The 59,062-nt window shown below is 52.5% G+C and overlaps 3 protein-coding genes across 7 annotated transcripts; 1 reads left to right on the top strand and 2 right to left on the bottom strand.

Moving 5' to 3' along the window:
- Positions 1-4,017: 4,017 nt before the first annotated feature.
- On the bottom strand, positions 4,018-13,809 carry PRRT4 (proline rich transmembrane protein 4). Of its 2 annotated transcripts, XM_031455306.2 has the most exons (5): positions 13,711-13,809; positions 11,736-12,460; positions 11,547-11,651; positions 11,076-11,195; positions 4,018-6,336 (listed from the first exon to the last, which is right to left on the bottom strand). In XM_031455306.2, the coding sequence occupies exons 2-5, from the start codon at positions 12,385-12,387 to the stop codon at positions 4,511-4,513; spliced, it is 2,703 nt and encodes a 900-aa protein (XP_031311166.2). In that variant the 5' UTR covers positions 12,388-12,460; positions 13,711-13,809; the 3' UTR covers positions 4,018-4,510. The 2 variants fall into 2 exon arrangements, with proteins under 2 accessions (XP_031311166.2, XP_064343447.1); XM_064487377.1 differs by having other exon boundaries at positions 11,547-12,460.
- Positions 13,810-30,090: 16,281 nt separating this feature from the next.
- Positions 30,091-36,609, top strand: LOC116154063 (transmembrane protein 53-A). Of its 3 annotated transcripts, none has more exons than XM_031455314.2 (3): positions 30,091-30,417; positions 31,446-31,914; positions 33,703-36,609. In XM_031455314.2, exons 2-3 carry the CDS (start codon positions 31,458-31,460, stop codon positions 34,065-34,067), a joined length of 822 nt encoding a protein of 273 aa, XP_031311174.2. In that variant the 5' UTR covers positions 30,091-30,417; positions 31,446-31,457; the 3' UTR covers positions 34,068-36,609. The 3 variants fall into 3 exon arrangements, with proteins under 3 accessions (XP_031311174.2, XP_031311173.2, XP_031311177.2); XM_031455313.2 differs by having other exon boundaries at positions 30,091-30,543; XM_031455317.2 differs by lacking the exon at positions 30,091-30,417 and adding an exon at positions 30,553-30,816.
- On the bottom strand, positions 32,807-49,891 carry IMPDH1 (inosine monophosphate dehydrogenase 1). Of its 2 annotated transcripts, none has more exons than XM_031455310.2 (15): positions 49,641-49,891; positions 45,402-45,500; positions 43,258-43,306; positions 41,223-41,324; positions 41,009-41,083; positions 40,498-40,704; positions 40,260-40,347; positions 39,220-39,419; positions 38,482-38,572; positions 38,130-38,225; positions 37,011-37,154; positions 36,755-36,899; positions 36,315-36,458; positions 36,120-36,203; positions 32,807-33,531 (listed from the first exon to the last, which is right to left on the bottom strand). In XM_031455310.2, the coding sequence occupies exons 1-15, from the start codon at positions 49,808-49,810 to the stop codon at positions 33,303-33,305; spliced, it is 1,923 nt and encodes a 640-aa protein (XP_031311170.2). In that variant the 5' UTR covers positions 49,811-49,891; the 3' UTR covers positions 32,807-33,302. The 2 variants fall into 2 exon arrangements, with proteins under 2 accessions (XP_031311170.2, XP_031311171.2); XM_031455311.2 differs by lacking the exon at positions 32,807-33,531 and adding an exon at positions 34,147-34,878 and having other exon boundaries at positions 49,641-49,889.
- Between the last annotated feature and the right edge of the window lie 9,171 nt (positions 49,892-59,062).

The following is a 59,062-nucleotide window of genomic DNA, read 5'->3' as shown; positions in this document are numbered from 1 at the left end:
AGACTCCCAGATTATATGCATAAAACACACCCAGAACGCACGTAAAGACAAGTACATCACATACATCATTCGGACAATTCTCATATTCTTAGAGAATATGAGAAATCTGTCACATGATAACAAATAACTATAAATGTGCCTTTAACACTTCGCAGACAAATTGTAGCTACTAAAGTATATAAATACAGATCATACACAATCATTCTTTCAAAATAATATTTACTGAGCTACTATGTGCCAGATACTAGGGATAAAATTAGTAAGCTAATAAAAGACAGGTTCCCTGCCCTCATGGAGAATACAGTCTATTGGTGGAGAGGGTGGGTAGACAGACAGTAATCCAAAAAACTTACAAATAAATCATAGCCTGCACTCTGCAAAATCACATGAGAACTCACTCAGAACAAAGATGACATCCAGCTTTCACATACAGACCTAGAACCTAGGTCCTTCCAGAGACAGAAGATCTTTCCTCAGGTCAGCTTTATCAGGCAGACTTAAGGCTGAGGAATCTCACTGGCCAGGAGATCTGGGGTGCTCCTGGATCCTGAACTCTGGAACACAGAAGAGTCTGCCATCTCATTGGGCCCAGGAACTGACATGTGTGCAAGACTGCAGCACCCTACAGAACATTTGTACAGAACCAAAGTACTCAGTGCACCATTTTTTATAATTACTTTTAAAGGGTATAACCTGAACACATGGTAGATAGAAAAATCAAAAAGTACAAAAGGTACAGTGAAAAGTGTTTCCCTTTCTCCTCAAACCCCATCTACCTTCAGTAACTTTGGATGGATGGATGATTGGTTGATAGTGATGGCAGAAAATGGAGAATACTTAACATCAGATTTATGAAGCCCTAGCTCCAAGTAATATATGCTTAAAAGAAAACACTAAAGTTACTTTTGAACACATAACTCAGCAGAGGAAGTACTGAAATACAAAACAGATTTTTAAGGCTATGGGTTAATTCTATCCAGGACACAAAGAGACAAAGAGACAAAAGAAATGGGATAGGTCATTTGAATAAAGTTGGTTTGTGATTCCACATTCCTCTCTCTTTTTTCTCCTCCTTTCCTGCCCCCTCACTACCTTAGAAATCAAAATTCCATACCCAAAGTCTAAATTGCTAGCTCCAGGGCCCTAGCTATGGGAAGGGCTTCCCAGTCCTGGCTGTGGTGTGCACAGGTTGGGGAGAGAATCCTGAGAAGGCTGTTCCAACATCCCTTTGGGACACCCCCTAAATGCTAAGTTGAAAATACTCTGAACCCAAACCTTCCTTAAAGAATAAAAGAAACTGTCCCTGTGCCCATCAGAGGGCAGCAGCCACCCACGGTGCTGATGAGTTCTGTGCCCCAGGGGAGGATAAAAATGCAGCTGGCCCTTTCTACTCTCCCCAACTTTCAGACCTGGCTCCCCATCTCAGTCTCCCAGCCTCAGCCTCAGCCCCATCCCCTCCTATCCCTTCATATTAGGGAGGCCACATGGTTCTTCGATCGCGAATATTTGCTCATCCATCTACTCAGGACACATGCAGTGTTCTTTATTAAATAGCGGGAGTTGTGGTACCCTGCACCACACCAGCAAAGTGGCTTCCAGGGGAAATAAACTGCTGGCTTCTCCCTCATCCATCACTGTGCAGGAGCCTGGAAAGGAAGCAGAGAGAGGCCTGGGCTGTACTCAGCCAACGTCTTCCAAGCCCCATCCCCCTGGTTCCACTCCCGCTTACAAGCCAACCTTCTTATAACACCACAAGCTCCTTGTTCTTAGCACTTCTCACAACTGCAGTTAATGATTTGTGCTATTATAATCATCTATATGATTAGCTCTTTAATGTCTGCCTTCCCTCAAAAACCTTCCACATCATAAGTTCAGGGCTGTTGTCCACCTTGTTCACCTCTCTACCCCAGCACCTAGCACAATGTAAGCATCCAATAAAATGTTTCAAAGAGCCTGAATGAATGAAGGTGAGTTTGTCTTTCAGACTCCTACACTGAGGGTGTGTGTATTAGGATCTACCTGGGCTCCTCTGGGAAACTGCTTTGGTTAAGGAAGGGCTGGGACATGAGACAAAAGGAAAGGGTTGTCTAACCAAAGTCCTGACCTCTTGATAAAGTCAAAGGGCTGAGGTAGTTCTTGCTGAGGAAAATCAAAGAAGTATTGGAGCTATTGAACAGCAAGCTGTATTCCTGCACCTTCCTCCCCATCTCACCAAGCCCCATTCAGAGCTTCCAAACAGAAAAGGTGTGTGTGTGTGTGTGTGTGTGTGTGTGAGAGAGAGAGAGAGAGAGAGAGAGAGAGAGAGAGAGAGAGAGAGAGAGAGAGAGAGAGAGAGGGAGAAAGAGAGAGATAGAGGCAGACAGACATTCAGAGAGACTGACTGGGGGTATGTGGGGCTTGGACTGCTTTGCTGGGAGCTGTGTGCCTGAACCCCTGGGGAGAGTGAATGAATGAGAGCAGCTGGCAAGGATTAGGATGAGGAACAGAAGGCAGAGAGGACTTGAGTGTGAGCAGAGGCAGAGAGAAGGGTAAGTGGGGAAGAAAGGAAGCAATTTCTCAGAGCAGCGAGCCTTCCTTCCATGACACAAAGCAGCTCCAATGCTGGGGCCACTACAGCCACTATGACACCAGTGAGCAATGCCTATAATGAGGAGGCTGGCAGTTCTCTGGGCCTCAGCCCAGAGCGACAATGCAGCAAGAATTTCTGAGCCAAGCTGAGCCAGGTGATGGAGGAGACACAGTTAGAACCAGTCCAGTTCCATCCTTCTGCTATGCCTGCCCCACCCTCCTCTCACGTTCTTCCCTACTATGACCCTCACTCACCCCAAACATCACTGGCTCCCACCTCCTTCTCAGGTTCCAGGCCCTGGAAACTCCTCTTGGCCAAGACAGATTTCATGGACCAGGAGAGCAGTGCCTTAATTCTTCCACTAGTGATTAGACCTAGTCTAGTGAAGGCCCCACCCACTCCTGGCTTTCCTGCCTGCTTCCCTCTGGGCTCCCTTGCCTCCCTTCTCAAATCCCCACAAGCTAATGGGTGGAGTTGGAAGAAAACCCATTCCTATCGCTGTTTTTCCACTTCAAGCCTAGTATGTGTGCCCCTGTAGGCCTCCCTGTGATGTGCAGGACATCTGCCAAAACACTGCCAGAATTGCATTTTTAAACCTAATCTACAATGCTGTTTAGTACCACTCTGAACTTACTGCACTTTAGGCAAATGACAAACACACACTATAGAGCTCAGAGCCAAATTCTCTGGACAAGGGAGGGATTACAGAGTGTCTAGGGGCCGGATGTATTCATGGGTCTCTGCACTGTGAGTTCTGCTTTAGTGGGTAGGATGGGGATGGGGTTTGGGGAATACAGACTTCCTCTAGGGAGGGTTTGCGCCTATGGGAGATGAACGTTCTGCAGGAGAAGAGGGCTGTGAGTCCAATCTTGAAGAGGTCCTGTTGGTAGAAGGAGTGAGTAGTCTTCTCTGTGAATCCAAAGTCCTCTGTGAGTTCCTCTGGGTACATGGCAGGAAGATGCTGGGGATTCCAGCTCAAGGTGATCAAGCCTTTGAGATGTAGAGCAACATTTCCATGAAGGACTTTATCACTAACTTAGTCCCTAGCCAGTTGTCCATCAGGACCTGAAGACCAGTTCCTAGGAATGCAGACATTTCCACCAATAACTATAGAGTTTCACCTCTCAGAGCCATGGTCCATCTCTGAAAAGCCACTTCCTGGGGAGTCAGCAGGGTCTTCAAGGGGCTACTCTCAGGACCCTCATTCAGCCCAGATGGGCCATGGATCCTTCTACAGGGAAGGGTCATGTAGAGGACAAGACCTCTTGTAGTCAGGAGTGAAGGTCACAGGGGTCTGAGTTGAATCCACCCCACCCAAACGCTGCTTCTTTTAGTTTTGACAGAACGTCTGCTGCTGTGGCCTCATCTAAGTTTTTCCAAGAAGGGCAGACCTTTCTCCTCTGAAAATATTTTATTGATAAATTAACTCTGAAAGCGCTCACCTCCCACCCAACTGCTGTAGAGTCTCCTAGATGGGCCATGGACCCTTCTATGGGGAAGGATCACGTGGAGGGCACAGAGTCTCACTCACGCAGGGATGGGATTCCTGGGCATAGCAGAGGTGGGGATGGGGACTGAGGCTGGTCCCGAGGTCTTCTGAGGACAGCCCCTCTCACTCAGCACCAGAGTGGGCAGAGGTGGTCAGGAGTGGAGCACCTTGGAGTTTTATTGCTGGTGAATGCCAAGGAAAGTGGGACCCCCTACCAGCCTAGAATTGCAGCTGAGGGCATCAGCGCCCAGGGCTCCAGAGAAGGTGGCACTAGTTCCCAATCACCAGAGCCTGGCTGCTGACCCACCCATCCAGGGGCCCCTGGATGGGAAAGGAAGCCGGGAGAGGTATCTGAGCCAGGCAGGATTGGGGAAGGGTTACAGTGTGCAGGTCTCGGACAGAACAGGCGCCAGAAGGGGGCGTATGGTCGGGGCGGCCAGGGGGCCACGTCTTCACAGGTCTATGGTGTCGCTGCCCACGCTCAGCTCGTCAATCTGTCGGCAGGCGTCCAGGAATTGCTCCTGTAGCAAGGCCTCTTCGGCCTGCAGCTCAGGAGCAGGCTCCGGGGAGTCGCGGGAGGGTGGGGACAAAGCCTGGTAGGATCCTGAGGCCGGGAAGCTAGGGCTGCTTCCTGAGGGCCGAGGGGGACTGAGGACGCAGACCAGCGGACAGCGTGGCGGCCTGTCCGGGCTGGAGCAAAGCAGCATGGACGAGCTGTCCCGCGACAGTCCGCACAGCGAGCCTGATGAGGCGCTGCTGCCCGCGGGCCAGGCTCCGGGAGAGGGGAGCTCGGGGGGCACGGGGGAGCCAGGGGCCTCCTCAGACCTCCCATTGGGCCCGGCCCGGGTCTGCGCTCCCAGCGAGATGGTGCGAAAGAGGCCGAGCCCAGGCAGGGCTTCCCCGAAGGCAGGGCCCTGGAAGAGGCCGGGCGCCAGCAGGGCCTCGCTGCAGAGGGCCTCCTCGATGCTGCGCCGCAGGTTGATGGGGGAGGGCGGGCGGAAGTCCACGGTGTAATCGCTGCAGGGGGAGGAGGCCGGGGAAGGGGCCGGGTTAGCGGCTGCGCCTTCGAAGCCCCGGCAGCCGCCTCCCTGGAGTAAGAGGTCGGGGCCTGGCCCTGCCAGGGCGCACAGCTGCAGCAGCTCCGCGTCGGCACGCTCGATGGCGCTCCCCAGAGGCTTCTTGTCCGGGGGCCCGGCGACCCAGCCTCCGGGCAGCAGCGGGGCGGCGTGGCCGGGGGACAAGCAGAAGAGCTTGGCCCAGCAGCGCGGCGGCACGCGGGGGCTGCAGAGCGCCGGGTAGAGGCCCAGCAGCGCTAACGGGAGCGCGACGCCCACCTCGCCCAGGCGTAGGCCGAGCTGGAAAGCCCACCAGGGCCAGGGCCCCTCCAGGCCGGGTTGGCCGCCGTAGCCCAGGGCGTGCAGCACCTCGTAGCCCTGCAGGGCTCCGCTGAGCAGCCCGAAGGTGCCCGCCACAGGGGCCGTGCGCGCCGCGCGCCGCCAGGACTCGCGCGGGCCGAAGGGGCTGCGCGCCTGCGGGAGAGGAGTGACGCCCTTGAAGCCCGACCCTCCTAGGGGCGCTCCGGCCCGCCGCCGCCGGCTCCCCCAGCAGGAGAGCGCCAGCAGGAGCCCGGAAAGGAGGGCGGCGAGGAAGGCGTGCAGCCCGCGGGAGGCGAGCCGCAGGGCCCTCAGCGGGCGGTGGGCCGCGCTTCCGAGGGCGGCGGCCGCCGCCAGCCCCAACCCCAGGAGCAGCAAAGCGGCCAGGCCAGCAGGACACCGCGGCGGGCGCGGCCGAGCCAGCAGTAGGCAGGCCAGGCCCAGGCCGGCGGCCAGGCAGGGCAGCGGGAGGTCCTGCAGCAGCAGCCAGGCAAGAACCGGCAGCCGATCGCGGTGCCCGTAGGCGTCGTAGAAGAGCGGGAAGGCCCGCGTGGTCCCGGCCGAGAGCAGCAGCAGGTCCAGCAGCGCCAGGCAGGGGGCGCCGGGCGGGCAGCGCCAAGGCAAGAGGGCCAGTGCCAGCAGCGCCAGCAGGACCACCAGGCCGAAGAGCGCGCCTACCCCGTACACGTGGGCCTCCCAGGCCAGCCCCCAGCGAGCCTTGGCCTCTGCCCAGTCGGCCTCCAGGGTCAGGAAGAAGAGAGGCAGCGGGGCCGCAGGAGGCTGCCCCTCGCGTTCAGGCAGTTCTCTGATGCTGCAGGACCCTGGCCCACACTCTGGCTGCACCGAAAGGTTCCCAAGGCTGGCGGGAGAGGGGTCATCCAGGCCAGAGGTGGAGGTGGTGGAGTCTGTGGGCAAAGAACGTTTGTCTGAGGCGGTCGTGCAGCCTTCCCTATGCCCACCCCACAGCCCACAGCCTGTATGCCAGAGAGTCCTCATAGCATCCAGGAAGGACTTGTCTTAAACAGGAGACTCACGACCTCCCAGCCCCTCATCTTTCCCTTCCCCATCAAACTCTTCCAGCTGCACCCCTCTCCATTCCCTCACCCCACCCCACCCCCAGCTCCCTGCTTTGTTCATTACCCTGTGATTCCACTGAAAAGAGTTTTTCTCAGGAGGTCACAGAATTTTACACCTGGAAGGAAGTGTAGAAGCCCCCTCTAGTTCAATCCTCCCACCAGGAAGGAGGCTTTGGAAGAATGAGGATTTTTGTTTGCTTTGCTTACATCTGAATATCCATGCCTAAAGTGGTGCCTGACACAGAGTTAGCATTGAGCAGATATTCATTGAATAAATGAATCCTCCTATTTGCCAGATGAAGATATTGTGGTACTGCTGAGAGGCAAAGTGATTTGTCCAAGGTTACAAATTCGCAGAGCTGCAGCTCGAATTCAGATCTGAGCACCAGTCTGAGCTCCTTTCCATCAGCCTCTTCATAATACTAGTTTTCTTATCTCTTGTTTTGCACCCCGAATCCCAACTCCTACCTTGGTGCTAGAAGAAGCTTCTCCTGCCTTTTTTTAACTGCTTCCCCCTTCTCCCTGTCTCTTCAGGAAAAGCCAGTATGCACACGGGCACACACACACACACACACACACACACAATCCCCCTAGCACCCTGAAAAAACACAGCCTTTCCTATTCACTGGTCTTCCTGCTTGCTACACCCTCAGCCCTCGCCCTACCCATGGCCGTGGTCCCCATTCTGATGCAACTACAAAACCATTGGTCTGAGGCTCTTAATATATATACCCTTTTGGTTCTCACCCCCCATTTACAGAAGGTGACATTAAAATGGACTCCCCTGGGAGTCCCTTGAATTCCCAGGAAGGAATAGTTGGGTCTATCATAGTGGGATAAAATGCCATCTTAGCAAGTGAGCCCCTCAGGTCCTCTGGGGTTTGCTAACTTAGGCTCCCAGCCCCATCCTGTGCTCTAACATATTCCCCACATCCCTTGGGAAGGAAAGTCAAGTAAAAGAGTGTGGGACCAAGATCTCTAATTCTACTCTCCTAGAGCAAGAGAGGAGTGAGAAAGAATTAGACCGAAGGATTTTCCTCATGGCCAGACTGAACCTCCCTACCCCATCTAGCAGGCTCAACAGAACTGCAGCTGCAGGCAAGGATGGTGGGGAAAAGACGGCAGTGAAAGATAAGGGGAGCCCAGATGTAGAATGAGACAGGGAGAGTCTCCTGACAACCAGATTCTTGCCCCAACTGCCTGGCCAAGTCCAGCCATGGACAAAAGAGGAAGACCCCAGGAGCACCACCCTACCCCAGGCAGTGCCAGCTAGTGTTGGGCACATGCAAAACAGAGCAGTCCTGAGAACAAGGGAAAGGAGTGAGAGGGCCAGAAAGCAGCTCTGGAGAGAGGGGTGGGGAAGGTAGAATTGGGCAACTGGGGAGGGCAGAGAGGGTGCTGCCAAAAAATTACATATATACAGCTCGCTGACTACTGCAAATGGCAGCATGTTCCCTGGTTCCTGTCCCATCACATTCCTCCAGTCTGAAATAGGGAAGAGCACTGACTGCATAGGGCTGTTATGAGGATAAATAGCCGATGTGTGGAAAGCTCTTTGGAGATCCTGGTGCGTAATAAACTTCCAATATATGACTTATGGGCTAATGTTTATCACTCATCAATCATCAGTGTGTATTTGTGTGTGTGACCATTTCTGGCCTCAAACTAATTCTTGACTTAACTAACACAAGGCTGTTGTCCCTTAGCGCAACCTAAACTTGCTTAGAAAGTCAACAATTAGTCAAATGAGTGAACATCAATGCATTGTCTCCCTCTGTGAACCTTGTTTAAAGAACACCATTTGGATGGACTGACCATCCCTGAACACTTACTGAAGACAAAGTGGTGAATTAAATGAGGAATCATTCAGGTGGGAATGGCTTGCTGTTGTGGGTGGGGGCTGGGGTCAGTCTGACATGAATGGAATCAGATACACACACACCCTCCCTCACCCCTCATATTTTGGTCCCCTCAGATGCCCTTGCTCAACCCACTTCTGCAAGATGAATGATTCTCCTTGGTCTTTCTTTGGTTTTGGTGGGCTCTGCAGAGAGGCAGGGAGACCCTGGCCAGAAGCCCACAGCCTGCATCAGCCTGTGGCCCCTCATACCTACCCCCTACTCACTGTACAGACAAGTGCAGCTCTCAGAGGTCTGCTCCACCCAACCCTCTTCCAGCTCCACTCCTCACTCAATGGCCATAGGAAACCCCATCTTTCACCTCTGCCCCAAAGCATTATGGCAACAAGAGTAAATGTCAACATTCCTAAGAAGACAGAAGAATAAAAACCAGAAAATAGGCAAAGTACAACCCCAGCTCAAGTGTCAGCAGAAAGAGTTCTGGCCTAGGAGCACTGTTCCCTGGGGGCAGGGCCAGCCCGGTGTGCCCTGCACTAGGTTGGTGTGAGTCAGGTCAGGCAAAAAGAAGTCCCAGCTTCTGCCTTTGAAGAGTCCCCTTTAGCTCATCCTCCGTCTCTCTATTCGAGGCTTCCTCAGTGGGGGCCCTCAGTTTCCCCTAGAAGATAGTGAGTTCCTAGGATCCCTCTCCTGAGCAGGCCTCCCTTACAAAGTGGTCCCACTCTGGCCCTGTGGTCCCTGTTGACCTCAGGTGCAAGGGAGGAGATGAGATGTCCATGTGAGTAACTGGTGAGGCTGGAGCTGATTGGGGAGGAGTCGGGAAGAGGCCCTGGGTGGATATATGGAAAAGTCAGGCCTGATTATCCACTAGCTGCCCAGATCAAAGGGCTGGAGAATCACTCTCTCCTCTGGATGCTGGAAGCTGCAGCCTGCTCAGTGGCCCGGCCCCAACTGTCTCCCCACCCCCACCTACAGGATCACAGAGGATTGATACTCTTTGTAAGGGTGACATTCAAAATATTTAACCACCATTTTTAGCCAATCAGAACAGCTGCCAGTCAGGTGGTCAGGGAGTGGAGGGGTGCTCAGGGGGATAAGGGCAGTGGATACTCATCAACTGATATGGAAGTCTTTCAATATGTTAACGACCTGCACAACTGTCCCAGTGTGCACTGGGTGAATGCAAGCTCTGTCCAAGGTGAAGGGAACCTAATGTAAAAAAGAGAAGCCCTATGGTAAAAGGTTAACCGCACCCAGCTTAGGAAATTCCTAGAGAATACACAGAGAGACCCCCTTTATCCTCTAACTGTTTGCCACACTACTCCCCACACGGGGTGCTGGTGCAAACAAGGCTTTTGGCCTTCTCTCCAGGAGTTCTGAAGCTCTCCTGGGTTTATCCAAGAGGAAAAGCCAGGAAGAGGCTGGGTTCCTGTAGCCATGGTGAGGAGGGGGAAGGAGGGTGGGGCCACCAACTGGCTTGGCTGCCTCTGATACTGTCCAGACTCATTAAACCTGCCTGGCCAGCGCTGTCACCAAGGCTGACAGACCGCCAGGCAGCATCTTTCCCCTGCGGCCACAGAGCCTACCCCCAACTCCACCGCAGTACCTGCCACTGCCTGGATGGGGAGGGGATGGCGGGCTGGTCTTCCACATGCCTGGGAGTGCTGTGACCGCTCAGGAGTGAGGGACAGTCAGGTGTTAAGGCTGGAGCTGGGAGAAACTCAGGGACCAGTGGTTTCCACTGCTAAGCCAGTTCCTAATGTGAGGAGGCTGAGAGGATTTCCAGGCCCAGTTAACCCTTTGCATGGCTCCCTTGGCCTCACCTGCCAGAACCTCTGCCAGAGCAGTGTGCCCTCTGCCTTGCGGATTACATGTTGTCCCATCACATTCGTGGAGCTAGGGTTGCAGTCTGAGAGGTGGGGTCTGGACATGTATTTGGGACTCAGTGGGGGAAGAAGCAAGGTTAACAGCTACTATTTAATGAGACAATGCTTTGTGCCCAGCCTCATGCCAGGAGCTTACATTATCTGGAAGCTTTACAATAACAAAACAGGCACTATTCTTAAACCCTAGATACATGAGAAAATTTAGGCTCAGAGAAGTTAAATAACCTGTCCAAGGTCACCAGTGGATTGGGATTCAAAGTCAAGTCTCAAGATTCTGGAGCCCTTGATCTTTCCTCCACACCACCAGCTTGTCTCTGTGCATGTTCTGAAAGGCTCCCTTGAACAAAGATGGCGTCTGTCTGCTCAAGGTCTCCTCTTCAATGTCTTCCCAATGAGGAGCCCAGCTCTGCCCACATCTGACAGCATGTCACATCAGATCAGATGGCAAAGCAGAGAGCCCCAAGGTTGGAGTGGGAGGGTGGGGAGGCAGGCCAGGCAGACTGGAGCACAGGGTGGGGTTAGTGCTGAGGCTGTGGAAATCATGAAGGAGTTCCTGTGTCTGTTTGCCCCTGATACATCTGTCTACATCCTGCTCTGCCTATGATTGCAAAACTCCAGAGGACCATTACTTAACTCTGTGTGGGACCGTGCCCAGCAACACTTGTTCTCAGACCATTAGTACATATCTCCATGGTAATGATGAAGAGAATGGTGATCATGATTATGACGGCAATGAAATAGAAGGATCCCAGAATGCCCATGAGTGGCTAGCATGTAGAAAGTGCTCAATAAATAACTGTTAAGTTCAAATAAATTGGACACTTACCTAGAGAGGCTGTTGCAATTGAGGCAGGGCTTAGGGAAGCAGCTGCGTCCAGTGGCCTTGGACTTGGGGGCTTTCTCTTCAGGGAGGATGGGGGTGGGGACAGAGTGGTGCCAAAGAACCCTGCAAATGGAGCACATAGGACTCGAGTGCCAAGCTATCAGCCAGCCTTGGCCTCTGGGGCTTCGGAGAAAATCCTGTCCTTTCCCAGAGCTTGACCTAAGGGAACCACTGTCCCCGGAATTGTAGCCACATACACTCCAGAAGCAAAGCTACAAGGACCAAACCAGACTCAGTATGGCAAAGAGGGCATTTCTCCACGGGAGCAGTCACTAGTGTCCCAGAGCCTGGGAGAAGCAGTGCAAGCCACCCTTGGGTCAAGGGGAAAAGGGAGGTGCTGGTTAGGCCCCTAGCACAGCACCAGGCATATAGAGGTGTTCCATAAATGTTTGTTGCAGTGAAATAAACACTCACCTGGAGAATCCGAAACTCTGGAGGCAGAGCTTGGGGATGTAATTGGGCTTGGGGTGCTTGGGCCTGATAAGTTCCGGAGAGGGGACAGAGTAGTGCCAAAGAACCCTGCAAAAGGAGCCAGGCTGAAGCTCCGTCCTACCTGCCAGACTGCCCAGCATGGGTTCTCCTTGGGATGGGGTGGATACTCACCAAAGGGTCCCAGGCGCCCAGCAATCTCTGCCAGGCTGGCCCGCAGGCTGGGCAGCAGGGGCAGCGTTCGATGCCCGAGCGTGGGGGCTGCACCTGCTCTCAGCGCCATGTCAAACTTCAGCTCCAGCTCGCTCTGGTGGAGCCTGGGAGCACTGGATGGAGGTGCTGTAGCTGTCAGAGCAGTATCCCAGGTCACAGTGCCCATCCTGGGCTGATAGGGAGCAGTGGGCCGGTCAGTGGGCCCAGAGAGGAGGGATGTGGACTCCAGAGGCAGGGAGGAGGCCCAGGGGGTAGAGCTGCCTTCAGCAGAGCCCCACTCTGGGGGGGAGTTGCTAAGAGAGCCCACCAGCAGTTCCCAAAAGGGGTCAGTCCTCAGCCCACTGTCCACCTCTTCCTCTGGCTCCCGGCTCGGTCCGGGAGAAAGTGCCTGGGTCTCTGTGACAGGGCTCCCCCAAGCAGCAGCAGGTCCCCGAAGGTGGAATTTGAAGTTAAGTCCCAGGTTTAGAGACAGCATAGAGGCCTCACTCTGAGGTGGTGGGGTCAGAGTGGTGAGATGGGCACCTGGGACAGAGGAGGCAGGCTGGGGGCCCACGGGAACTGCAAGCAGGACCCAGCAGAACAGCCCCAGCCCCAGACAGCCATACCCTGCCATGGCCCCTCCTGGCCCCCGGTGGCCTGGGTGGGCCAGGGGCTCAGTTCTTCAGCACTTTTTGATCACGAAGGTCCTGGAGAGAGGAGAGGGCCAGCTATGAGTGCTGGCTGCCTGGGATCTGATGCCCCAGAGAGAGGCTTCTGATCCCAGAGAAGTGAGTGGTGGGGGCAGGACACAAACGGTCCTGCCCAAGGAGAGTTGCCAGCTCCTTCCTGTACTTTCAGGCTCTAGCACAAATCTCTCCCCTGCAGTTTCCCTTCTCTTCCAGCCAAGGCTCCTCCTTAAGCCCCTGCCACCCCCACCTGCTTAATCTGGAGACAGGGGTCTGACTGCATCCAGCTGCCCCCATCCTTGACTGATAACCAAGGGGGTGGACTTGACTCACAGACTCAGATTCCTTCCCTCCCTCTCTCTTCTCTATCCTCCCTTCCACCCTCAAATATTTGTTGAGGCCTACTGTGTGCCAACCACCCTCCAGTAATACAACTGTGAACAAGTTGGATGAGTCCCACACCAGCTCCAGCCCCACTCTGAGAGGCCGGCCCTCTCACTCAGACCCCCAGAGCACTGGGATAAAGCACAGGGCTGAGTGATCTGGCAGAGATGGAGAAGGCAGCCCTGGAAAGCAGGGTGCCTTGGTCTGGGGGAAGCTCTGTTCCTTCAGCCTTTCCCCTCCTTCCTAGGGCTTGGCCTGCTCCCCATCCCCTAACCCTAGAAGTATTGGGGGGAGGGGCAGCCTGGCCACCTCTAGCTTCCGGGGAAGATGGCCAGGCAGGCGAACTGGACAAGAGGCTGCTGCAGTAGACTCCTAACCTCCCCCCCACAAAACCCGCAAACACACATCTGGTAGGGGAAGCCAGGGACACACGTGCACCTAGCACCCTTACATCACACACACAGCCACATTTAGCACCCATGACACACACTCATCTACTCACCCTTCACACACCCCTGCATGTAAGTGCACACGCACACTCAATTCATCCTGCTGGTCTCGCCTCTTACATGGGTTCAGACCCAAGCTCTGTGAGCTCCCAGCCTCCCCTGTCACATACACATGTGTGTGTACACAAGACACACACACATGCACACACTTACCTCACAGACACACACAACATATAGACACACACAGGCACACACCCCCCTACACCACATTCACACGCTCCTTACAGACACATATCACACACCGTCACACACACACCCCCAACACACATGCACATTCCTACACACGCATCCACCCCTGCAGGCAGGCGCGCTCACACGCGCGCGCACGCACACACACACACACACACCCCTCCCGCTACCCGTGCCCTGACAGCCGACCTGTTCCTCTGGCTTCCTCCCGCAGGCGGGTCTCCTCAGCCAAGTCCCCCGAGAAGGGGCGATCGCGGCGGCCCAGGCGCCCCGCTGGGCAACGCTCCGCCGCGTCTGGCCGGTGCTCTCCGCGCCCGACGTCCCCTCGGCTTGTCCCGGCCACCGTGGCTTCGCCGTCGCGCGGTCCCGGATCTGGCGCGGCCCGGCCCCGGCCCGCAGCGCTGGCCCCAGGCGGGTTTCCCGGCCCGGCCCGGCCCGGCCCGTCTCGTGCTCCGCGCCCCCTCCCACGGCGCCGCCTCCCGGCTGCGAGCCTCTATCCCCGGCAGAGCCACCCGCGCCGGGCTCCGCGGCAGCCCCTCTCTGACCTCCCGCCCGCCGGTCCTCCCCGCCTCCCGCGCGCCCGCCCCGCCCGCCCTCTCCCCTCCTCCTCCCCTCCTCCTCCCCCGGCCGGCGGCCCGCGGTCCGCCCCCTACCCAGCCGGCAGGCGGGCGCGCACCGCAGCCCCGAGCCGCCGCGGCCTCTGTGCCGGCGTCCGCACGCGCGCTTATTCACTCGGCGCTGCCGACCAGCCGCGGGGGGCTCAGCCTGGCACCGACAGCCGCACGCTCCCAGGGCGGCCCATCACACACATATTCACTCCACGCCCTCCCCGGGAAACACACCGCGGGCCAGAGCACCGCACGCGCACACTCGTGTTCACACGCGCGCGCGCGCACACCCGGCAGCCTGCCCAGGACGGCACCCCGGGCCAGAAGAACCGCTACATTTATTAAGTCGTGAGTGGAAAGTGTAATAGGCACTTCTACGCCCCTTAGTTCATTACTCCTCGCCACAACCTCCTGGGTGTTCCCATTTCACAGACAGGTAAATTAAGGCCCACGAAAAAAACCCCGAATTTCCCCAAGATTACTCAGCTTGGCAAACTGGACCCAATCTCTCTGCTGCCCTCTCCATCACCTGATGGCTTTCAACAATTGGAAGTGCCTCCAATATTTCACAGGTGAACTGTCAAATGGCAATCCGTGTGTAACGTTTGTTTGTTTGTTTGTTTGTTTTTCTTGAAATCGATCTCTCAAAAATATTTAGCATTTCAGAAATGTCTTTCAGAAAGAATGCTGAGCTAAGCAACTTGTGAAAGGTGGCTTACAATTTGTTTCCAATACGGGACAAGAGGAGAACAGAGAAGGCAAAGAAAGAGTGTGCAGCCCAGGAATAAAAGAGCACCCAGACCCGTGTTGAAGATGACCAGAGAACACAGCAGTCACTGTGGATACTTCGTGGACCCTGTTATGCTATCTCAGTGACTGATTTCAGCAGTACTGGCTCATTTATGCTCTTGTGTCTCTAAATCCCTTCAAGTGTTCCTCCCCAAATGTTAGTATTTGGAAGTAACAGGGGAACATAAAACACAAGAGGCTCACCCACATCACATAAGGCTGTGCCTCAAAACCCAGACATCATCCTGTGCACCAAGCACCATGCTGGTTACTTTAGGCATCTCCTCACTTATTCCTCATCGCAAGCCACAGAGAGAGAAGAATGATTGTCACTGGGTTACAGCTTTGGATATTACTCTGACCTCTCTCCCTTACTGCTGTGCAAGACTGGGAAGGGGGTGCTTAAAAAGTTACCTAGGGCAGGTCTGTCTCAAGTATGGAGATCTAGCATAGCACTTGGCCCATGGCACATGCTCAGTGAATTTTAAGACAAGTGAGTGACAAACAAATGAATGATTCTGGGACCCATATGGGCAATAGGTTGCATTTCAGAAAGGCATCCAGGACTCACTTCCTCATCACAGAATTCCCCCAATTGATGTAAGATAAAATTAGGCCACCAAATGAGCCCTTCCCCAGGGAACATCAATGATGAAGTCTAGGATTTATTCTGGGTCCCTAAACAAAACATTGCCAAGGGCGTTCCCTGGATGCACCCCCAGGGATCACTGTAGGGTCCATTCTCTAATAGGGAAACCACCCGGTCCTTTAGGGGCTGCCTAGAGGCTGCATACAAGGATCCAGCCTCTGAGTTCTCTCATATACTTAACAAAAATTATCCCATGAGAGACATTTTCCTTGAATCCTCCTCATAGAAAGACTCATTTCCTGCTAATCATGCTCACTTAAAGACTTCTAAATGGAAAGACAGAAATAAACATACCCCAGAACATTAAAATAACAATCTTCCATGACCAAGTGGGGTTATTCCCAGGAATTATATTTTTTAAAATATATTAAAAAGGGAAGTTAGGGTTCTGGATTAAGATGGTAATTGAATGTGTGCATCTAATTTCACTCCCTCCCAAAACGCCACTAAAATTTCAATGACGAGATTTTTAGATTAGGAAGTAAACCTACAAATGAAGAGAAAAGGGAAAATTTTTGAAGCAGAATGGCAGACAGTCACGTGGTTACTGACTTATCAGCCCCAAGGAAAAAGACATCTCAACTGGCAGTAGGGAAAGTTGAGAGCCAAACTGGTCTACATTGCAAGGAACTCAAAAGGCATAGAAATTGGGAATCTAAGGTACCTCTGGATTCCCGGAGGTGAAAGGTGGAAGAGGTTGCTAAGATAAGGACCATAGTGACAAGGGGTTATACCCCTCCATCTTTCTCCCCCACCCCAAGCCACTAGGCAACAGTCCCTCCCCTATCCTAGCCAGAGTCTGGGGGACTTTCCTCTGAAGAAAGTAAAGCAGAGTGTATCTGGATTGGAGAAGCTTCAGGCACAGTTGTGAATGGAGATACCATGCTGAAAATACTGAAAACAAGGGGATTACATGACCATGTCATATGGAATACTAAATGCAGAGATGCTGAGCTTTCTGCCACCAGCAGACTCCCCAGGTGCTGGGAGCAGGACTTATGCAGGACACTGGAAGATACTGCTCTGGGGTATTTCACCAGCCCAAGAAGAAGGACCTAAAGATATTGACATACGAAACAGCCCAGCTAGACTCTGTGGCAAACCCAGCCTCTGAGCTCTAGGTTTCTAACTAGCCTCTCCCACTCCTACAACCTTAATCATGGCCAACGATTACCAGAAATCCAGGAAATTTTCCAGTGAAGAAGAGAGCGACAAAACAAACAACCAGAGAAAGTAACTTGGAGGAAACAGGTTAGAAGAAAGTGTCAGAAAGACCATGGTTAATATCTTTAGAGAGATAAGAGAAGATACTGCATCCATGAAACAAGAACAAGATGCTATACAAAGGAACATCCAGAGAATACCAACAGCAACAATTATGTCTTGAAAAATAAAATCATGACGGCAGAAACAAAAACATCAATAGAAAGATAAGCAGATAAAGTTGATTAAATCTCCCTAGAAAGTAAAGCAAACATAAAGAGAGAGAAAATATAGGAAAAAAATTAGAACATTTAAGAACAATTTCAGGAGTTAATGTTGAAATAATAAGAGTTCTAAAAAGAAAAAAAACAGAAAAATGAAAAGGAGGAAATCATCAGTGAACTAATCTGAAGAAATTTTCTAGAACAAAAGGGTATGAGTTATGAGTTTCCAGTTCATAAGGGTGGGGTTGATTAGAAGAAACCCACATTCAGGCAAATTAAAGAGAAGGGTCTAGCATAGAAAACAAACGGTTACCAGGGGTCAAAGGGAGTAGGAAGGGATAAGTTGGGAATTCAAAAATTACATCTCTTGGGGAGTGAAGGAAATGTTAGCTATCTTGATTGTGGTAGTGGTTTCATTGGTGTATATACATCTATCAAAATGCATCAAATTGTACATCTGAAATATGTGTAGTTTATTGTACAGGAACCATACCACAATAAATGTGTTTAAAAAATAAAATAAAATAAAAAGAGAAGGGTCTAGAAGCTTCCAGAAAGAAAAAAAGGTAATGTACAAATGATTAGATATCAGAAAAGCTTTGGCTTTCTAAATAGGATCACTAGAAGTTAAAAGCAAGGCTTCCAAAATTCTGAAGAAACTTTTCTTTCAATCTTGAATTTGTATCCATTCAAGCTATCAATCAGGTAAAAAGAGAATATATAGACTTTCAGACATAGAAGATTCCAAAAAGTTTATCGTTCATGTCCATTTTCTGGAAAAGCTACTAGAAAAAGTGCTCCCCCCAAACCAGAAAGTAAAAGCAAGAAAGCAGAAAATGTGGGATGCTGGACTCAGGAGATCCACCATGGGTGAAAGACAAAGGGGGCTCCTTGGAAGATGACGAAGGGGGATCCCAGGGTGTCAGCTGTGCACCACATGTAGAGGGACACAGGTTCTGATTGGAGAAGTATGACTGACTCAGGCGATGACACGTTGACAGCTGTCATCACCAAGATCCTTGATGCCAGTGTACCATCTTCGGAACCTCAAGTCAGAATGTTTGAGTGAGCCTGCCCCACTTCTTATTTGTTTTTTTAAAATATATTTTTATTGAAGTACAGTCAGTTTACAATGTGGTGTCAGTTTCTGGTGTACAGCACAATACTTCAGTCACATAAGAAAATACATACATTCGTTCTCATATTCTTCACCATAGGTTACTAGATATTGAATATGGTTCCCTGTGCTATACAGTATAAACTTGTTGTTTATTGGATTTTGTGAGAATCCTCCAGTATTTTGAAATGAGAGACACTCTGCTAGAGTTCAGTAGGTGTTCTGTGTGATTCAGTGGGTTTGTAGATGTAATTCTTGGTGTATTTGTGGGAGAGGGTGAGCTGTGAGTCTCTCTATACCACCATCTTGGCTCCACCCCTGCCCCGCTCCTTATTTGTACTTGCCTTGTCTTGGCCAAGTGCAATGAGGCTACTGTTCACCCTTCTATGCCCGCTCCCTGCCATGGAAGTGTCCCACTTTGACCTGCTCCTGAGAAGGGATGGGAGTGAGCTCAGAAGCAGAGCTCACAGAGCAGCCCACTGCCGCTGACCATATTCCATCCACATGTCCAAGGTCTGGGTGACACTACAGCTCCCACTGCATGAGCTCTGTGCTTCCCAGGACTCCCTCATGACCTTGCTCACTGTTGGTCCCAGAAAAGATTCTTGTAAACTCTCTCTTGGAAGCCATAGCCACACCAAGACCCAGAAGTTCTGTACAGCATCTCTTCTCCCAGATGAGTCTTCACCTAGTACAAGATTGTCCTTTCCTTTCATAGTTAGGATTATGCTTGCTTCTCAGCCCTGTTTAGGAATATACACAGATGCAGTGAAACCATAAACAAAAGCAAGGTAAGGATTAACCTAAAAGTCAAGAGATTTGTTCCCTGGGAGAGGGGAGGCCAGGAGGGAGTGGTTATGACCAGAGGAGGGGAACTCAGGGAGCTTCTAAGATGCTGGTCATGTTCTATTTCTTAACCCTATGTGGTGGATACATGAGCGTTCATTTCATTATTTTTTTAAAATAATATATACACTTTTTTCTTTTTTCACTTATACTTTTATGTACTCTTTGAATGTATAATATGTTTTTTCAGTAAAAATTTAAATTCATTAAATTATAGATCAATAGGCCCACTAAGAAAAATATATGACCATTTTAATAGACATTCAAAAGGTAGATTCAAAAATTAATAATGGACGGGTATCTCCTTAATTGATAAAAATTATATTTCAAAAGAACAGCTAACACCATACTTAACAGCCAAATACAAAGAAGAATTCCTATTAAAATTAGAAATGGAGATTCTGCTTTCAATGCTTTGTTTGACATTTAACTTTGTTTTGCAAGTTGTAGCTAATGCAAAAAGATGAGAATAAAAAAGAGGAGGAAGATAGAGAAGAATAGAAGGAAGAAGAGGAAAAATAATACGTAAAAAATATTGGAGAACAGTAAAGGAGAAGCCAAGATATCACTATATTGTGAAACGTTTGGAAAGCCATTAGAAAAAAATGTGACTAGGTTAAAGTTAAATATCCTCATCAATAGTTTACAATCTGGTAACGTGGCTTTAAATATCAACTCTGACCTCTAAGCTCCAGACTCATATTGTCTAACTACCTACCTGACATCTCCGCTTCGGAAGAGATGCTTCAAACTTATCGTATCCAAAACAGAACTCTTTTCACAATCATTTCACACACACACACACATACACGTCAACCTCTCCACCAAAAGAACTTTTCCTTCAGCCTCCCTCATTCTTTCCTATTTTATGTAATACTACTACTTTTCTCTATTTACTTGACGAGCCAAAAATCTAGCTGTTGTTCATAATTCCTCTCTTGCTCTTACCCTTACATCTAATTCATCAGCAAATCCAGACAGCTTTATCTCCAAAAGACTTGTCACATCAATGCCCCTCACCCTTCTCTGTCACCATCACTGTCTCACCTAGATTACTGCTTTCTGTCCCCAACCTCCAGCAACAACTGATCCTTTTATTGTCTCCATACTTTTGCCTTTTCAAGAATGTTGTTTGCTGTCCATTGACAGATGACTGGATAAAGATGTGCTGTATATATACAATGGAATACTATTCAGCCATAAAAAAGAATGAAATAATGCCTTTTGTAGCAATATGGATGGACCTGGAGATCGTCATTCTAAGTGAAGTAAGCCAGAAAGAGGAAGAAAAATGTCATATGATATTGCTTATATGTGTAATCTTAAAAAAAGGACACAAACAAACTTATCTACAAAAGAGAAACAGACTCACAGACATAGAGAACAAACTTATGGTTACCAGGGGTTAAAGGCTGTGGGAAAGGATAAACTGGAAATTCAAAAATTGCACCTCTTGGGGAGCGATGGAAATGTTAGCTATCTTGATTGTGGTAATGGTTTCATTGGTGTACACATCTATCAAAATTCATCAAAGTGTTCAACTGAAATATGTGCAGTTTACTGTACAAGAACCAGACCATACTGCAATAAAGGTGTTTTTAAAAAAGGTTTTGAAGGGGTAAAGAGAAACAAAAAAGAATGCTGTTTGGTTGAAATCATACAGTATGTAATCTTTTCCGATTGGTTTTTTCATTTAGTTATATGTACCTAAGCTTGCTCCATGTCTTTTCACAGCTTAATAGTTCATTTCTTTTTAGTGCTGAATAATATTTCATTGTCTGGATGAACCTCAGTCCATTCACCGACTAAAGAACATCTTGCTTGCTTCCCAAGTTTTGGCAATTATGAATAAAGCTGCTATAAACAATCATGTGCAGGTTTTTTGTATGGACATAAGTTTTCAACTCATTTGGGTAAGTACCAAGAAGCACAGTTGCTAGATTGTGCATTAAGAGTATGTTTACTTTTATAAGAAACCACCAAACTGTCTTCCAAAGTGGCTATACCATTTCACTTTTCCACCAACCATGAATTGCTGTTTCTGTTGCTCCACATCCTCACCAGCATTTGGTATTGTCAGTGTTTCAGATTTTAGCCATTCTAGCAAATGCATAGTAGTAACTCATTGTTGTTTTAACTTGGAAGTCCCTGAAAACGTATGATGTTGAGCACCTTTTCATATGCTTATTTATCCCACACTTGGCTCCCCTCACCTCCTTCCAGTGGTCTGGCCAACATCTTCCCTACAACCACTTCCCTGTCTAGCCTTCCTCAGCGCAGCTGTTCTCTCTCATTCCCTCTCTAGCCATGTCTGAGGCTTTCTGTACCTTCTCCCAGGACAGAGGATGAGGTCACATTCCAGGGATAATCCTAGCAGCCAAGAACCAAGAACAGCATGGGACTCATGCACTAGCCACCTGAGTGGAGTTTGGTTTGGTCCTAGGAGGCAGAGGGAGCGGGATGGTAGCAGGATGGAGGGGGTCAGCGAGAAGACTCAGGTGTCAGTTCTGGGATGGGGGTTCCTCAGCCCAGTTGTGCAAAGCTGTCCCTTCTCAGAAGGTCAGAACACCTCCCCAGCACCCGGAAAGCCAGTGCCTGCGAGTGACTGCATGCTCTCTCCAAGAAAGATGAAGAAAAATGGGGGTGAATGAGAGTCAGAGCAGTGAGGAAAAGGAGGCTGGAGATACAGAGATGGGGACCAAGGAGCCTCACCTGGTCTGTTTCATGTCTTCCCTCCTGCTGCTGACTCCTGGGGTGGGGGAGCTGGGGTAGGCTGGGTCTTTGTGGCTTTAGCTCTTGGGGATTAGGGGTGAAGAGGGCAAAGGTCAGGGAGGTCTGCTGCACACATTACTCTGTAATTAAAAAAAATAAAAAGAACAGTGCTTTAACCTTTTGACAAGGACAGCTGTTCCCAAGTGTCTGCTTTGTGGGTCTCTCTACCTCCTTGTTTCTGTTGTCCAGTGTATCTGACTCCTCATTTGCAAAGTGAGGATAATAACAATCCTTCCTTCAAAGAGTTGCTGGGACCACTAAATGAGCCCGTGCATACGGAGCGCTTTGAACCCGCAGAAGCAGCACGGCCACATACTGTGCAAGTGTTCGCTCATGGATTACTGCGGTGCTGTGGTTCCAGGAGTGACAAATAAAGTCTCTGAGGGGAGTGGAGGAGGTGAAGTTGGGGAGGGCAGTGGACAGGGGTACCAGGAGGGGTGGGGACAGGTAAGGGATGAAGGTGGCTAGGAGAGGAGGGTTCCCACTAGGGGATGGGCTATGAGGTGCACTCTAGCCGGCAGGTAGAGCTAAGGTAAAGAGGTTGTGGCTGGTAGGAACTGTGATACCATCTGCAAGGTTGATCTGTTTAAGTTTTATAGGGCAGAGTCAGCCCCAGGGAAAAGTGTCCTGGTTCTCACATCCCTGTGAAAACGCACACGCCCCGCTTAAAGTGGAGGTCTCTATCCTGCCCCTCCCATCCTGCCGCAGGCCCAGGGACCACCTAGGCACAAGATTAGAGGGGGACGGGGCAAGAAAGGTCGATGGCCACGCTGGGGGCTCTGCTCCAAGCCCCTCCTCCCACACAAATGTGGGTTGGAGTGAATCTTAGCTGGGCTTTGGCTTTTGACAGCCTGAAGTCTTCCCACAAATGGCGGGAGAACTCAGCTGTTTCCCGCAGCAAGGGAGTGGAGACCCGAAGCCCCGAGTGCTTCTGCCTGTGACCCTCCCTACCCCCGGCAATGTCCCCCATCCCTCCAGAGCTGGAAGGACAGAGAGGAGCAGCTGAGGGGCCTATAGGGCCGAGGGAGGGTGACAAAAGAGCCACAGTGACAGCCCCCGCGGGACACCTGGTCAGGGTGTCGGTGGGGGAAGGCAGCCCCCCATCCCTCTCCCACCAGAGGAGGAACCAGCAGTCCCAACACAGGGCCGGCTCCCCCACTACCTGCGCTGGCCTCCCTCCTCCCCGTGGCCAAGGGCCAGGGAGGAACCTCACAGCAATCTCTGGTCCTCATCTCCACCCTCCTCCCTGTTTCCTGAGACCTGATGCCTTCGTTTTGTAAATGGCAAAGTTGATGCTGGGACACTGGGACACCCGTCTTCGTCACCTACCACAGAGTCTGGGCTGGGCAGGGATAGAGGGAGGGGGCCGGCTGTGTGCCTGGGGCTGCCCTTGGGGCTGCCCTCAGGTCCTTTATCCTCCTCTCCTGCCCGCTATCCTGGACAGTGGGTGGGAAGTTTGATATTTGGAGTGCAGGCTGAGGGCACAAGCAGCTTGTGTTTGACATGTTTCTGCGCTCTGTGCCATACTCCCACCACAGCTGCAGCCCCTGATCAGGTTGCCTGTAGGAGGGGAACTGGCGGAACCCCCTTGTAAAACTTTTCTGGAAAGAAGGGGATGGATGGACAGGTGAGAAGGCAAACCAGAAATACTATTGCCCTCAGGCTATGGGAGCAGATTGCTCATAACACACTTCTTGTTTTACAAGGTGAAATAAGCCATTCACCCAACTCCATCAATAATTATAATAATGGGGGCGGAGGATATAGCTCAGTGACATGCCTTGCATGCATAAGGCTCTGGGTTCAATCCCAAGTACCTCCATGAGAAGAATAATTATTATTAGAATAATAATAATAACTAATAATGCATCTGAATCAGCCTCACTTGGGACCCGGGAGACCCGGGTTCCAGCCCTGTCCTGGAAGAGCTGTGAAGAATGTCCACTGTTCTCCTCTCAGGGCTGGGCTGCTGCTGATAGGAGGGTGAAGTCATGTCTGCGAGGGCAAGGACAGGAAAAGCTTGGAGGGTGGAGACCCCCAGGAGATTGGGGCAGGCGGGCTTGGGAGGTGATGAGGGAACCCAGAGGTGGCCACTGAGAAGCTGAGATGAGGAGAGCCCACCTCATCCTGGCACCTGGGGCAAGGCCCTGCTCCGCCCAGAGGGGAAGGCTGCCCCTGCCCAGGCCCTCTCTGCCAGTGCGGGAGTCGGGGGTGGTGACATGGGAGGAGGGCAGAGAGTGACATAGGGTGAGAGCTCAAGAAAGACTGAGTCATTGACCAGATGCAGGGAAGAGGGGCCTGCAGGTGGATCCTCGAGACCCTCACCATTCCCACTGTCCACACGGACCAGCCCCTGCCCCCCAGCTCACAGCCTCCCTTGGCTTTGGCCCTTGGTGCTGAGTGAATCCTCGCAACAGACTAGTTCAGAGAAGGGAGCCCAGGAAAGAGGGGTGAGGGCTGGCCCCAGAGCAAGGTTTCTTGATCCTTGGAGGTAAAGCCTTTTCTGAGAATCTGCTGGAAATTCTAATCCCTCTGCCCAGAAAAATAGACACACAACCGTACCCACATGGCAGGGTGACCTCCAGAGCCCACGCATGAACCGCAGCCCACAAAATCCTCTCTCTTCTTCCATCCTGCTGTTGCCCAAGTACCTACTCCTCCATGCCCCATGCCAGGGCCCTAGGGGCTAAGAAGCAACCACTACCTCGGGGAGTTGCAGGCTGGACCCAGAGCGAACCGAGGACTCGAAGCCAAAGCAGAGGGAGTTCCAGGAGGGAGGGGCTCACTTCCAATCTGGGGAGGCAGGCTTGGGGTCACACCAAGCCCACAGGCCCTAGAGTCGGCCAAGCTCTTCACCTATGCAGGGGGATCTACGACCACCACAAGGGATGGTGTGAGATAGCGTCAACACTTGTAGCGCAGAGCAAGGCTCATGGTAAATGTGCCGTGAATACTCCCTCTAGCGTTGGAAGAGGGGAGCACCGTAGGGGGCATGAAAAGTGGAATAATGGCCCTCCAAAAATGCCCACAACTTCATCTCTGGAGCCTGTGACCTTGTTACCTTACGTGGCAAAAGGGACTTTGCAGAAGAGACTACATTAAGGGTTTTTGAAGGATTATCTGGGTGGACCCAATGATTACAGGAGTCCTTAACAGAGGGAGGCAGGAGTGTCAGAGTCACGGCAGATGTGACAATGGAAGCAGAGGTCAGAAAGGCAGGGAGGTTTGAAGATGAGGCCTTGCTGGCTTTGAAGAAGTAGGAAGGGGACAAGAGGCAAAGAATTCAGGTGGTCTCTAGAAGCTGGAAAAAGCAAAAGAAAGGATTCTCCTCTGGGGCTTCCAGAAGGAACACAGCCTGGAGGATCCATTTTCAACTTCTGACTTCCAGAGCTGTAGGATAATAAAATAAATTGGTGTTGTTTTAAGCCGCTAAATTTGTGATAATTTGTTACAGCAGCTACAGTAAACTAATACACTTGCCAGGAGAATTTGGAGCTTGCTGGATTGAGGCTATGATGCAGGAGGGAGGCTGGAGGGAGATTTTTGCAGCCAGCAGGGCAAGGAGTGAGACTGACGGGAGGGAGGAGGGGCCGGCCACAGAGTGCTCAGCCCGTGACCTCACCCTTGGCCAGCCAAGCTGCCCTGGCATCCGGACGCCTGTCAGTCCGGGGTTATATGCCTCACTGGGCCAGAAAGGGATCCCTGCGTAGCCAGGCCCCAGGCAAGGGTGGGGGTGTGGCAGAGAAGGCTGGTGCCAGGGGAGGGAGCCCAATCAGCCCCGGGCCCGCAGAGGCCACACAAGGGGAGGGGGGAGGCCAGCAGGGGCTGGCGAGGTGCCCTGTCACCCAGGGCCCCCTGCCAGCTCAGTCCTGCTCTACCTCTCTCCTGCCGGGTATGAAGCACTCCTGTTCTCTCTTCTTTTTCCCTCTCCTGCCCTGGGCTCCCCTGGGAAAGTGGGAGGAGGAGGGACTTTGGGGCTAGAGAGCAAGAGAAGGGGTCACAACCTCAGCTCAGTGGTTGAGTAGCTGGGCAACCTTGGGCAAATCACTCTACCTCTCTGAGCCTGTTTTCTCCTCTGGAATTGAGGATAATAGTTTCCCCTTCACAGGGGAATGTATTAAATGACATAATGTATGAATATACAGGGCCCAGCATAAACCTCCCAAGGGCAGCTGGCCTTTGTGTTATCAAGTGTATACACGCCACTGCGCACAGATATAACATTAAGCTTATCTCCCCTGGTGGATACCGAGTTCCTCTAGGGAACACGGTGTGCTGTCCACCTTTGCATCTCAGCACTGTTACATTTACTGGTGTGTATTAAGTGATGAATATATGTTTTACCTATTCACTCATTCAACAAGTACTTATGTGTGACACTTTTTTTCCTTTGGTTTTTTTTTTGTGTGTGTGACACTTTTGGATGATGAAGATACATGAGGGAAAACAGACTGTATACATATAAACAGAGAGGATGAGATGGCCAAAAGGCACACGCAAAGATGCTCAATACCATTAATTATCAGAGAAATGTAAATCAAAACTACAATGAGGGAGGCGGAGGGTACAGCTCAAGTGGTAGAGCACATGCTTAGCATGCATGAGGTCCTGGGTTCAATCCCCAGTACCTCCTCTAAAAATAAATAAGTAAATCTAATTAACCCTCTTCAAAAAAAAACTATAATGAGGTATTATTTGGCATACAATGGTATACAATGAGGTATACCAGTATTCTGACTGGTATTTCACACCAGTTGAAATGGCCATCATTAAAAAGTCCACAAATAATAAATGCTAGAGAGGGTGTAGAGAAAAGGGAACCCTCCTACACTTTTAGTGGGAATGTAATTTGGTGCAGTCACTAGGGAAAACAGTATGGAGATTCCTTTAAAAACTCAAAATAGAGCTACCTTATGATCCCACAATCCCACTCCTGGGCATATATCCAGAGGAAACTCTAATTTAAAAAGATACATGCATTCCAGTGTTCACAGCAGCACTATTTACAATAGCAAAGACATGGAAGCAACCTAAATGTCCATTAACAGTTGATTGGATAAAGAAGATGTGATATAAATATACAATGGAATACGACTCAGCCATAAAAAGGAATGAAATAATGCCATTTGCAGCAACGTGGATGGACCTAGAGATTATGATACTAAGTGAAGTAAGTCAGACAGAGAAAGATAAATATCATATGATATCATTTATATGTGGAATCTAAAAAATTGATACAAAGAACTTGTTTACAAAACAGAAAGAGACTCACAGACATAGAAAACAAACTTATGGCTACCAAAGGGGAAAGAAGAGGGGAGGGATAAATTAGGAGTTTGGGATTAGCAGATACAAACTATTATATATAAAATAGACAAACCACTAGATCCTACTGTATAGCACAGGGAACTATATTCAACAGCTTGCAATAATGAACCTATAATGAAAAAGAACATGAAAAAGAATATATATATGTATAATAGAATCACTATGCTATGCACCAGAAACTAACACAACATTGTAAATCAACTATACTTAAATTTAAATAAATAAATAAGTAAATAAATAAACAGGATGTTTGTGATGCGTTACAAAAAACAACAAAGCAGGAAGACAGGCATGCCAGGATGGGGGGAGGGGAGTGGTTTGCTACTTTGTACAGGGGGTCTGGGAAGCTCTGTCTCAAGCTGCTGCTGTAGCCGAGACCTAGAGGAAGCGAGGGAGTGAGACACATGGATTTCTGGGGAAGTGAGGATTCTGGCCTGGAGGGAACATTCGAGGACAGCATGACCAGTGCGGTGGGAACAAGGTGGATGAGGGGCAAAGGGTAGAAAACAAGGTCTGACACAGTGGGGCTGGATCACACAGAGCCTTGCAGGCCACAGTAAAGACTGGATTTTACTTTGACCCCAGGGAAGCCACTGGAGGGCTTTGAACAAAAGCATGATATGCTCTGGCTGACATTTTAGTAGAATCACCCTGGCTGCTGTGTAGAGGAGACTCTGTAGGGAGACAACGTTGGGGACTGGAAGAACGGGAGCTCACTGCAGGAACCCAGGCAAGAAGTGACCGTGGCCTGGGCCAGTGTTGCTATGGAAGAGACTGGAGGAAGCAGTCAGATTGATGATATATTATGAAGGCAGTGAGAACCACCATGGATTACACATGGAGCGTGAGAGAATGAAGAGTCAAGGGGGGCTCCAAGGGTTTTGTTGTTGTTGTTGGTTGTTAGTTTATCTGAGTCACTAAAGAATGGAATTGCTATTTTTCCAGATAGGGTAGATTTAACGAGGACCGGGTCTGGGAGGATGGTGAGAGAGTGTGAAGGTTCATTTTACATGTCAGCCTGAGTGGGCCATGGGACACCCAGATACTTGGTCAAACATTCTGGTTGTTTGTAAGGGTGTTTCTGGATGAGAATAACATTTGAATCTGCAAGACTGGGTAAAGTGTTTTGCCCTCCCCAATGTGGGTGGGCTTCATCCAACTGGTGAAGGCCTGAATAGAACAAAAAAAGCTGTGTAAGAGAATTTGCTCTCTCTGCCTAAGTCATTGAGCTAGAACTTAGGTCTTCTTCTTTAGGACTTGGACTCAGACTGGTTGGCTCTCCTGGTTCTCAGGCATAAGTAAGTAAGAAATAAAGAAAGAAATCCTACTGGTTTTGTTTCTCTGGAGAACCCAGACTAATACAAGGAGTCAGAAGTTGGTTGTTGGTGGGGAGGGTATAGCTCAGTAGCAGAGTGTGTGTTTAGCACGCACGAGATCCTGGGTTCAATCCCCAATACCCCCATCGTAAACAAACAAACAAACAAATAAACCTACCTACCTAATTACCCCCCCCCCAAAAAACAACAAAAAAGAATTGTAAAAAATCAGGGCAGGGGGTAGGTATAGCTCAGTGGTAGAGGGCATGCCTAGCATGCATGAGGTCCTGTTACCTCCATTTAGGAAAAAGAAAGAAAAGAAATTTTTAAAAAGATAAATTTAAAAAAAAGTTTGGTATTGGTTACGTTCAGTATCAGATCCTATTTGATACCCTGGTGGAGATGTGGAGTAGGCAGAGATAAGATCACAAGGGAGTGAGTAGATTACCTCACTGAACTGAATCTGAATCCTCCAAATCTCTGTGTCTTGATCCAGTTGAAGCCAGTTTTCTCCTCTGCACAACTGCTGAAATAGAATCCTTTCCTGCCTCTTTTCCCCAGAATAGTCCTGGGCTCCAGCTTTGTGCCCTGCTTGGAGAGCTCTCCTGTCCTTGGTTTCTCTAGGGGGTTCACATAACCTCTAGAATCCCTAAATCCCCTCCCTCCAACCCTATGGTCCTCTGACAGAGGGGAGCCCCCTGCAAGGTGAGGGGAGCCCTGAGTAGAGGGGCGCCTCACCCAGGTCAGGCAAGGACAGCTGGGCTGAAAGGGGAGAATTCATCAACACCACTGCCCTCCTGGTCTCCCAACAGGCCTGGCCCCCAGAACCCGCCTCACACCAGCTTCCTTTGGGGGCTTGGACACCTCAGACCCACCAGGAGGTGTAGTGGAATGGAGAGGAACATCCAGGCAGGCCCAGCTTCCTAACTGGGTCCACCTGGTATCAGCTGGTGACTCTGGCAAGTCACTTTGTCTCTCTGAGCCTCATTCTTCCCATCCATAACAAAGGAATATGTGTGACTGAGTCATAGCGTTGCTGAGGGTAAAACACCTACCACAGTGGTGTAATTAGTGCTTAGTAATAAATGACAACAGTGAGCGGGTCTTTCAGACTCCCTTCCCCACCCTCAGCAGCCTCGCTCCTTTCTGAGAGATTAGATTATTTTACCCCCATGCCCCTACTGTCCTTCAGAAACCAAATTTTACTACAGGCGTGGGCAACCACGGAATGGTTGCCAAGGGCAGGGCTTTCAGAAAGGCTGCCTGTTGCCTAGGAAACTGCCCCAGTCTTGTTCCCTGGGGTCCCACAGGTCGATGGGTTCTGGCGCCACCTTCTGGATGCAGTGTCACACTGCTCCTAAAGCATCCAGACCGGGGAGTCCAGCATCCTGTGTCAGAGAACAGCCTCTACCCGGCCCCTCTTCTCCACCCTCCACCCCCTCTCCAGGCCCCCACATCTCCACCATAAAAGGTCCCTCCCTCATCTGTGTCCCTAGATTTTTCCCAGAGACAGGGGCATAGAAAGTAGTTAGAAGCACTGTGAACCCCAGGAAGGGGTGGGAGCAACATTCTTCCCACACAGAAGGACAGAGAGGACCAAGGAGCAAGACTCCCGGTAGCGTGTGGTCTGAAGGAAGTCCCTCCCCTTAATTGATTTCCTGCGGACACACGTTTTGTTTCCCAGTAGTCCGCTTTCCACCGAGAGGAAGCAGTGGGGAGGGAGAGGTTAAAACTAGGGGTGGAAGAGTGACGTATGGGGTCACAGCCAGGTCCTTACGCAACATCCCCTCCTGGCTCCCTCCTCCTTCTCAGCCGCTCAGCCCCTGGTGCCCTAGTCCCGACTTCTCTTTTCTTCTCTGGGGAGAACCCCTCTCCCTACCTTGACAGCATGTCAGACAAACCCCTTGGAGCCCTCAGATCATCCTGCCTCAAAGGGAACCTCTCAGGGGATGAAGAAGGAGAAGCAGAAAGCCCTCAGCTATGAGACCTGGTCTCCTGAGTTGGATTCCTGCCTGAGGCAGCCCCTGTGTGTGGCCATCCTGAGGTCAGCCTGCCCTGAAGGTGAAGGGTGAGGTGGAGCAGCTGATGTGTGGGGTCAAAAGACAGGAAGCTGTTGTGGTGCCTGGGGATGCTCCTCTTTCCCTGGTGGATCACAAGTAGAGAAACTGAGGTACACGGAGATGGGGGAGGCTGGTCTCTACGCGTCCCAGGGTAATACTGCACCTCGCAACCCACATGCCTCCTTCCCGACTTTAGCTGGGCTGGGGATATAGCTGACTTGGGAACCAGACACCCTGGCTCCCAGCCCGGAAGCTAATATGGCCAATGGGTTTAAGAGAGGGTGGAGCAGGAGGCTAGGGACGAAGGTCTCCCGGGTCCCTGACCCGCCCATCTTCCTTCCTGAGCTCAGCTGCAAGAGAGGTAACAGAGAAGGCTGGTGGAGGTGAGTCCGGCAGTTTACAGGCTCTGTCCTGAGGACAGTAGGTGTCAGGAGCGGGTGGTGGGGCTGGAAGAGGTTGCCGGGGGCTGCGTGCTTTGACCCTGGCTAGTGCTCTGACCAGATGCCCTGACCCCAAACTCTCCTCAGCCAGAGGCAGAAGGGCTGCTGGGGGTGCACTGAGGTGGATAGAATTGGTCCCCAACCCCTATTAAGGGGGCCTGTGGGTAAAGCAAGAAGAGGGGGTCCCAGAGAGGCTGGGGTTGGGGTATGGCCCTACAAGCCAGGAGGGATCCTGAAGGAGCAAAACGTCTCTTCATAAGTGTGGAGGGAGGAGATGCCTCTCCCCACCCTCCATGGCTGGTCCCTCTTCCTCTCCAGACCCCATTTCCGGATGTGAGAAGAAGGGGTGGAGGGAGAGATGGAGGGCAGCTGAGTAGCCCGCAGCTGGGGTCTGACCCCTCCTCTCCAGGCTGGCTGCCCAGCTCCTGATCGGCCTTAGATTCACAGAAGCTTAAAGGGCTAATCCGGCCCCTCCTGAGCTACCCAGTTGTGCCGTCTGAAAGCGGACGTGTAGGGGAACGTGGAGCCAGAGCCAGGGGCCACCCACCACTTCTACTCGGTCTGTCCTCCAGGGTGCACCAGTCATGGCCCCGCTGCTACCTGCCGACGTGACGGTGACCCGGCTCTCCCGCTCCATTCACCTGTACTGCAAGCCGGGCCCCCCAGGGTCCCCTGGGCCCCGCCCGCTGCTCCTGCTCCTGCCTTGGCTGGGGGCACAGCCAGCCGCCCAGGCCAAGTACCTGCAGCTCTACCTGGCCTGCGGCTTTGACGTGCTGGCCGTGGAGAGCGCGCTGAGCCACTTCCTGTGCCCGCGCAGGGGCCTGGGGCGGGCTGCCCGCGTGCTGGCGTTGCTGCGGGGGCCCGGGGTCCTGGCCCGCCGCCCGCTGGTGGTGCACGCGCTCTCTCTGGGTGGCTACACCTTTGCACAGATGCTCCTGCTCATGGGCCAGGACCTGGGGCGCCACAGCAGTGTGGCCCAGCGCCTGAGGGGTCATATTTTCGACAGCCTGGTGGTGGGCAGCCTGGACCACATGGCGCTGGGTGAGTGTGCCGGGGCAAGGGTGAGGGGGCACCGGAGCCACACAAACCAGGCTAGACTCCAGGTGGCCATGCAGTGCTGCTGACCAATGGGTCTGTGATCTGCGTCTGTTCCAAAAGTGGCTCTGGGCTGCCTCTGAATGTCCACCTGGCATGGCCTTCCTGCCTTCCTGCCATGTTGTCCCCCCTGGGCCTCCCCCACTGCGGCTGAATTTATAACCCAGAGTGAGCGTGTTGTCTGGGACCAGCCTGGCATGTGTTCATCTCCAGCCTCTATTCCTCTGGGGAAGGGGAGGACAAATAGGCACAATAAGGCTAATTTACTGAGCGCCTAGAACCTTCCACACAGACTCTCACATAATCCCCACAGTGAGGCCATGGGGTAGGTGCTGCGTCTTCTGAAATTCTTAGGACACATGCTTGGGAAAGAGTCTCAGAAATAATGTACTGTTCACCTTTGAACAACACAGGTTTGAACTGCGTCGGTCCACTTAAGCAGGGTTTTTTTCCCAATAAATATGTACTACAGCATTGCACAATCCATGGTTGGTTGAACCCACAGATGCAGAACTGCAGATATGGAGGGCTGACTGTAAAGTTGTATGTGATCTTTGATTGCACAGAGGGTCAGTGCCCCTAACCCCCACATCGTTCAAGGGTCAACTGTGATTGGCTACATGATTTTCCTCTAAAGCACTGATTCTCAAACTTGGGTGTGCGTCAGAATCACTTGGTGCTGCGTGCTGATTCAGAGGCCCAGAGCTCATCCTACTCCAGTGAACCTGGGCCCCAGTGTTCGTTTTTTAGCTCTCTAGGTGATTCTGATACACACTGGAATTTGAGGACCACTGTGATGTAACTTCCTCTATAAGGACCAAACTAATGCTAACATACCTCAAGTAACAGGAAGGTCATTGTTATAAAGTAACCCATTCTAATTGACCAATTAGGTCTAGTTCAGAAGGAAAATTTCCCCTTGATGCAGACCGACTTGACATTTCTCCAAAAACCCTTAGATCTTTTCCATCTCAACTGCTCGACAAGCTGCACCCTGTATGGTTTTTGCAAACCAAGGTGTAAGACAAACCATGAAACATGGCCTCATTTTGGTCCATCTCCTCTCATCTTTTACTATCCCTTGGCATCCTTCTCCCACCCAGCTGGGTCACCTGGGGCTCCGAGGGTCTCACCAAGGCCGCAGATTCCAGGACACAAGGCCTCCAGGGACTCTCAATGACCCAGGCACTTTGCAACAATTCCTGAAGCAGTTGTCGAATCAGCTCTGACCCCAACCCAAAGTCCTGCCATCCAGCTCTTTCCTTCTCGTCTTTGAAGATGCCACAAAGTTGGCAAATGTCTCAGTGGGAGGCTAACTCCAGGCCAGGTGGCTTTTAGGAAGGGTGTGGGAGAGGGCAGGGACCGGAAGGGGATGCCAAGAGTGGGCTGAGGCAGCCCCTCTCAGGCAGTTGTGGGGATGTTTCCAGCTCTTCACTACCCGCAACGAGGGCCTTCTGCATCCTCTGTGCCTTCCTGCCACCAGAGCACTCCCAGGCCATCTCCCGTGCTTCTGCCCCAAGTGGTGTCTGTACCTGGTAGGACAGCTGGGTGCCCACTGCCCAACTACAACAGAGACAGAGAAGGCAATATGAATGTCCCAGGACCCCCAACTCTAGGGATACTCAGCGGCCCACATGTCACTGCTATCCCCACCAGGAGGGTGTTGAGACTGGGTGGTGGGTCCTGAGCTGCACCTGACAATGGGAACTAACCCCCTCTGCCTGGTACCCACAGGTGTGTCTCAACTGATAAGACCGCAGGCCCTGGGCCCGGTGGTCAAGGCCACAGCCATGCTCTACTTCCACATGTGCCCGGGCTGCACTGTTCGGCATTACGAGGCTGCAGTGGGCGCTTTCTGGCAGCCGCCTGTGAAGTCCCCGACGCTAGTCTTCTACAGCCACGATGACCCCCTCTGCGATAGTGCCCGCCTGCACGAGCTGCTGGCCAGCTGGCAGCGGCTGGGCATGCCGGTGTGGGCACAGGCCTGGGAGACCTCACGCCACGCAGCCCACCTGCGCCAGCACCCCCTGGAGTACTGCCACACCCTCACCACCTTCCTGCGGAGGCTGGGTCTCGCGGTCCCTCTGGCCCAGCTCTGATGGGGCTCTGGGCTCCAGCTCACCTCCAGGATAGGGGCCAGCTGCCCAGTGGACAAGGGACAGAGACAGGATGGCAGAGGCATTGAAACCTCTTGATTTACTCAGATTATTTAACATACAATGACGCAACTGTGACCCCAAAGTGTGCAAAGTTAAAGCCTTCGACCGCAGCTGAGAGGAGAGGGCAGGAAAGGTACACATGGGGTGGGGGGTGAGTCAGGAATGATGGGCCGCCTCTTCCCCAGGGCTGGGGATGGGGGAGTGGCCTGAGGAGCAGGGCCAGGGGAAGGGGGCAGAAACCTCCCTCTGGCCTAAGTCAGGAGCCCAGAAGTGCCACATGGCTGAGAGGGTAGCAGCCCAGGAAGGGGCCAGAGGCAGGGCCAGGAGAGCACCATTTCCAGGGTGGGGGGTAGGGAAGGAGGTGCCCTACAGGAGAAGCCGGGAGGGGCCACCTGCCCCAGGAGTGGGAGCCGGGCCGGAGCAGGCTGCAGCGAGAAAGACCTGAGGCAGGCGCAGGGCCTGAGAGCCCAGGCTGGCTGGGCTCAGTGGGACTGAAGAAAGGGGAACCTGGCGGGCTCCCAGGGCAGCCCAGCCTGGGAGCAGTCCTGACTGCGGGGGAGGCCCAGGGAGGGGCCGCAGACCCTTAGGGCGCCCCCTCCTCTCTCCCTGGAAAGGAGCTGGGGATCCAGTAGTGCAAATCTGTGGACCATTCAGTTATGGAGGGAGTCTGTGCCCAAGGGGGGACCCTGGGACACGCCCCCTCCACCGCCTCGGCCTCCACCACCATCCTCAGTACAGCCGCTTCTCGTAACTGTGGGGTCAAGGCAAGAGAAGAACCGAGAGTGGGTGTGTGGATCCTGCTCCTTTCCCAGGTCCCCTCTCCCAGGCTGGCCCTGGGCTGCCGGGCAGCCCACAGATTCAGGAGAGGCAGGGGGCTGTAGAAGCCCCTGCCTCTCAGCCATGGTGGGTGGGAGGGGGCAAGCAGCAGGCCCTGTGCCTCTGTCTTCCTCAGGCCAGGCCCAGAGACAACCGCACTCCTCTGGCCACATCTGTGGCTGGTATGCTGTCCTCAGTGGCGGGGTGGAGAGACAGCTCATCCTCACAGAGGGAAGGCCTGGCCCATCCTCACAGAGGGAGCTCAGACCAAGTAGAGCCTCTGCTGCCTTGTCTGCACCCCACCCCTGCAGGCACTGGGGCCTAGGCTCCTTGTTGCCACTGGGTCCAGTTCAAGACAGGACAGCCTCAGGCCTGTGGTCAGGGACATCTCTCTGCATCCTAGAAAGGGATGTTTCCTCTAGACGAGAGGCCACTGCCAGCTGCCCCCACCACAATGCTAGTCCTAGGGTCTGTGTCCCGAGATGATACCCCAGTGCCGCCCCCAACCCAATGCCCCCACCCCCAGCCCAAGTCTCACCCAGACTGCCCCTGCTCTACTCTAAGCTTGGCCCGGGCAGCGCGGTTACTTACACGGCAGAAAGGTATAGCTACGGGAGGATGGGGCAGAAAGAGACACAGGTTAGATGCCCGCCTATGCCTGGGGGGACAGGCCCTCTTGACCAGGGCAGGGCCGCATGCCTGCATCTACTGCTGCCAACTAGCACTGCCCCCACCCACAGTCGCCCCAGCGCCGGCCCTGGCATCTGTCTCTCTGCCCTTCTCCCCGCCAAGGGCTCACGCCCCCAGCCTCCATCTGCCTGCCTGGTGCCACCACCAGCGAGAGCCCAGCACCGCCATCCCCTGCCACCAGCCACCAAGCTTCTGAGCAAGCAAGGGCCGGGATGCCCAGGAGGGGCTAGTGGCCACATCTCCCGTGCCCTGCTCGGGGGAGATGCCCGAGGGGAGGGGAGGGCCTGCCCGCATGGGGGCTAGAGTACAAAGTTCAAGGGTGGGCTGGGCCCTGTTGAAGAGGGTGATGGGGTCATCCTGCAGCAGCCTCCATCCCTGATGCAGATGGTCCATGGGGTCCCTGAAACCTCTGCTCAGCCTCTGAACCATGGCCCCACCTGCCCGACCCAGTGCCAGCCAGCTGGGCAGGGAGGCCGCCACACTTACGAGTGCAGGCCATGGACACCACCCTCGATCTGAGCTGACATGGTCCGCTTCTCAAATTTGAGCTCTCCTGAGTACATCATAGACCTGCAGGCAGGGAGGTGGTGCGGGTCAGGGGCACCAAAGGCAGAGATAAGAGAGAGAGGAAGCAAGGGGGAGCCAGGAGCCTGCTGGGTGCCCCCAAGTCACGGCACTCACCGCAGGACAGACAGGCTACGGGCACCTATATCCTGGCAGCCATGCTGGATCCCCGCTATGAGGTAGGGCACGAACTTCTGAATGGAGCCTTTGTCTTGGATGGAGCCTGACACGCCCTGTGCGATCTTCACCTTATCTCCCTCGCTGCATGGAAGGCAGGAAGACTGAGCCTGGCCGCCCATGGCTTAGGGGACCCCCATCCCACCTCTGAAGGGCACCAGCAGAGGGGATACCACCCAGAAGGACCCCCAGAGCAACCATCCCTGGGCTATAGCATAAATAAATATGGACTCCAGCCACTGTCCCAGGTCTGCTACTGTGCCCTGTGCCTTGGTTTCCAGAACTGTAATATGGAGACTGGGCGCCACCTTGGGAAGCCAAAGGCACGTGTGGACCTGAGGGGTTGGGGCTAGTCTGCCTGGGGCCAGGGGGCGGGGCACCTGAAGTAGCGCTTCTGGCTGCTGCTGCTCTTTTCCATGGCGTCCAGAGAGCCCATGCCCCGGTACTTCTTGAGCCTCACACCATCTGAGAAGAAGTACTCGCCAGGGGCCTCCATGGTGGCGGCGAGCAGGGAGCCCATCATCACTGCGGCAGTCAGGGGGTCAGTGCCTCTAGCCCCGTAGTCCTCCCACTGCCCTCGCCCGCTCCCCGCCCCCTACTGGACTGCCCAGTCCCCAGCAGACGCTCCCCCCTCACCTGTGGAGGCTCCGAGAGCCAGGGCCTTGACCACGTGCCCCACGGTCTGGATGCCACCATCGGCTATGACTGGCACCCCAAAGCGCCGGGCATACTCGGCTACCTTGTACACAGCAGTGCCCTGGGGCCGACCACAGGCCATCACTGGGGAGGGCACCGAGACAGAGGTGTTAACAGCAATGGGGGCCAGGTACAGGCCCCTTTTTCCTTGTGCCCTTCCTCCACTTGGGAAAAGGGGGAGGGCTGGATTGTAATGCAGGGAAAAAAAATAGGTGGCAGCAAATAACACTGGGTGCATGTCACTCAAGGGATCTGGACCACCTCACTTAAAAGAGCACTATGGGAGACTCCTATGGCCTTCAGGGTACAGTACGCTCAGCCTCGCCTTCTCCAGGCACTAGCTCCCCTTCAAAACCTGTTACTAGGGTTAGGTACTCACAGCTTCCTTCGGGATATTGGCTTGCATTTCTTTACGTCTAACTGTCCAAGGTCCTTAAGTGTTAGGCTTTTAAGTGAGAATTCTAAGGAACCAGCACTTATCTAGGGATGGATGCAAGGCTGGATAAATTAGAAAAGAAGCCCCCTCCGGGGGTACCTTTTGTTTGTTTTGTTCTTACTGCATCCCCAAGGTTTACAACAATGCCTGGCACGTAGTAGGTGCTCATTTGTTAAGTGAGCAGGAGAAGACCCACGGTTCCCCACAGGGGGCAGCCGAGGAGGGAGACAGTTAAAGGCAGAGGCTTGAAGACCAAACTGGGGAGATGTTTTGGGCAGAGAAGACCAAATGGGTCATTCAGCATTTGAGAGAAGTGACCCTCACTAGCGGGGCCAGAGACACCAGACTTGGGGCCCAAGAGTGGGCCTCCTTGGCCAGAATCTGAGAAACAGACTGGCTCACAACCAAAACTCACAGTAACCTCATCTTACAGCTGCCTCCCCTGAAGTCAGTGGACCAGACAGTCTGAATCCAGGTCACGCCTGACCCCACCATCCCAGGAAGAGGCCTGGCCGAGCGAGAACTCAATATGCATCTGGGGAACAAGGTGAGGCCCTGGGGCCTGTGGAGGGCCAATGGGGCTGTTCCAAGTGGCAGCTGCTCACTCTCCTACCAACACCTACCTTCCTGGGTGATGCAGATGGAACCACAGCCCATGCCCACACGCAGCCCGTCCACACCAGCATCAATCAAGTTCTTGGCCTGAGCTGCTGTCACCACTGGGGGGGAGGAGGGAGGGGAGGGGAGGAACAGTGTGAGAGTGGGATGGCTCTGCCCTGCCCAGGGGCTTCCTGGGACCCCAGTCTAGACCTACCCCCAAGTCTAGACCTACCCCCCTTATAGTGATCAAAACCCATGCATTCAGCCCCAAACCAGGAGCAATGCCATCACCAAGGAATGCCAAAGGCCAGAGAGAGAAAGGTTCCACAGTGAGGGGACGAGGGCTGGGAGGGTTAGAGGGGACCCCGCACTCACCATTGCCCCCAATCACCTGGAGGTGGGGGTACTTCTGCTTGATGTAGTGCACCATGGCAATCTGATACACGGAGTTCCCTTGGGATGAGTCCTGTGAGAAGGCAGACAGGAAAGCTTAGACCTGGAGGCCGAGCATCCTCACTGAGGGAGGGAGTCTTGAGTGGACAGATCCTGACATTGTATGAAAGACGTATGAGAATGCACTTTTTGTCTTTTTCTGGGAGGACACTTGACAGTTCCCAGCGGATTCTCAAAAGGGCCAGCTTCCCCCTAAAGGTTAAGCACCACTAACGCATAGTCTGGAAGCAGACAAAGCCCTTTCATACCCGTGGTATGGATTGGTCCTCACAGCAAAGAGATGGTGCCTGGAGTGGTATCCATCCAGTTCCCACCAGCTCACTAACCAAATGGAATTACTCAACCTCTTGAGCCTCAGTTTCCCTGACAACCCCTTGGCATGGTGACTGTACCTCAGCGGCATTGTGCAGACTGAGTTCATTTACATAAACGTCCTGGTGCGGGGCCTGCAAATGGGAGGTTCTCACTGAACGGGAGCTCTAACTATTACGGTCACCTTACGAGTGAGGAGGGCCCCCAGAGGGGTCAACGGTTTGTTCTGACCTCTCAGAGTACCAGTCACTCTCCTAATTCTGACTCCAGGCTTAATTAGAGGTGAACCTGGGTCTTCATGAACCTCAACTCTACTGAACCACCCCCGCTCCAAGGCTGTGCCCGCACCAGCACTATGACGTCGGCGCCCGCCTGGGTGAGCAGGTCCAGGCGGTACTTGTCATCCTCGCGGGTGCCCACAGCCGCCCCACACAGCAGCTGCTTGTGGGAATCCTTGGAGGCCAGAGGGTAGTCCCGGTTCTTCTTCAGGTCGGTGCGGGCAATGATGGCCACTAGCTCGTCTCGGTCATTGACAATGGGCAGCTTCCCTGAGGAGGAATGCAGGGGTGAGATGAAGGAGCAGGCTTCTAGGAGTGGGATGGGGGCAGTGAGGATGAAAATGGACCAGGCTGGAGATTCCACTGAAGTACCCAAACCAACCACGAGGTGACAGCACCCACCCAGAAAGTGCTCGTAGGGACCTGGCCCTCTGCCCAAGGAACAGGAAGTAAAGAAACCTCGCAACCAAGCGAGCTCCTGGAGCTCTTCCTGCCCTGTGGCCTGGCAGGGCTGGGTGGGCAGCTTCTGAGTACTGGCAGCTTTTCACCTGCTGGGCCACAGGCCACAGTGGTCGAAAACTCCCAGACAGGGCACAAACATGAGGCTGTCCTACAGGGAGGAACATGTGACCTGCCCAACAACACCACCCCTGAGAACAATCCAGTATGGGCCAGGGGAGCATTTCCCAGTGGCCCCCACAGGGACCTAATGAATGTTATGTCAACAACTTCCATGTCAAATAAATTTAACCGTGGGATTTCTCAGAGCCTCTGATAAACTAACGTACAATTATTCATAAAGATGGAGAAGATAGAAGGCAGCATTTTTCAGACTCATAAGACCACAGGGCCCTTTCCTCGTGATGAGCATTTCACAGGACTAGTTGTTTTGGGAAACATACTTTGAAAATGCCTAGTAAGGGGAATGGGTTTTCCTAAGCCAGGAAGAGGACCATGGGAATCATGCTCCAGCCTGGGGGTTACTCAAACCTTCCCCAAGGCCCAGTCTGGTTGCAGGGACAACCTGCAAGGCTGTGAAGGAAGCGGGGGTTCTGGGGTGCGGGGGACCAGGCTGAGGGCGCCTGCATTTTTCTGCCTACTCCCGGGTACCTTTCTTGCTGCGCTGCAGGATCTCATTTGCCTCTTTCAAAGTCACACCCGCTGGAGCCACCACCAGCTCATTCCGTGATGTCATCACCTGTGGGGCCAGGAACATTTGCCTGCAGGTTGGCAGGTGAGAGAGAAGGGAGCCAGGCCTCCCTCTGGTCCTTGGTAACAGGCACCAGCCTGAGGCCCCAGGATGTGGGGTCCTCTCTTCCCCAGCCATGCTTCCCTGCCCCGCAGGTACCTCACTGAGGAGGGTGGTATGGTCCTTCTCGGCAAGGAAGTCGATATCTCGGGAGGTGACGATGCCCACCAGCTTGCTGCCCATGGTGCCCGTCTCAGTGATGGGGATGCCGGAGAAGCCATGCCGGATCTTGGCCTCCAGCACATCACCCACAGTGTGTGAGGGGCTCAGCACCACAGGGTCTGTGATGAAGCCCTGTTCAAATTTCTGTGGGCAGACAGGGGAAGGAAAAGGCTGGAAGAAAGCTCAGGGTGGTGTACAGCCTGGCTACAGAAGGTAGCAAGTGGCCTGGCTGTGCACAGGGGAGCCAGGGTCCTCCATGGGGTAAGAGGTCAGTGGAAAAATGAGGGCTGAGCCCTGTGCCCCAACTGTGGAGAAGGGCAGACAAGACCCCAGAGTAATCAGCCAGGGAGCACACCAGCCCACGGGGCTGGCAATGGGAGGTTGGGAGGCTCTCTGAGGTGGGGGTCGCCAAGGGGCATCTTCCTTCTGGGGACAGTCCGGTACTTGCCTTGACCTTCCGCACCTCGTTGGCCTGGAACTCTGGGGTGCAGTTGTGGTGAATGAAACCGATACCGCCCATCAGCTGGGGTGGAACGGAAGTACAGTCAGAGCCAGAGGGCCAACCCTCCTCGCTCTGAAACCCCACCTGATTCCAATTTCTCCTAAAGCCCAGCCCACCCCGCTCAGTCCTCCTGGGGTCCCAACTCAGTGGCCTGACTCACAGCCATTGCGATGGCCATGTCAGCCTCTGTCACAGTGTCCATGGGGGAGGAGATTAGTGGCGTCTTCAGTGTGATCTTCCGAGTCAGAGCTGAAGTCAGGTCCTGAGGATGAAAGCAGTCTATGTGAAAAATTTTATCATTCAACAAACATTTACTGAGCTCCCACAGGTACCTGGCACTAGGGCAGGCCATGGGGATATAGCAGTGAATAGGGCAGATGAAGGCTCTGTTCTCTCCTCCAGAGCTTATATTCTGCTTGGAAAGAAAAATGACACACACAAAACATGTACAAGATGATTCCAGCTGCGACGAAGGCTCCAAAGAAAAGCAGTAAGGCAAAGTGACCACCAGAGGAAGGATGCGGTAGCTGGGGAAACCTCTTTCTTGGGAAGTGACAAATGGAAGCCAATCAAGTAAAAGTCTGAGGGACTGTTGCTCCAGGCCTAGGGAGCTGTGGAACCCCATGATTCCAATTCTTTCTGAGGTGCATGTATGAAAGACAAAGGTGAGCACAGTAGAAGGAAGGGTGAGAAGCAGGCGGGGGCAAGGATGTGTAGCCTTGAAAGCCACAGAGAGGAGCTTGGATTCAATTCTGAGATGAGAAGCCACTGGAGGGTCTCGGGCAGAGGAGAGACACAATCTGATTTATGTTTTAAAGAGGTCGCTCAGGCTCTGATGTGAAGGGATTCTAGGTGATAAGGCCTGAGGCAGGGAGACCCACAAGGAGGCTATTGACGGGTCCAGGCGGGAGATGCTGGTCACTGGGAAGGTGGAGGCGTGGGGAGAAGTCTATCGGACAGACATCCAGGGAAGCAGGTGACGACAGGTCTGCAGCTCAAGGGAGAGGTCAGGACTGCAAACATACATTTGGGAGGCATCTGCCTCTGAACAGTGGTGAGGCCAGATCACAGACTCCTCTGAGATTGGGCCAATAGCAGTGGATCCTAGCGCCCAGAACACTCAGACACAGACTTTGATATACAATTTTTGGAGGACTCACAGGTCCCTGAAATCCATCCACAGATCCTAGTTCAGAATTCTGGCCCCACAGCCTAGAAAACTCCCCCTTCTCCTCTCTCATCGTAGCACAGAAAAGCCATGGCCTTCCTAACAGAGGCCACAGGATGGGGAGACCCTTGACAGCCAAGGGGGCTTCTTCCATCCCTTTCTTTCTAGCCCCCTGCCAGGATCTGGCACAAAGCCAGGGTACTCAGTAAACTTTGTTAAATTGAGCAACTGAACCACGAAAACTTCCTGGTTGCTGTCAGAACAGTTCAAATTCCCCCCTAAAAATCTATCTGAGTCAGCACTGGCTACACAGGCTGGACGTGAGCTTCCCCGACTTATTAAGTGCTCCAGTCATACTCGGACCCTCTGGCCTTTCATGAAAGTCAGATCAGAATAAATATCAATGATAACAGCAATAGAAAAAAAAATTTTAATGCATGTGAATTCATCATATAATAATCTAACCTCTCCATGAAATGACTTACACTCATCAGCATTAGCCCCTTGGCTCCTATGAGTTTGTCCTATGTTAACTGGGTAAAGGTCACTGGTCATTCACTTGATTTATTGCTGAACCCTACGGTAAAGCAAAGCATGGTGTTTCCTTGTATTTGCCCAAAATCTAACTTCTTCAAATCCTCCTGCAAGTTCTTGTATATCATGGATCCACAAACAAGTCTGTCCACCTCTTTCAATGTCTCCGTAATTTTACTGGCTTCTATGATGTCTTTGCTTAGCATTTCAGACAAGATCCAGTAAGTAAGAAGCCACACCCATGCCCTCCCTGGCTCTGTCAGTGACAGAGAGCCCTCTGGCCCTGTGCTAGGCCCACCTCTCAGGATACCCCCCTCAATCCCCACAGCTGCCTCTAACCCATTAGGTATAACCCATTGCACTGTGCCAGTTTCTCTGGGAATCCACCATATTCCCAAGGAAAGCTTCTCCCACACCCTGCCCTTGAGCGAGAGGTCAGCCTCTTTCACCACAGACACAACCTCTCTACCCAGTAAGTGGAAGAGGTACTCACCACCTCATCAGCTGTGAAGTCTATGAATCCTGGGAGAATCAGAAAGTCGCTGTGAAGAGAAAAAGGTGGGTGTTACTGGGTGAGGAGGGGTACCTGCAAGGGGCAGGGCCTGCCACGCCAGGGGAAGCAGCACGAGGGCAGGGAGAGGAGCAGAGCCCTCTGATCCCTGTTGCTCCATCAGGACTGAAACACCCTCGTACTCCCCACTAGCATCTTGAAGACTAGCCCAGAGAGCTAGAGCCAAAGGTTGGTGTAAACTCTGTGGACCTGACGCGCCACTGAGGCAGTTGGCCCCAAATTCCCATTGCCTTCAGGGCTCAGAGTTTGTTAAGAGACACAGAAGTTCCCTAAACGCCACACACAGCAGATACAGTGCCTGCCCTTGAAAAGTTCTCCATCTTGATAGGGGGAAACAATAATTAGACACGGAATGGACCTGAGAATGGTTTAGTAGCGCAGCATGGCATGAACACCACACAGCACAGGACAAGCTGCACAGCCCAGTGCTGGGGCTGCTGAGTCACACAGGGTTCAAAACAGCACAGAGAGACCCCAGGGGGATGAATGTGGGGCATGTTCCAACAGAGCAGGCATTGGCAAATGTTTGCCCAGTTGGCCTGGAGCAATAGACATGGCCTGGGATGGGAAAGGGGAGGAAGGGGCTTTGTGGTTAGGACCAGAACACTGGGAACCCAGCCAAAGCATGGCAGTGGCCAACACTAGGGTGGGCCACAGTCACAGCAAACCCTGAAGGGGGGTGCAGGCTGCATGGGTACGGCAAGGCACAGTGCCACAGCCCAGGAGCCCCGACGGGTACAACTGGCCTGAAATCACAGGTCCTTGGCAGACACACCCAAAAGCAAATGCCCCAGTGTTCAGGAACACTCCCGACCAGACTAAGCAAAGCAGCAGTCACCCCAGCACAGGAAGGAAAAACTAGAGGGTGGATGGGAGGGGTGAGGTCTTTAATTTGCCCCAAGACCTAGAGCAATTTCCCTAGCGGGTTATCCTGGGAGACTCCACTGAAAAATATATCAGAGATACTCTATCCCCTCTCATTAAAGACTACCTGAAGAAATAAGGAATCTTAACTGCCCCTGCCCCTTGGCAGCCCTTCTGTACAGTAAAGAGGCCTCTGTGGCGCACTTAAAGGCTGGAGAAGAAAAACGCTGGAGTCTGGGCCCCTTGGCATTTTCTAGATATCACAGAAACCCCGCACCTGGCCCGCACCCCAGCTACGAACAGGCAAGAGCAGACACTCCTCAGAAGTGACTGGGTATCCTGGCATCTAGGGAAACAGCCTGCCAAGCAGGCAGGGGCAGGAACTAGCAGGAGACAGGGCAGGGATGCTCTTGGCTCACCAGCATCCCCACTCCACCCCAGTCCCTGGTCCTGATGCTCTCTCCTGGCATGGACACAGTCCTGCAGCCAGGAGGAGAGCTAGTGCCAGGCCTGCAGCCAGCAGGACAACTGGCCCAGGGCCCATGGAAAAGCAGACTAAGCCAGAGGCAAATGGATAGGTCTTCTCCTTCAAAATCCCATGTGGGGTGGGCTGGGGGATGGGTAGTCACAGAATACTCACACCCAGGGAGGTGCACGTACTAACTTGTGGGCAGGCAGGGGCACAAGTGGAAGAGGGCTGGACTCAACAGTGGAAAAAGGAGCCATACCAGCTGCCCGGTTGGGCCTTTCCTGGGGGCAACACCCAAGCAGCTGCCTTAACTGGGCTCCAGGGCCCTCTCTGCCCTCGTGGTGACGCTGGGAGTGAGAGGGTGTCCTGGACCAAGGTCTGGGGAAAGTCCCCTTAACTCCCACATCTCGCGTTCTCGCACGCCCCAAGGCCCCCAAGATGCCCACGAGAGAGGGGAGAGGGCAGGCCGGACCCCGCTCTGGCAAGAAACGGGGCATGGCACCAAGGGCCGCGATGTCGCTGTGCCACGTCCGTCTGCTCTCCGCGCGGGCCGCCTTCCTTTCCTGGCCCAGCCTTCCCCACCCCCCTCCCCCTCACCGACCAAGTCGCTCGAATCAGGCCGGGGAACGCTGCCGTCTCCAAGTGGGGAGCGGTGCACGTGCTGGGCCGGGACCAGGGGATCGCGGTGCGTTCGTGCGCGCACCCAGGTGGGGCCCGGGTCCCCCGCGCTTACTTGTAGGTGAGGCCGTCGGCGTTGGCGAACAGCTGCTGCGCCGTGAGCCCATCCTCGGGCACGTAACCGGTGCCGCCGCTGATCAGGTAGTCCGCCATGCTGCCAGGAGACACCGCGACCCGACATAAACACCCGCGCGGGCCGCCCCGCTGCCGCTACTGCCGCTGCCGCTGCTGCTGCTGACGCCGCGCCACGGCCACGCTGCCGCCGCGGGCTGGGCGGGCCGGGGGGCGGGGGCTGCGGCAGCGGCGGGGCGGGCCCGGGGCACCGCCCTCCCCTCCCGCCCCTCCCCCGGGAGCCCGCCGCCTCCTCCCCGCGTCGCACAAAGAGCCCCGCGGAGCCCGGCCCAGCAGCCGCCGCGCGCACGCCCAGGGCCGCCTGCAGTGGCCCAGCGGCCACGCGGGGCCGGGGCGGGGCAGGGGGTGTGGGCCCAAGGGGGGAGGGGGCTGAGCCAAGGGGGGACACGCCCTCCAGCCTCTCCTCGCCCCGCCTTCTTAGGCCCCCTACAGCGTCTCCCCCAGGCCAGCGGTAACCTAGGCCACCTTGGGCCACCCCGCCCCCTCTGGCCTGAGTCTCCCCTGGCCCTGCTCCCTGGCCCTGCTCCCTGGCCCCAGGGGTACCTCTAACATCGTTTGCCTTACACAAGACTAAGGCCCAGACTGTAATCAGGGCCCAGAGCCCTGAGGAACTGGCTTGGGCTCACAGCTTCCTAACATACACGAGTCTGAAGTTGCACCCTCAGGGTAGTGCACCCACCTCCCCGCTCCCCACAACCAGGCATCATTCCTAGGGGGCAGGCATTCTTAACAATGACACTTCCTGACCTTTGGGTGGCCTTGGAGCCCTCTGCAATTTACAAGGCATTTTTCATAAATGATCACATTTACTGTACAATTCATTAATTGCCAATTATTAGATATCATCACTTTGCAGATGCAAAACCTACAGTTCAGGAGGGAGTGGGGACAGGTACTGCCTCTGAGTCCTGGTCCAGTGCTTCAGACTGACATCCTGCCCTATCCACAGCTCAGAAAGTGGTGTGGATACCAGGGGTTTTAACCTCAGAGAGGAAAGTTTGGTTTTATTTGGGAGGGTATTGTGATGGGAAGGTGAGGGAGGGTCACAGGCTTGGCTCAGGCAAGTAAGGATACATACAAATTAGGACAGAGACTAGAGAAGTTTTGAGAATTTCCCAAAGCAGAAATTTGGTGGCCCTGAGTGCCCAGCAAGACCCAGATTTCTGCATGAAGGTAATAAGTTTAGGTAGCAAATTGATTCACATGGGGGTAGATGGGGTGGCAGCGGGCAGGCAGACTCTTCCGCCTTATGTGACCAGAACAATAAATGCTATTCCCTGACCAAAAGCTAGAAAACAGATCCTCACCGCCCAGATGCCATGTATCCTTCCTCTGTCCTATAGTCTCTACAGCTCATTTCTTGGTGAGGTGAAGGAAAGGTGGGCCAGGGACAAGGTCCTCTCCCTGGCAAGGTGGCTGCCTGTAGCTGTCCCTCCCTCCCCAGCCCTCGAGGCTGGATTTGTTTACCTCTCAGCAGTGTGGTGGCAGCCAGGCCCAAGGGAGGCTCCCTGGGATGCCCAGCCTCTCCCAGTGACGCCCCGGGACCCTGCCAGGAAAACACTGTTCCATCTGTGTGCAGAGGGGAGGGGACGCTTTCCACAGAGCCAGGGCAATGAGGCCCATGAGGCTGAGAGTTCTGCAGGAGACTCACAGAAGTCCACAGCATCGTCTGTCCTCTTACTGTGGGGGACCAGAAAATCACGGAACCCCAAACTTCCCTCTCCGCCCAGGGAGCCCAAGGAGGCTCCTGATAGGGGCCTCTGGATGCTCTCTGGTGTTGGGAAGGAGGGAGCGGGCCTGCCAAGTTTCTCTGCTGAGGGTGGGCTGGGGCCAGCTTTGCCAGGGATGCCTGGGAGCACTTGTCCCCTGGGCACTCACAGACTCATCCAGAGGGCCTAGGCCATATAGGGAGGGGGTTACCCTAAGGGGACCAGCACTAGGACCTCTTACTGGCCACCTGCATGCAGAGCAGTGAGCACAGCCGGAGAAAGCACTGGCCATTCAGAGCTGTCCTGGGCACCTCTCTGGCCGTAGAAGGATGGTGATGGAATGGCAGTTGCAGGCACAGTGCACAGGCTGCCCCTGGATTTCTCTGGGGCTCAGATGGACATGCTCTGGGTCACAGGAATGGCTAGAGTACTCTTCAGGGTTCCACCAGGACTGGGGCCCAGGACAGCAGCTGAGTTCTGCAATCTCAGATGGCCTTAGTATGACATCTGCCCCAGCCTAGATCTCAGAACCAGGGGAGGAGGCTGCCAGGCTGAGTTGTGTGGAGGGTCCTCTTCCCAGTGGTGACAGGCATCACAGCACCACTCCCCTTCTCCTGCTGCCCCACACCCTCTCCTGCTCTGACCTATGTCAGGGCTCCTCATTACTCTTAAGCTGCTGGGCTCAGCCCTGGGTTAGGCTGTCCTTTTCCAGAGACTGTTAATCCACCCCCCATCCTCCACCCCCCACTCCCGCTTTCCTCCTCCCTTTTCCTGATCTTCCCCAGCTGCTTCCTCCATGGGGAGGAGACACCAGGCAACCAGTGGGACTCCTCAGCTCAAGGAAGGGCTGTGGGTCCCCTGAGGCTCCCCACCTAGCAGCTGTGAGGGCAGCAGGGCGAGAGAGTAGGTCCAAGCCCCTTCAGGCCCCTTCCTCAGGATAGAGGGGAAACAGTGACCAGCTGGAGACCAAGGTCCCGACAGGGAGCCTAGAGGTCTGTTTCTAGCCTGGGCTATTTAAAGGGACAAGATTTCAAAACACCTTTGAGGGGGGAGTCGGAGGGGAGTGGGTAATAACCCTGACATTGTTGAGCTGGGATAGGGGACATAGTTTGCCCAGGTTCAGGCCAGAGAGCAATAACTCTGGCCTCAAACTCAGACTTCTCATGATACCTTGTCCTCTTCCCACAGCTCTAAGCTAGTGAGGGCAGATGGAGGTCTAGGCAGCAGGTTTTGAATCTCACTACACCACCTGGCTGGGTGTTAGGTTTTACACAGGCTGGTAGGGTGGAGATAGCCCCTCGGTGCAGAGGTACAATCTGGAGAAGGGATGCCTCTGCCGGCCCTGATCTGAACTCTGAAATGGTACTTGTGCAATACCTGCTCCAACCAAGGCACTGCCTTCTTCAAGCCCCCATGTGCCCCAGCACACTCCCTCACCTCCTGTGGCCTCTCTATCGTCCTGGACCCTGAGCCCCAGTAGTTGGATTTCTGGATGGGAAGAAAGATAGAGTTGCCCGAACTTAAGTCAATTCTAGAGAGACAGCCTGCGGGGGCAGGAGAGGCCAGGCTTCACCTAGCAGCCCCTTAAGCCGTTAAAAGTTCTTACATAAGCAGCCAGCCCCTGGGCAGAGCTGCAGAGCTAATTCCGGCAGACCCCCCCACCTCCACCGAACCCCAAACCCAGCTTCCAGGTCACCTCTCCAGGCTGCTGAACACCAACAGATGGGGCAGAAAAAGAAGCCCAAATCCTCTGGGCCGGAAGGACAGTGGGATTGCATTTCAAGCTGCGATACAATCCAGAGATTAGCCACTGTCTTCTTTTCAGCCAGTCCCCTGGGGCCCAGCTCAACACCCCGACTCTTCCTCCTGTGACCCTTACAGACTCCAGCAGAGTAAGGGCAGAAGTGGGTTCTGAATCTTAGGAGAGACCCTAGGGTGAACTGCACTGGCAGCCTCATCAGACTTCAGTGACTGGTGAGGAGGGGATGGTGTCCTCACCCGGCTCTGAGGAGGCAGTCCATCTGGACGCCTGCACCTGCCACTGAGACTCTGAAGATGGATAGTTCTAGGAGGAAACGGCTAGGAGGAGTAAGCAAAGTTGGACACGGACTCCAACAGGCACATTTTGAACCCCAGGAGTTGGAGCCACTTGGACCAGGTGTTATCCAGTGTGTAGCTGAGGTCAGATCCAGGGCTAAGATTTTAGGGATCGTTTTTTCCGACCTGCTCCCAAATGCAACGAAGCACTGAACCCTTTGCACAGTGCCCACCTGCATCCCCCAACCAAAGCCGTTTACGTGGCATCTGAGCCCGGTTTCAGGAAGTTAGAGGTTGAGGGGGTAAGAGGACATGGGTGGTGGGACCTGTCCTTCCCCTCCCCGCAGCGCTGCCAGGTTCCCAGAGCCGCCGCGCCCGCCCCGGATGCGCCCCGCTCGCTTAGCCCTGGGCGTCACCTCTCCGGCTCGTAGCAGGCCTGCAGCAGGCGGGCGGTGTACCGCTGCGCCGCCGTCTCGTGTCCCGAGTGCTGCCGGGCTCCGGGCTCCGGAACATCGGCGGCTCCGCCTCCCTGCAGCAGTGGCGGGAGTGGTCCCGACCCCGCCAGCGGAGCGCGCGGATCCTCCATCCGGAGGCCGCGGCTCAGGGCTGGCGGGAGCCTCTCCGCCTAGAGGCTGCCGGCGGGGGCTAGGGAGTGAGCGCAGCCAGAGGGTCCGGGGAGGGGGCGGGGCCTCCGAGGCGGGGCCTACGGGCCTGGGGCGGGGCTCGAGTGTCGGGGGCGGGACAGCTCTGGGGAGGGAGTCCACTGGGCTTTCCGGACTGGCATTGCGCTCCCGACCGACCCTCTACGAGGCTACGTAGTTTCAGCCCCTCTCTCCCATCCCCGCATCAGCAACAGGATACCGAGAGGTGGATGCGGAACTGCAAAGGACCCCCACCCCTTCCCCGCCATCCGGACTCTCCAGTTTCTCCTGGCCCCTTCTGAGGCCGAGTGTTATCAGCGGCTGGAGTTTTCTTCGCTTCTTGTGTCGGTTCCTCTTTCTCTTAACGAAAGCATGGTCCTTTGAAGCGCCTCCTACAGGCGAACCGCAGACCAACCTCGCTAAAGCAAGGTAGGCGAGGAAGATTATCCATCTTCGTTAGCCTACCCCACCCTTTGCCTGTTCAACAGACTCCTTTAGACAGGAAAACAGATTTTTCCTCAGCCCTTACCGGCCACTGCCTGAGGAAGGAGCAGATAAGGCTGCAGGCTCCTTAAGGATAAGGGCCTTGTCTTCCCTCGCCTGGGGTACCCCATTACCAGGGAGTGGAGCTGAGCACACAGGTGCTTAAACTTATTCGTCTACTAGAAAGTATACTTTTTCCTCTTTCATTGTTGTTGTTATTGGCAACAATGATTTAGCACCTAGCAAATGTGGCAAGGAAAAGTAAGAGTCCTTGCTCTCAGGCAGTTTCTTTAAGGAGAGAGTAGATAGAAAATAAACAATTGACAATTTTTATGCTATATTTTTTAAACAAAAATCTGACAGTCTGAGGGAGCAAATGGTAAGCAATGAAGAACTGCAGGCTAAGATGCATTTCAAGGAGGCAGAGTTAAGGGTCAGATTTTCCAGCAACTACTTCACAAAGGAAATTGAATTTATGCAATGGTAAAATCTTGAATTTTATCCTGCCTTCTACCTTTTCCTATACATGTACACACCGACTCCACAGATTCAAGGTCAAAACACAGTTTCTTTGATGATTAGCCACACGTGAAATCTTGTCACTGTGAATGCCATTATACACAATTATTTTTGCTATAGACTGTTTCCTCAAAAGTCATGCATTGAAACCTAATCCCCAGTGTGATGGTGTTTGAAAGTGGAACATTTGGGATGTGATTAGGTCATGAGGGTGGAGCCCTCATGAATGGGATTAGTGCCCTTATTAAAGAGACCCCATAGAGCTCTCTCATTCCTTCTGGCATGAAAGGACACAGCCTCTATGAACCAGGAAACGAGCTCTCACTGAACGTCAAAACTGCCAGTGCCTTGATCGTGGACTTATCAGCTTCCAGACTGTGAGAAATAAACAGTTGTTGTTTAAGCCAGTCTATGGTACTTTTTGTTATAGCAGCCTGAATGGACCAAGACAGTTTTGTATAACAAGATTATGATCATGCCCTTGCAGGTCTCTCACAGAGCAAGGATGGACTGATCTAAACTGTACACAATAATAAAGTCATTTTTCTGGTCCCTATTTGTGAACCAATTATTCTGTACACAGAAAGAGCCAGCACCCAGGTTTATGACTGTAAATAGGAGAGGTAGTACATTAAAGAGGACTAAGACTGGCAGTTAGGTGAGCCTCAGTCCAAATCTGGGCTTCTTACTATATAATCACCCAAGTCATAATCTCTCTCTGAGCCTCGGTTTCCTCATCTTTCATATGGGGTTATAATATCTCTCTCATAAGGTTGCTTTGCCATTGGTATGATAACACAGGGAAAGTTCCTGGCTCACAATAGGCTCTTAATAAACAGAAGTAATAATTATTATAAACTAAATAAGCTGTGGCTAACTTACACACTTTTGACCGACAACTAAATGCAATATATTATAATCACTATTACATATTCAATCAACAAATGTTTATTGGGCCCCTCTCATGAGCCAGCTAGATGCTGGGAACAAGATAGTCATTGTCTCTGCTGCCGTGGGCCTTAATGTCCACGGGGGCAGAGACAAACAGGTAGTGAGAGTACAATGTGAGAAGGGCCCGGATACGGGAGGACACCCCTCCATAGAGCCCAGACTCCTGGGCCACACACAGAGCATAGCCAGTCATTCTGAGAAAGAAATGAGTCAAGGTCCACTTCAAAGGCCTCTGGGAGTAGACAGAATATGATAAATAAATGATGCATACATACATGATGAGTGGATCCCAACAGTGACTGAGACCCGGGCAGGCTCAGTACAGAGTGGCTCTGTCTTTTCTCCAGGGCTTATTGGCTACAAATGAGATTTGCCAGCAAACTATTCATTAAAACAGTCTCATAACCTGAGGGCCTCAGTGTGTTACATGAAGGGATTTTACCTGTAGTAATGTCTAGATCAGTGGATCTCAGGACATTTGTGATGTCTAGGGACATTTTTAAATGTCATGACTAAGGAGAGAAGGGGTGTATACTGGTGTCTAGTGGGTAAAGGCCATCCTACAGTGCTCAGGACAGACCTTCACAACAAAGAATCATCCAGTCTCAATGTCAGTAGTGCTGCTATTGAGAGATCCTGGTCCAGAGGAACTATTTGAAGAAACTAAAGAAAAACTACTTAATTTTCCTAAAGCCGCAGGACAATGGACTGTTTTAGTTTTTTGCATGTGGAAGAGCTATGTATCCTCCCTGGGCCTCCTCATCTGAGAAATGAGAGTTTAGATCTTGTAGAAAGTCTTTTCCAGCTTGAAAGAAAATATATGAATCAACTACATCTATAGGATTAGAATGCAATTAACATGGGGCTATAAGACTTAGGGATGGTGGTTGGTCCAGGTGCTAATCTATCAGCAGTCCCTTACCTTCCAAACTTCCTGATGTCAGATGCATAGTCTATTCATCAAAAATATATGGAGCACCTCCAATGGGCAAGGTACTGTGCTTAGGGGTGCAAAGAGGAGTTAGATACAGCTCTTGCCCTTGAGTTATTTACAACATAGGAGGGCAGAAAAAGCAAGGATAACTACAATATGAGACCAAATCTAAAGGTGGGGAGAAGATGACCAACATTATATATGCACCAGACACAAGGAGAGATACTTTGCATACTTTTCTCATTAATCCTGCTTCCCATTGTTTATTATTTCTCAGGCAAGGAAACTGAGGCTAAGAAAGGTTAAGCAGCTTATCTACCAGCAGAAAGTGATGATTAGTGGGGCCCAGGTAAGACCCTGGGCCTGTTTACTCCAACACTGAGCCTTTAAATATCTTCCTAGTAATTCTCATCTTCTCTTCCCTCGTACAGAACTTGGCACCATAAGCAGAGAATCTAATACAAGGTATATAGTCCATTGCAGTAGACTTTAAAAGATATTTTGTGATTCAGATTTTGATCTAAGTATCACTTGAAATAACTGGAGTTTAGCTTGGAGATATTTTTGTCGTGGGTTCCATTTATTGTAACAAAATTTCTGCAGTTGACATAGCAAAGCTCCTTTGCCAACAATTGTTCCTTAAGACTTGACTGTGGGAAGAGAGTAGACTGACCTTTTAGTAGCAGGTATGAATATCTTCATCCCAGCAAAATGTAACTTAGCTCTATAAAGCAATTATGTGCTTGTTGGTAATGCCAACTATAAATGTTTATAGAATTTGCAGGAAGAGACCCAGTGCTATAGCTAAAGTAATCAGGGAAGATTTCACAGAGAAAAAAGGACCTGCCTGGGTCTTTGAAGGAGTTAGGATTTAGGAAGGAAGGGGACCTGGAGGGGATGTTCCAAGGAAGGACTGTTGCATGGGCGAAAGTGCTTAGGTGAGGTGAGCTAGGAGGTTTCCAGGACCGTGAGCAGGACGTTCTGGATGGAGACTTATCTCCACTCCACAGTCTGCAGGTTGGGTCAGGCAAGTGATGTCACATCTCCATGTGACAGATGAAGAAACCAAAGCACAGAAAGCTTGAAAATGGATCCTGTGATGGCCCCTGAGCTGGGGAAGAAGCCAGTCCTCCTGTTGCTCAGGCCCTGGGCTTTCTCCACTGTAGTCCACCTCCCCTGAGCCATGGCCCCACCCTGCACAAGTATCTGCCACCAGGGTCATCACCCAAACAAAAACTTCCTTCTGTCCTGAATCCAGCTGTCCTACTCTAGAACACCACAGCCTCTTTATTTGAAAGGACACTCCATAGAAATTTAAACACACACACAAACACACACACACACACACACACACACACACACACACACACACACACACACACACACACTAACACATGCTCACACACCTCTCAAGCCAGAAATGGAGAAAGGCTGGTAGAAAATGGAATCACATTCTAGAGAACACAGAAACAAAATTAATTGTCAGTCAACAAACTAGCTAAGGGAACAGATGCTCAATAGAAACAGAGCAGCCTCTGGCTTGCTGTGGTGTGGTCGTGAGGTCACCATGAACAAAAGAGCCCATGTACCCAGAGAGTCGGGGGAGGAGGAGCAGGGACAAGTAGGTCTTCAGTGTTGTCAGAGCAGGTGAAATGGGGAGAAAAATCTCACCTGGCGGAGGGAAAGGGAGAACCAGGAGTTTCCAACTCAGACCCTCTAAGGAAACGCAGGCAAAAGTGCCAAGAGGACAAAGGCTGATGCCAGTTTGAGGAGGGAGGGTCCAGGGTCCTGGGGAACTTTCGCGAACCCCGTTCCTATGTCTGTTCTGACTGCCTGGAATCTCTCGTCTCCAGTCTACATTTAGGGAAGAAGGGGCCCGGAGGCAAAGTTTCTGGGAGTAGGGTCAAAAAAGGGTGGAAAGGAGTACGAAGGGCAAGTGTTCTAGGCCAGTTGAGATGCTCTAGGGCCTGGGACTTGGGCAAAGCACCAACCAGATTGCCAGGGGCAGAGGAGTCATCCACCTGTGCCCTAAACATTGAGGAGGAGGCGGATGAGGTCAGGGCAGAAGAAACAGCCCTGGGGATTAGAAATTAGAGGTCCTATGGGAAGCAGAGCCCCAAACCTGGGTCTCACTCCCACCCCTGCCAGCCACCCACGTCCTAGGATGGGGCTGATGGGAAGAAGCGGGACCCAGGTGCCAGCCTCATAGCACTTCTCCCTCTTGACATAAATAGCTTGAGAGCTTTGCCATGTGTCACCCAGCTCTTGATTGATTGCTTTTACATCTCCAGTGAGGATAATATTCTGGTCATGCAGGGTTGGTGCAGGTGTGAGCATGGAGTGGGGTTGTGGGTGGAGGTCACTGGTCCAGGAAACATCTATGCTAAGACCACAGCAATTCCTTGTGCCCAGGCCCACAGCACCCTCTGCACTGGATCGCCACTGAGATGCCCTTCCCCTCACCCCTCAGGTCACGGGTGGCACCAAAATCCTGTCTTTGAGGACAATCTGTCCACCCTCCCACGCTTTTATTTCCAACCATTTCCCAGCCTGGCTGCATAAGAAAAATGTAAGCAATGTGCAAACTGCACTTTTCTTTTGCCTGGGAGGCCCTGACATTATCACAGCCACAACAAACCCCGGCCTTCACCCCAACCCACTCTTGCCTCTTGCCCGGAGCTTGAAAGCAGAGGGAGGCAAGGCCCTGGTGGTGCCAGTGTGGGCCCAGGGCACCAGAGCAGGCTCCCACCCTGGTCACTGCATTGCCTGGCCTCGGGTGTGGCTACTGTGAGTGCTTGTCAGTTCCCAGGGTGCCCTGAGGGAACCAAAGGCAGGAAGGTGACAATGTTCCCATCCAGGGAGGGAGGGCAGATGGGGCCCAAGTTTGGAAAGGGCCTCACCTGCCCTCCCTGCCTGCCTTGCCCCTGCCTCTTGCCTCTTTCCAGGTCACAGCGGGCCAGTGGAACAGAGGGCAGGGAGAGAGAGGTGAATGGGGCCTCCACCCCCTCCTTGGGGGTGAAGGCCTGGATATTGGAGGGGGAGAGATGAGGAGGACAGCCCAGGCACAGGAGTGATAGCCCCAGGCCCACTTCACTTCCCTGAGCCTCTCTCCACCCCCAGGCATGGTCTCCCCCTTGCCTAATACATCCAAGGGCACATCTGGGAGCGTCACCTCCCCACCCTGTGTCCAGGCCTTGAGACCCTGCTGGTTCCCATGGTCTGTGCTCCCTCCTGCCCCACCCACTCACTGGCCTGGGACACTCTGAGGGGATTCTTGGAGAGGAATTATCTGCTCTCCTGTTTCCGCTCTTCCTCCCAAGTGCTCCAGCTCTGACCCCAGCTCTGTCCTCAGGGTGACAGCAGCCCAGGGCTCCCTACTGGAGACTTGAGCCTCTTGGCAAATCCCCAGGGCCCCTCAAAGGCTTCAGCCTCACCTGGTTACCTGCAGGCGGGCCCTGTATCCACAGCACTGTCATCCCCTCCCTTAGGTGCATCTGCAGCTCAGCCCAGAGCCACTCAGGAGGGCTAAGGCACCAGAGTCCCAGACAGGGCAGCTTGGGGGTGAGATGAGGAGACAATGTGTATCCCCACTAGGGCTACAAAGGTGGCCTGATAGCCCCAGGCCAGGGTGAGATCGAGTTGGGATGTCCTGCCCCCTTCATTGCTCCTCTCTCCTTCCTGTCACCGTGCCATTATAGAAGCTCCTACACTGACTTCATTCTATCCCGCAGGGGAGCTGTGGAACCCTCGATACACACCAAAGAACGTAAAAAGGGAATCACATCTGCAGTCCTAAAATGCTGGGAGAAAATGCCCTGCTTCATTTCCAGCCAACAATACCAAAAAGAGCTCTCCCAAGACTGAGAGCACGTTTAGGAAGGGGTTTGGAAAGCTTGTATCACCACTAACCTGCAACAGAGTGGGTTTCTGTGGCGCCTAGACACCATAGCCAGCTGGGGGAGGAGCTGTGGAGTGGCGTGTCTGTGAGAAGTCCACGGAGCACACAGGCAGCTGTGCCATCACCTCCCTGGGGGGCGGGCATGGGGGCGAGGCCCTGGCCCCTGGCCCCAGCCTTGGGCAGTGTGCTCATAACATCACGAGCACATGGGAGCGTCTGCAACCACTCTGAACCGGGGCCTCCCAGCATAAGTGTGTGTCCACTGCCCGGCCCATCCCACCTCGGCCTCTGCTTCCTGCTAATTCATTATTTGTCATTCTGAAGTTTGATTGTCATTGTGATGGAATATATTAAATGCTAGGTGAGGGAATCAGTGAGGTAAGTTACTTGAAAGTGCTTTGAAAAATGTCAAGAACTACACAAATGCTGCGGCGAGGGTATTGCTCAGTGGTACAGGGCATGCCTAGCATGCGCGGGGTCCTGGGCTCAATCCCCAGTACCTCCATAAAGAAAAAAAATGAATAAAGCTAATTACTTCCCCTGTCCCAAAAAGATTAAAAATAAATAAATAAAAGAACTGAGCAAACGCATTCTGATTCTCAGTGGTTCCATCAATCAAGGAGTGTCATAGACATCCTCGCCAGACTGCGAGGGATCTGAGAGTTTGTCTGATCCAACTTTCATTTTGCAGATGAGAAATGTGCAGCTCAGTGAAGTGAAATGGTCTTTCCAAGACCACTCAGAGGGATTTAGCCAGAACGAGGGTCCTGGCAGGGGCCAACCATTCACTGAGTAACCGATATGTAACACTATGCTACAACAACCACCTGCCAGGTAGGAATATTAATTTTCTAGCTGAGGAAACTGGCTGACAAAGGATTTTTTAATTGATTTTTTTTATTGAAATACAATTCACATATAAAGTTCACCACTTAAAAGTGTACAATTCAGTGGTTTTTCGTGCATTCACAAGGCTATACAACCATCACCACTATCTAACTGCAGAACATTCTTATCACCCACCCCAGAAAGAAACCCCACACCCATTAACAGTCACTCCACATTCTTCCCTCCCACCAGCCCCTGGCACTAATCTCCTTTCTGTCTCTATAAATTTGCCTATTCTGGACTTTTCATAGAAATGAAATCAAGCAACATGTGGCCTTTCATGCCTAGCTTTTAATTCACTTTAAACATTTACATACAGTAAAATTCACTGTCTTTGCTAGGCAGTTCTGAGTTTTGACAATGTCTAAAGTTATGTCACCACTAACAAAATCAAGGTATCCAACAGTTCCCATGGCTTCCTGCTGCCCCTTGGCGGAATTCCATGGCTTCCCTGTAGCCAACTGAACCCCCTGTAGCCAGCTGTCCCCCCTGCTGCCCTGGTCCCTGGCAGCCTCTAATCTATTTTTCTGTTTCTATAACTTTGCTTTTTCCAGAATGTCTTGTAAGTGGAATCATACACTTTGTAGCCCTTCCAGTCTGACTTCTTTACTTAGCAGAATGCATTTGAGACTCATCCAGCTTGTTACCTATATCTGTAGTTCCTTCAACCACAGGTTGTAAGTCCACTCATCATCAGAAGGACGTTTGACAGTGATGAATAACGCCTCTGTAAACATCCACGGACAGTCGGACTTCTGTAGCCACAGGATTCAGCCAACTGTGGATCGAAACTATTTGGGAAAAATAATTCCAGAAAGTTCCCCAAAGCAAAACTTGAATTGTCAGGTGCAGTCTACTTACACAGCATTTACATTGTATTTACTACTGTTTACCTGGTATTTACATTGTATTGGGTATTATAAGTAATCTAGAAATGATTTAAAGTATCTGGGAGGATGTGCATAGGTTATATGCAAATACGACGCTATTTTATATAAGGGACTTGAAACTCCGTGGGTTTTGGTATCTGCTGAGGGTCCTGGAACCAGTCCCCAGGGGATACCAAGGGACCAGGGCTATAGGCTTTTCTATAAACATGAAGGTTTCATTTCTCTTGGGTAAGTAGGAGTGGGATTGATGAGATATACAGCAGGTGTTGTTTAATTTTATAAGAAACTGCTAAACTGTTTTCCAAGGTAGCCATACCATTTTGCATCCCCAGTTCTGGCTGATTTGTATCCTTGCTAGCATTTAGTATGTTCACGGGTTTTTGCTTGTTTGTCTTTTTGCCATTCAAATAAGTATGTATGAAAAGTGTTTTGAAATTTGCCTAGAGGGGAGGATATAGCTCAAAAGGGAAAGTGTATGCTTAGCATACACAAGGTCCTGGGTTCAATCCCTGGTACCTCTAAAAATAAATGAAATAAATAAATCCCCCCCAACAAAAGAAAAAGTTTTGCTTAAAATCATACATATAGTGAGTGGCAGAGCTGATATTTAACTGTAATCTACCTGTCTCTAAAA

This window comes from Camelus dromedarius, chromosome 7 (assembly GCF_036321535.1).
Source record: "Camelus dromedarius isolate mCamDro1 chromosome 7, mCamDro1.pat, whole genome shotgun sequence".
Lineage (NCBI taxonomy): Eukaryota > Metazoa > Chordata > Mammalia > Artiodactyla > Camelidae > Camelus > Camelus dromedarius.
The sequence above is the reverse complement of the archived record's forward strand: the minus strand, read 5'-3'. Positions and strand labels throughout refer to the sequence as shown.

Coding starts and splice junctions, on each gene's coding strand:
- PRRT4 (XM_064487377.1), bottom strand. CDS start 12,387: ATGGCAGGGTATGGCTGTCTGGGGCTGGGGCTGTTCTGCTGGGTCCTG. Junction 11,196..11,546: donor CAGAGTTTCGGATTCTCCAG/GTGAGTGTTTAT, acceptor CTCCATTTGCAG/GGTTCTTTGGCACCACTCTG. Junction 6,337..11,075: donor AATTGCAACAGCCTCTCTAG/GTAAGTGTCCAA, acceptor CTTTGCCCACAG/ACTCCACCACCTCCACCTCT.
- IMPDH1 (XM_031455310.2), bottom strand. CDS start 49,810: ATGGAGGATCCGCGCGCTCCGCTGGCGGGGTCGGGACCACTCCCGCCA. Junction 38,226..38,481: donor CCAGGTGATTGGGGGCAATG/GTGAGTGCGGGG, acceptor CCTCCCCCCCAG/TGGTGACAGCAGCTCAGGCC. Junction 36,204..36,314: donor CGTAGCCTGTCTGTCCTGCG/GTGAGTGCCGTG, acceptor CCCTGCCTGCAG/GTCTATGATGTACTCAGGAG.
- LOC116154063 (XM_031455313.2), top strand. CDS start 30,502: ATGCTCCTCTTTCCCTGGTGGATCACAAGTAGAGAAACTGAG. Junction 30,544..31,445: donor TCACAAGTAGAGAAACTGAG/GTACACGGAGAT, acceptor TCTGTCCTCCAG/GGTGCACCAGTCATGGCCCC. Junction 31,915..33,702: donor CCTGGACCACATGGCGCTGG/GTGAGTGTGCCG, acceptor TGGTACCCACAG/GTGTGTCTCAACTGATAAGA.